Source organism: Aquarana catesbeiana, linkage group LG02 (genome assembly GCF_042186555.1).
Source record: "Aquarana catesbeiana isolate 2022-GZ linkage group LG02, ASM4218655v1, whole genome shotgun sequence".
Classification (NCBI taxonomy): domain Eukaryota; kingdom Metazoa; phylum Chordata; class Amphibia; order Anura; family Ranidae; genus Aquarana; species Aquarana catesbeiana.
This window is the reverse complement of record NC_133325.1, coordinates 159,043,942-159,116,030: the sequence shown is the minus strand read 5'-3', so window position 1 is coordinate 159,116,030 and position 72,089 is coordinate 159,043,942.

Here is a 72,089-nt window from a genome sequence, read left to right as displayed (position 1 = left end):
GGGGCATTTTTATTATTAATTTTTTTTATTAGTAATGGAGGCGATCTGTGATTTTTATCGTGACTGCGACACTATGGCGGACACATCGGACACTTTTGACACATTTTTGGGACCATTGTCAGTTATACAGCTATCAGTGCTATAAAAATGCACGGATTGCTGTGTAAATGACACTGGCAGGGAAGGAGTTAACCACTAGGGGGCGATGAAGGGGTTAAGTGTGTCCTAGGAAGTGATTTCTAACTGTGGGGGGATGGGCTACAACTCACATGACAGCGATCACTGCTCTCGATGACAGGGGGCAGGGATCTCTGTCATGACACAAGGCAGAACAAGGAAATGCCTTGTTTACATAGGCACGTCCCTGTTCTGCGGCTCTGACACGATCTGACACGATCGTCGGGAGACCGGTGGACATCGAGTCCACCGGTTCTGCGGGCACAGTCACGATGTATGCAGCGCAGATGCAATATAATAAATGTTTGCCTTTAGGTTTACCGTATATACTCGAGTATAAGTCGTTCCGAGTATAAGTTGAGGCCCTAATTTACCACAAAAAAAATGGGAAAAACTTATTGACCCGAGTATAAGACGAGGGTGAGAAATGCACAGCTACTGTAAGTGGAAAAGAGGGTCAACAATGCCGATTTGCAGCATCACTGTGCCCATTTGCATGCCTCACTGTGCCAATTTACAGCCATAGGTCCCCTGAACTTCAAACTCAGTAGTTAAGGGTTCCTAGATGCCCCTTAGCTGCAGCCAAAATTTGGGGTCTCTGAACCCAAAGGGTCCCGAAATGACATTGCTGCAGATGGACACAGTTGACCGAATTTGGGGCCCCGTATCTCGGGGCCACTTAGTGCTAGGAACCCCAAATTTGGTGTGCAAACCCAGTGGACCTAGCACCACAAAATTTCCAGCTGGGGTTTCTAGCTCCAAGTGGCCCCGAGATACAGGGCCCCAAATATCAGTTCAAAAAATGTCAAGCACTTTTCTGCAGCAGAGAATGACATTTTCCGAACCGGGTTTGGGGCCCCGTATCTCAGGGCCACTTAGTGCTAGGAACTTCAACTTTGGATATGTTGTGGTACCAGTTCCACTGGGTTTGCACACCAAATTTGGGGTTCCTAGCACCAAGTGGCCTTGAGATACCGGGCCCCAAAGTTGGTTCGGAAAATGAAATGTTTTGCTGCAGAAAAGTGCTTGACTCGAGTATAAGTCGAGGGGGGCACTTTCAGCACAAAAAAATGTGCTGAAAAATTCGACTTATACTCGAGTATATACGGTAATACTGCTTTAATTAGCTGTTGAAAAATATCAAGGCAGAACCTGGAAAAACAGATACTTTTTAGGCCTAGTTCACACATTGCATTTTTTTGGTGCTTTTTGCAGAAACACACTACAGTCCATATAACATGGTTTCCTATGTAACACATTCACATCTATGCTTTTTTCCGTCACTGCATTTTTGGAAAGGGCCAGGGACTCTTTTAACCACTTCAATACCAGGCAGTGTCGCATTTTGAATGCCAATTGCGCAGTCATGCTACACTGTACCCAAACACATTTTTTATCATTTTGTTCCCACAAATAGAGCTTTCTTTCGGTGTTTGATCACCTCTGGGATTTTTATTTTTTGTGCAACAAATAAAAAAAGACCGAACATTTTGAAAAAAAACAAGTTTTTCTTCGTTTCTGTAAAAAATTTTGTGAACTGAAATGGATGCACTGACGGGCACTGATAAGGTGGCACTGATGGGAACCGATTAGGTGGCACGAATGAGGTGGCACTGATGAGGTGGCACTGACGGGCACTGATAGGCGGCACTGATGAGCACTGATAGGTGGCACTGGTATCTGACAGGAAATGGTCAGAGACTGAGTCAGAGGTGTACAACATATTGGTCAAGTCCCAGTTACCAGGAATTAAAGGAATAGAGCTGGAGATCTACAGAGCACATACCCTGGTGGACGGGTGCTTCAGAACATAACAACCATACGCATTACCCCTGTAGGGGTGATGAGATGCGGTGTGTGGGGACCCTTGAGGGGGAGCACTTAAAGTCACCTGGATACCTCTGCAAGCACTGAAGTCACTTATGAGGATCTCTGTCATCCCCACTACATTATTTGATTAATATATAAGTGGACTGTTTTCTAGTTTTCACCCATATACACAACCATATATACTTGAAGTCTGAACTTTATTCAATTATTACTACATTTTGTATTTTTGCTTTTTTCTTATTGGATCTAACACTTCTGGACACTTAAATGTATATGGGTTACAAGCACATCATATGCACCTATTATTATATACTTTCTAAAAGGTCAGACATATAGGTCTTATATATATTTATTTATATATTTTTTTGGTGATCTTTATGCAATTTATGCACATAGCATTATGCAACCTTAAAGGTACTCTTGCTATACCACTGAAGGAATAATTTCTTATTTCACTTATCTGGATGCATATAGCACATGCACTTTTTGAGTAGATTCTGCCTTTTTGTAAAGATCAGGATCAACTTATATATATAATTCTATTTCAATATATAGCTCGTACTTTTCTCTATATGATCTCTTAGGCTTGGTGTCTATCACTAATTATACTCACTTGTGTTCACTTGTTTTCTTGTCCACAACTGATACTGGGTACATAATACCAGGCTGGTGGTTGCAGTACATATAGGTCAGTTCCTAGTACACGTCCAATATTAGCTTTGTTCCTTTTTTACATAGGCAGTGCTTTAGCTTATAGGTAAGCGCCACAACCCCATGCTCTTTTAAAACTGGACGCGGCACTGATGGGCACTCATAGGCGGCACTGATGGGCACTCATAGGCGGCACTGATGGTCACTTATGAGTGGCACTGATAGGTGGCACGGATGGGCACTGATGGGCATTGATAGGTGGGCACTGATGGGAATGGATGGGCACTGGCAGGTGGCACTGATGGGTTGCACTGATGTCACTGATGGGTGGCACTGATGATACTGATGGGTGGCATTGCTGGACAATGCCTGTTAGTACATACTGGTGCCAATCAGTGCCCATTTTTGGGCACTGATTGGCACAGATCGGGCATAATTTGCACATGTGGATGGCCATGGGGTACATACCTTGCCATCCACATGTTGCCCACTTCCCTGGTGGTCCTAGTGGTGTCCCTGGTGGTCCAGTGTGGTCATCCGAGTTGGGGCTGCGCTGATAAACAATCAGCGCAGACCCCCCCTGTCAGGAGAGCTGCCAATCGGCTCTCCTCTTCTTGCGTCTCTCAGACGATCAATGGCTCTTCCTATTGACATTGTGATCAGCCGTGATTTGACACGGCTGATCACGTGGTAAAGAGCCTCCGCCGGAGGCTCTTTACCGAGATCAGTGGAACGGTGTGTCAGACTGACACACCGCTCCACCGATCGCCGCAATGCGCACCCCCACGGGCGCGCATCGGCATGTTATCTTACAGGACGTCATAGGACGCCCAGTCAGGATAACCGAACCACCACCCGGCCGTCGTTTTGCTATAGGATGGGCGGGAAGTGGTTAAAGGCAAAACCGTTATTTTTTTGGCCAAATTGGCCAAAAAAAAAGCACAAAAATGCAAATCGCAGCAAAATCGTAGTAAAATCACTTGTGCAAAAAACACAAAACGCACAGCAAAAAGCACTGCAGGAACAATCATAAGCAAACTGCATAGGTGTAAACTGAGCCTTAAGCCTCGTACACACGACCAGATTGTTGGCCAACAAAGCATCAGACTTTTGTCCGAAGGGCATGTGCCGTAAACTTGTCTTGCATACAAATGGTACACAATTGTTGGCCAACAAACACGAACGTAGTGACGTACTAGACGTACTATGAGCCAATAAAGAGGAAGTTCAATTGTCAGGCGTGTTAGTAGAAGTTTGGTGAGTGTTGATACGTGCTTTTCAGTTCGTGGCTTTTCAGTTTGTTTCTGAACGGTCTTTCGTCAACCAGCCATGTTGCAGAATCGGAGGAGAGAACATGCTATTATTGGGCTTGGAGTTATTGCTTTGACCCAATTCCAGTCCAGGAACAGGAGGAGGAGGAGTTCCTGGACCAAAAATTGGTTGCTTAATCATGACCAATTATGTCATATGCCTTTGCTGCGGGAGCTTCAGGAGAATAATCCGGATGATTTTCGGAATTATCTGCGGATGACGGACCCCAGCTTTCACCAACTTTTGGCATTGGTGACCTCCTATATTAAGAAGCAAGACACATGTATGAGGCTTTCCATTACTCCAGAACAAAGGCTCATAGCCACCTTGTGTTATTTGGTGACAGGGAGAAGTTTCCAGGACCTCGAGTTTACCACTGGGATCTCCCCCCAGGCTCTGGGACTCATTATTCCAGACACCTGTTCAGCCATTATTCAAGCACTGCAGAAGGACTATATTCAGGTCTATACCTTGAAGATCACATTCGATGTATAAATGTTTGCTAATGTATTGTCTAAATTTGTTGCCTACATAATTATCAATATTGTAATATGCTGTGAATGTCCTCTTTGTCCTCATGCATGTTGTAAGCTTTTCCTGCTCTTTTGTTGGCCTACATGCATATTTTCCTTAACTAACCTCCCCAGCATGCTATCCTGGGCCCATACACACCTAGCCTAGTAACTTCACAGTGTTTTTGTCAGCTAAATTTTGGGGCTTACCCTAAATAACCCCTAAAATGTGTACAAATGTCCTTGTTGTCCTCAAATTCAGGCAGAGTGCAAGAGACCATTTTTTGGGGCACAAACTCATTTGGAACCCTCCCCCCCCCCCCAAAATGCAAAGTCAACAGATACAAAGTCTGCTGACTTTGCCAAACCCATACACACTATCCCTCTTTTGTGTTTAAATTCCTGTCTAAATTCACCCAACCATTTAGTGCAAGGGCCTGCCCGATTACCTACAAATTGTAACGTAGACAGTTTTTGTCTCCTATTATATTGATAGGTATTTTCAGAATGTCAAATTGTACTGCAATTTGGACAGTGTGGAACCATATTTTTAGATTATGACATTCCTTACCTGTCCACTGGGCTGCCAATAGTGTAAGTAAGGAGGGGCTGGCTAAAGTATCCCCGATTATTTCTGCAAACAGCTCTCCTGGAAGTGGAGAGGGTTACCTGTCCAAAACATCTACCCATTTCCTCCCCTCCACCCTAAAATTTTGCTAATGGGCCACCAGATGGGGAGATAAATCAGATAAGTTGACCTTACCCTTTTGTCTTTAAATACTAATTTAGGTTTTCTCCTTATGTTGGCTAGGCATGTTTGTGTCAAATCTGCTTGCAATGTTATGTGCAGAAGTAGTATTTTTTTTCTTTTTTAATCCACAGTTTCCTTCCAACCCACAGCAATTTCAGGACTTTGCAGCGCAGTTCCACCATTATTGGGATTTTCCCAACTATGTTGGTGCTATTGATGGCAAGCATGTCCGGATTGTCCCACCACCCAACTCTGGCTCATATTATTTTAATTATAAGGGCTTTTGCAGCATAGCCATGCTAGCTATAGTGTCTGCCAACTATAAGTTTTTGTATCTGGATGTTGGGAAGAACTGCCACAACTCTGATGGAGGAGTGATTATGCAGACAGAGTTCTACAAGGAGCTCCAGAATGGCACCTTAAACTTGCCACCTGCTGAGGAGAATGTTGAGGAACTCAATTTTGTTTTTGTTGCAGATGAGGCCTTTGCTCTGGGGGAACATGAAGCCGTTTCCTATGAGGAACCTCAACCCAGAGCAGAGAATCTTCAATTACAGGCTCTCTCGTGCCAGAAGGGTGGTTGAAAACGCCTTTGGCATCCTATCGAGTCGTTTCAGGCTGTCTTTAACTCCAATCAACCTGGCATTCTACAAGATCAACCATGTGGTCCTGTGCTGTTGTATTTAACATAATTTTTTAAGGAGGAATGTTACTAGCTACCTTGTGTCACTGCCAAGTGACGTGGACCCTGCAGTGGCAGGCCCAGCTGAAGAGGCTGCAGCTCGGCCGTCTGTGGGCATGAAAATGCCCATGCTGGATTGCCCTCACAAATTGAGATGTATGGCAGAAATACCTAGATTATTTTGTGGGTAGAGGAGCAGTGGCTTGGCAGCAAATTGTAGCTGATTATGCCTAATATAATTTCGAGATCATAAACTCATATTTCATTTAAACTACTGTTGTCTGTATTTCTTATCTGTCCAATATGTTCACAAATGGGCTTTATTTTGGCCACTTGCTCCAATAGTGCAAATGTACCTTATTTGCTACTTGAGGTGACAATATCTTCTTCAGCTAACTATTATGGTGTGCTGTGGGTCTGCTACACACACAATGTTTTGGTCTTAATGGATCTAATGCATGAAGTTCAAAAACATTATGGCTTTTCAACTCTTATAATTTTTGGGAGGACTAAAAATTGCAGGAGTTGGCCACATTTTAGAGAACATTGTCACTGTAACTACAACAACTTAACAAATACACTGGTATTGAGCTTTGAAATAATAAGCCACACATTGTTTAGTAAAAAAAAAATGTCCCCTTTATTGTGGCTAAACAGGCATGTTCAAAAACATTAGATACACATCCCAAACTCAGGAGATTACAAAGTTAGATTTTGGTAAAGTGAAGGCCAAATGAGACATTAGTATCCCAAGACTGTGTGGATGTTGCCTTCCTCATATGGGGTGATCTCACCCCTTTAAAAGCCAAAATTTGAAGCCACGTACACGTAGAGGCATAACAATTAAATTACCCTTATGATCCCATGCCACAAATGTGTGTAGTTACAAAAAATTTTTTACTAAACACACAGTGGGGCTTATTTACTAAAGGCAAATCCACTTTGCACTACAAGTGCACTTGGAAGTGCAGTTTCTGTAGATCTGAGGGGGACATGCAAGGAAAATAAAAAACAGCGTTTTTGCTTGTACATGATTGGATGATTATATCATCAAAGCTTCCCCTCATTTCAGATCTTCCCCTCAGATCTAAAGCGACTGTAATTCCAAGTGCACTTGTAGCGTAAAGTGGATTTAGTAAATCAACCCCAGTGTGTCAACATGTGCTAGCTCCCATCACAGGTATCAATGGACGTGTTCCGGGGTGCAACCCCTTCCTTTGAGCTTCTATAGTTATGAGGAAGGGGTTGCACCCCCAAAACACTTCCATTGATACCCAGTGATGGTAGATAGCACATGTTGACACACTGTGTGTTTTGTCACGTTTGGCAAACTATATGTATGGACATACACACATTTTAGGCATGGGATCATGAGGGAAATAAGAATGTTAAGGCACAATTTGTGTGCATCTTCAAATTTTGGCTTTGCTATTCTTCAGAACACAGAAAGCTTACAATTCACATTACTTAGGGCAGTGTTTCCAACTCTCCTTCTCAAGATACAAACCCAGGTCATGTTTTCTATATTTGGTGAATTTGGAACAGGTGATGTTGTCATTTCCAATGGTAGTAATTCACGCAGTCATTTTTAGACTGAGGAGAATACAGAAAACAGGACCTGGTGGTGCACCTAGAGGAGTGGAATGGAGAAACACTGAGTTTGAACACTAAACTTTCTCATTTAAAAGTCAGAAAAACATGGTAAGTATTCAAAGTGCAAACAGGAGCCAACAAGTGGAACAAGAAACTTCTGAACAGGCAAGAGGAAATTAGAATTAGGCAAGCATGTCTACAAAATATCTGATTCTTCGCTGTAAAGCAGTGGCAGCCTCCTTTATTTGCTGCAGATCCTTCAAACAATGCAACATATCTGCACTCATTTGGCCGATGGTCAACAATGGGAATGATGGTCAAGTGGCTGAGGCCCTACATACTGAGTTATGGTCAAGTTACTAGTCAAATTCAGAAAATAATTACCTACCCAGTCTATTGTTGCTTGCAACCTGCTTGCCCTTCAGACACCTACACTACTAGGAATGTACACACTGCTACTATTCAGTAATCTTGGCCCTGATGCCTGGGTCTCCAAAACTCGGGTAACTAGCAAAAAGCTCTTTCCACCTCTTCCTTCTCTATGCTACTGTTAAGGCACTACATAGTTTGCTAATATGTGGAGTGGATGTTTTATGTTTTGTTTGTTCAGCTAAACACTCGACATGTAGACACATTTGAAGCCAAATTCCAAGAATACTTACTTGCACAAACAAGAGGCTCCCGAATATTTTCTTCCTCTTTGGGGTCGCTTTGGCCCTCAGTGTGACTTGTGTCAGGGGATATGACGTCCACAACGGTGGAGGCCCCACCTCTACAGCCACCCCACCCACCACAGCAGCATGGCGGACAGTGGCAATACCAGCCACAAGACCCCCAACAAGGCCGCTGGACTGGGGATTTTCAGACCTTCACCAATTACTAATTTCCTTCTTTTTTTGGATAGGAATGATGATTTTATTTGTTATATTTTCTATATTTTTTATATATCCATAGAATGCACTTTTTGGTTAAGTTCTTTAAATTTGGATGGCAGCTAACATCTCTAATTTATTTTTTTTTATTTTTCTAATGCACAGTAATAAAAACTGTGTAGAATAATACTTGGCTATGTGTTTTACTTCAAATCACAGTTTTGGAGTAGGCAGTTACATTTAAAAAAATACAAGGTATAATTAACAAGGGACACCAACACAGTTGTATCTTTGATCTTAAAAACTATGGGATAACGGTGTTGTGGTAACTTGCCCCCCAAAAAACAAAAAAAACAAAAAGCATAATGATATTATTCTTAATATCACTAAAAATAAAAAGCCTTTGAAAATATGTTTGGCAGAACTCCATCAGTATCACCAGCAAAGCAGTTTCATTATTATCCCATTAAAGAAGAAGAGAATGTGCCCTGCATTTCGACATTTCATAATTTGATGCATCATAAATGTTAATTCTCCATTACGAACGCTAGTTTACAAGACCGACCGTTTCTGACTCGTCCTTGCTTCCGAGCATGCGTGTTTGTACTTTGGACTTTTGTGTGACGGACTTGTGTACAGACGATAGGAAAATCTGTCAACATACTGTTGTCCGCCGAAAATTTACTAGCCTGCCATCCAACATTTGTTGGGGGAAAGTTGGACAACAATTGTCTGATGGAGCGTACTAACTATACGCTCCAAATCGTCGGATTTTAGGCAAACAGTCTGTCATCACACAATTCCCGGACGAAAATCCGATCATGTGTACGAGGTTTTAGTATGAGCCTGACGATCATTAGCAAGAAATAATCAGGACCTAATACAGGTTGCAACTAATTTAGCCAGCAGTTAAGGGAACAAATATTCTAAAGTCTGATATTTTCATAACTGTTTGTAATTGACTGTCATAAAGCCATTTAGCAGCTCTGCATTTGAAATCTGGCTAAATGTAACCTGAAAGTGCCTCTTTTCAAATTCTCAGCTTTTACAGTCTCCACATACTTCATAAATCCTAGCATTACTACATTATGTTCATAACAAGCATCTACCTGAATATAGGATTCAATTCATTTTAAGCATAAATACCCGGAAAATACAAGGTGCAGGAGATGAATTACATACATTCATACTTATCACTTTGGACTTTTTAAAATGGTCATTTTGTTCTGTACAATAAAATGCAGGTTATCAAAAAAATACAGATGCGTTTTGAATTCTAGCATGAATTCAGGCTCTGCTGGAATGTCATATACATTTTAGCCCTCCTACCCCACCCTCTTTTGATTTGGTAAGGTGGGCTCAGCAACACCCTCTAGAGCAGGGGTGTCAAACCTGCGGGCCACAGGCCACATGCAGTCCAAGATGGCTGTGGGCCAACATAAAATCGTAAAAACATACTTAAAATGTTGATTTTTCTTTTTTGCTATTTTTTTTTGTAAAAATGAATTTACACTTGGCGAACACATGCAGTTGAAGAAAAATTTGACAGTGCCTCTTTACTGGACTTTTAGAAGTTTTATCTTCCCAAAGAAAAATATGCCACACTTCACAACCAAGCCTTATTCATGTCATCAGTTTTCGGCAACACCTATATTTGTGAGCAACTATTTCCAAGGATGAAGCACACAAAGGGCAAAATTAGAACCAAAATATTTGATGAGCACCTTCAGAATTCATTGAGAATTACTACTACATCCAAAGAACTAGATATTGATAGGTTAGTTTATCAAAAACAGTGTTAAATATTGTGCTTGTTTTATTTTCCTCTTTTACTTTTATGAAAAAAAAAAATTTACAAAAAAAATTAGTTTTATTATTCAGATAGGTACGTTATTTATATCAGTGATTGTTAACTTGTGATCTTCCCAACGTTTTTTGCTTATCAGCTGTCCTTATTGTTGGTGTAATTTATGTGTGGCCCAAGACAATTCCTCTTCTTCCAGTGTGGCCCAGGAAGATCAAAAGGTTGGACACCCCTGCTCTAGAGGGTCCACAAAAATTTCTATTTTTGGAAGCTGGGAACTCTCATTTTTTTTTTTATTGAAGCTATGCATACATGCTAAAGCTGGATACAACACAATAAACAACTTTTGTTGTTCAATTTCCTTTAGATTTACCTTCAACTATGTAGTGCAAGGGCCTTCCTGATTGCATACAAATTGGAAGTGTTCAGGTTTGACCTCTTATTAAATGGTTTTGGTAAATCTAAAGGATGAAAAAAATTGTATAGTGTGTATCCAGCTTAAGAGTCATTCTGAGGGGCAGTGACTCTGTCAGATCAGACTGCACTGAAGTGGCTGAACCAGGCTAAACCTTGTTGTAAATTGCTTGTCACTTTTATTCACAACTATTTTGCTTTTGCTATTATTGTCTAATTTTATAGGATCTTTTTCTGCAAATGTTTTGCTTGTGCTGTTTTCCTTTTCTTTCATTTAACAGTATTTAAAAAAGCTAACCCTTATCTCTAAATAGATAAAAACTAAAAGCATTCTTGCTCTTGGAAGACACATTACCATAACCTCTGTTAAATCCCTGTCTGGCATGACAGTATATATTACAGATTACAGTCAAAATTGTTACAGTAGATAGTGTTTCTGCTTTGTTTGTCCATTAAAACATTGTGGCAGCTACTGTGTGAGTAAAGAGTTAACAATGGAGGTAATGAGCCCAGTGAAGATTACTCTCCGTCTGCTAGATTGTTGTCCCACAAGCTGGAAAATCTCTGTGCAGGGTGAGGCTGAGAATACCATCATCGCATTAATCCTTTATGTATTGATGATAAAAAGCAATATAAAACGTATTCAGCTAAGAAGCCATTTGCAACCACTCAGCTCATATTTCTGTCATCTACCTTAGGTAATTTGAAATCTTATTTGTTGCTGTGAATCTGTGAACTGTGCAATTCACTACCACTCTCTGCATTGCCCAAATGAATAAGCTGACATACAATATGTTCAGATAAAAGGAGCATTACATGGAATTTATATAGTTAAACTCATAAAAGCGCTGTTGAAGATAAGAACAGATGGATGAAGTGGGTGGGTGTCACTGGGGTTGAGAACATTGCTTTGCATTGGCACAGTCATTTTTTTTATTTTTTGATAATGTTAAAATGTTACTTGGAGAGATGCATTAAAAGGAGGAACTTGATACCTGTCAAAGTTACTGGAGAGCTCATAGAAATATATGAAAGACCAATAACATTCATATATTTCAGACAAATCAGCTTTACTGTGCAGATTGTGTAAAGTCAGCACAATTACCTCCTTATGAGGGTTTATTGCAAACAAAATTAGCATTTCAGTTTTAATAAATGGCAGCTGGTTGTGTTACACATGTATTGTTATATCTTCCAGGGGCTCCAGCAGACAGATCTGTGCACTTATGTTCTCTTATCAAGCCAAATTCCTCAGCCAATGCAAATAGCTCTTGTTCTCTTTCTTAGATTTACATTTTTTCATTACTGAGAAAGCAACAGGCAGAGTAAAACTCTTAATGTTGCAACAGATGTAAGATTCAATGTCGAAAGGGACTGAGACCTCAGGAGAACTTATATAGTGAGAGTTATACAAATCCAGTGGGTTATTCAACTTAACAGTGTTTATTCATAACTGAAATGTCAGCTTTTGTGGATTGACTCTTTGACCCTTTTAAGCAAGTCCCTTTTAGCAAGTTGCAGCCCAGTCACCCAGAAATGGAACACATGAATTTGGTCTATCAATAAAGCTCTAGAAAAACAAATCTACTGACTTTTACTCAAAACTTCAGGGGTAGAAGGTAAAAGCATAGGACACCCATGGACTAGCAGACTCTAGAAAAGGGGAACAAACGTACTTACAGTGTTCACAAATGAAGAGCCTTGAGGCCAACCCTGCTTTCCGTAACTGTAAAGTACTTGTCAGTTCAGCTGCCAACACCCTGGGTAGAACACCCCATAATCCATTGACCTCCAAACTTCCATTCCAAGCTTCTATGGCCTCTCAAGACACCTGGTGCACTTCCATTGCTCTCAACCCCCCGATTATATAAGCTAGGCCTTTGCCTACCCACATGGTCACTCTTTAAGGCAGCAGGCTAAGAGGCCCAGGGGAGAACTGACTTCCCAAGGTAACTCTCTGAATGTGTATACCCTTTCCCAGCATGCACCACTGACAATAAACCTCTTAATGGTTGGCCAGGGAGAGATAAATATTCATAGCTCTGATTATTGCAGCTCTAATACTATTGTCAGGGGAACCAGCAATACCTACTTGCAGCAGAGAGAAACTGACAGTAACCAGAGCCTAGGAGAAACGTAAAAAAGGTGAACTATCTATTCAGCTAAGCTATTTGTAAAAAAAGAAATCCACACTTAGTGCAAAAAATAACTGATCAATAGTAACAGTGTTTAAATAAGAACAACAACAGCCTTGAGATAGTTGCACTCACATCAATCCAAATATGGGAGAGATATTATCAATAGAGTTTTAGTGTTGCTATCCCTTTAAATCCTCAAATAAAAACATTTGTAGGAATCATGCGCAATCATATTAAATACTTGAATCTAAAATCCCTGTAAAAAAATCAATATTTCCACAAATGTGAACATAAAACCATAAATAGCCCACAAAACACTCATAAAGTCTGTGCTTAGATTTAAATTTATACCTGATAAGAAAATTGTGCAGCAGTATCTTCCATAAATGTGATCACTTCAGTGTTCCACCCCTTGTGCATACCCCAACTTCTTATCAAACATATTTGACCTCCTGAGTATGAAGTCTTCAGTGCTTTCAATCAGATAGCAAACATGATCAGCTCAAGATGCAGCCTATTAAGCCTTAAAAATCTACACCTGTCTCAGCCAACGTATAGAAATGGACCCAGTGCAAGGAAGAAAACAGAGAAACTACACAGTGAAGCATTGTTCTAAAACCCGCCACTTTATTAACCCACAGAGGGGTACTCAGAAAAATCTAATTAGAGATCAGCATGTAAACAGTCCCGCCGCTCCGCATGACGATTTCAGAGCTAAGATGTGTTTCGTCACAAGGGACATCTTTTAGGTGCCGGGAAAGAAGTTGGTATATCCACAGGTAGTGGAACACTGAAGTGATCACATTTGTGAAATCATCTGGGACACGTGACCGATCCCAGATGAGTGCGCGGCCAGTGACGGCGCGGCACGGCGCGCGCATGCGCAGCCGGACGGCCACAGTTAAAATGCCGACGCCGCCGGGTGGAGGGGGGGACGAGCGGGGCTTCGATCCCCCGCATCGCTGGACCCTGGGACAGGTAAATGTCCGATTATTAAAAGTCAGCAGCTGCCAGTATTTGTAGGTGCTGACTTTTTTTTTTTAAATGGGGACCCAGCTTTAAGAACTGAACTGTCTTAAAAGGATACATAATTTTGTAAAGTAAATGTGAGTAAGATAGGACTGCATTATTTTTGTTAAAATATAGTTTCTCCTTAGTTCAGTTTTTTTGATGACTGTATGATTAAAAGGCAAACAATTCCCCCTGTCACTTTGTCTTTTATATTTGGCTCCCTATTTAATGTACACTCGTCACTGTTGACTTATATCCTGTTTGCTGCATGAGGTAGAACTTTATGGAACTCTATTGTTTTTTTAATTCTATTCTTTTATATTCTATTCAAATTTCAGAAGATGGTTGTATTCTATTTTATTCTATTATATTATAGTCTTTTATTTTCTGTTATATTCTTTTTTATTCTATTATATTTTTTCTATTATATTCCTTTTTTTTCTATTCTATTTTATTCTCTTTGGAAATTGGAAAACTATTTGAATTTGAAAACTATTCGAATTCAAAAACTATTCGAAATTGATTCGAAAACTATTCAAATTGATTCAAATTCAGAAAATTTGAAATTGATTTGATTACGAATAAGTGAAACGAATTGCGAAAACAAATTTAATGGATTAACCACTTCCCTCCCGGCCTATAGCAAAATGACGGCCGGGCAGTGGTTCAGTTATCCTGACTGGGCGTCTTTCAGGATAACAGCCACCGCGTGCCCCTAGGGGCGTGCATCGCTGCAATTGGTGGTGCGGTGTGTCACTCTGACACACCGCTGCACTGATCTCAGTGAAGAACCACCAGGGAAGGGGGCAACATGTGGATGGCCAGGTATGTACCCCATGGCCATCTACATGTGCAAATGAATGCCCAATCTGTGCCAATCAGTGCCCACAAATGGGCACTGACTGGCACCATTATGTAACAAATTACATCAGTGATGCCCAGCAATGCCACCCATCAATGTCATCTGTGTCACCCATTAGTGTCCATCAGTGCCACCTATCAGTGCCCATCAGTGCCCACCTATCAGTGCCCATCAGTGCCCATCCGTGACACCTATCAGTGCCACCCATAAGTACCCATCAGTGCCACCTATGAGTGCCCATCAATGCCGCCTATGAATGCCCATCAGTGCCACCTATGAGTGCCACCCATCAGTGTCCATCAGTGCCACCTATCAGTGCCACCTATCAGTGCCCATCATCAGTGCCCGTCAGTGCCACCTCATTGGTGCCACCTCATCGGTGCCCATCAGTGCCACCTTATCAGTGCCTGTCAGTGCAGCCATATCAGTGCCCATCATTGAAGAAGAAAACGTACTTATTTACAAAAAATGTTAACAGAAACAAAGAAAAACTTGTTTTTTTTCAAAATTTTCAGTATTTTTTAATCTGTTTCGCAAAAAATGAAAATCGCAGAGGTGATCAAATACAACCAAAAGAAAGCTCTATTTGTGGGAACAAAATGATAAAAAATGTGTTTGGGTACAGTGTTGTCATTTAAATTGCTACAGCGCTGAAAGCTGAAAATTGGCTTGGGCAGGAAGGTGTCTAAGTGCCTGGTATTGAAGTGGTTAAACTAATTTAACTTAAAAAATGTATGTAAATAACAAATCGAAATAAAACAATTGTTTTCAGCCTGCACATGTCTACTGGTTGCTCCAGTTTTTTTCCCCTCAATGTCCATTGTTTGTTCCTTCAGGCATTGCACTCCCCAGCTGTCAGGATTCTAGAAGAGGATATAGTCAGAGAGATATGCAGGAGTAGGATAGGCTAGGATAGGATAGGATATTAATATGCATATCTGCCAGTTTTTTGCTCCTATGAAATGGCAAGGTGTTACCTGATCAGGTTAACATGCTTAATTGATAATTATATTGAATTGTGGATCTGTGCAGCACATAATAAGTATAATTATTGACACTGTTCTTGTGACTACCTGTAAACCTTAATATAAAATAGACTGGAAGTAAAAAAAAAATGCCTGCTGACCCCTATTGAAACTGCAGCCTAGTAAAAGTGCTTACATGCTATGCATCAAGTTAGTACAACATTTTTGTCTTTTTTTCTGTGAAATAAAAATGTTAAGGATTTCTTGATTATAAACCTGTGTGAAGTCTTCCTGTTAAAATGAAGCCTACTACAAAGTGAGCATGTACTGAATATTTTTTCTGTATTTTGTTCATTGAAATAATACCCTCTAATTTTTATTTCTTTATTAAAATCTGCTTGGTGCCCCCACTTAAACTATGGCCTGGTAAAGCTGCTTATATAGTGTGCATTCAAAATGTTCAGTTTTGATTTGTTAATTTTATAATCTGCCTGGTTTCTCCTTTTAAAATTGCATCCTTGTAAAAGTGCTTACATACTGTGGAACAAGTCTGCATGATTTCATTGGCTATTTTCTCAGAAATAATATACTGTAATTTTTACTTATTTGTAATTTTTTTCATCTATATAATTTTATTTATAATTTTTCATTTATAATTTAAAACACAGCTTTAACTTCCTGTTAATTAGACTGCATCACTTAGTAGTTGCTGACAGTCTGTTCCAGAGCGTCCTTTATTTTCCAAGTACCTAACTACATCCTTTTTAAACCCCCCCTCCCTAAAAATGTTGAAAGACTGTGGACCCAAATCACCACACACCTTAATTTCAGGCTACTAACATACAACTTTTCAGTCACAAATTTCTCCTGAAGTGGGAGACTAGTGGATGTCATGTGGGGCTGCCGGTTTCTAGCAGTTTGTGATCTCCAGTCATTATATGAGCATGGTGCATTATAGAAATGATCATTTATGGTCTTCTTGCAGTGAGGACATTGGGGTGACTTAATAAAAACAAATATACTGTTCACAAGGAAATTTTCCCCAGAGCATAGTGAATGAGATAAAGCTTTGCAGATTTTCATCATTGAATCACAAGCAAGCAAAAATGCTGTTTTTTACTTTACAAGTGATTGGGTATTTTTTGCATTCACCAAGCTCTGGGGGAAATTCCTTTGCAAAGTGATCAGCCTATTTAGATTTAGTAAATCAACCCCATTGAATTGTTGTTTACACTGACATGAACCCGTTATAAGATTTGTCCAAACACAAGGAAAACAAAGAAAAGACATGATATTTGCAAAAATCATTTGGGGGTCCATCTATATATTTAAAAAAAAAACTAACATGTTTTAAAAATACATTTAGCCTTTCAGAAGTTTAAATTTGTAAGTTGAAAAACCTGGCCAAAGAAAATGCCTTATTAATCAAAATCAAGAAAAACCTTGTGACTACAAGCATTGCAGGTGTGCTGTAGTATGCAAATGGTTTGTATATGTTGGATGACCAGACACTGCTAAAAATTGTTTGTTCTGCTGCCCCAGGTGTGAAAGTGATACTGCTGTTATACGTTTTGCAATGATTTATCTCTCTCCTAAAATGATCTGACTTCTTGTTGGGTGTAGCAAAGTTTAGAAGAAAAACAAAACATAAAGCTTTGCAAATTCTACATAAGTTCAATTTCTAGAACTATGTTTGGCTGTATTCTGCTAACTGAGAATTCTATACCTTGTGGCTTCCCCATTGGTACTGTAAAGGACTTTGCAGGAAATGTCAGAAATATTGGCAAATTCTGTACAGGAAAAAACATATAGGGGTTGATTTACTAAAATTGCAGAGTTCAAAATCTGGTGCAGCTGTGCATAGTAGCTAATCAGCTTCTAACTTTTAGCTTGTTCAGTTAGGGTCCTTTCACACATGGCATGTCCAGTTTGACGGACTCCGCTTGCTCGAATGAAAATGGATCCGGTTGTCCATTTTCATCCGATTCCACCCGAGCCACCAGACGGATGGAAAATAGGGTTTCCATCCATCTGGATTTGGCGGACCGGATGGCGCCGGATGTCACCGCTGACATCCGTCACTCCATAGATGTATATGGAGCGTCCAATCAGGTCCGCCTGAAAAACGGACAGGTGGACCTGATCGGAGAGCATGTGTGAAAGGGGCCTTAAGCTTTGACAAAAAAATGGAAACTGATTTGTTTGCAGAGCTACACCAGATTTTGCACTCTCCAGTTTTAGTAAATTAACCCCATAGCCTCAATTATGGGATCGATCGATCCAGAACCACACATTAGCCAGTGAGAATTGTGCTATGACGGTGGCAGCACCTTAATAAAAGCCAAGGTCCAATCTTGCTTTAAAGTCCAAATAAGTGCTTTATTCAATAAAAAATAAAAATAAGTCTATAAAAGGATGCTAGCACTTCACACTATAAACATTAAGGTGTGGTATTTGCAATGTGTAATAATGAACCAGCATGATCCGTACTCCGTGGGAATGAACAGGGAGGACAGAGATGTATCATGCAGCTGAGAGGGGATGGAAAAATACACAACTGCACAGAAGGATAGATGTGAGCGCATGTAAGCCGACCTATACAGTATACAGGAGTTAGCTGGGTTTTTCAGTAGAATGTGTGCTTTAGCTTTTCCTCTTTTCTGATGCCATTTCCTTACGAGGGGGTTTCTGTGAAAAAAATGACAAAAACTTTACTTTCCTTCATTCATCTTACAAAAAAGATATTTATGATTACTGTTTAAACTAGAATTCATAATTTTTGTTTTAATGTATAAGTTATTAGCTGTGTTTATGCTTGTCATTGCAGCAGACAAGGTATCAGTCAACAGTGGTGAGTGTACAATGAAAAGGGAGCAAAGTGTAGAAGGCAAACAATCAATATACAGTATCTCACAAAAATGTGTACACCTCTCACATGTAAATATTTTATTATATATTTCCATGTGACAACACTGAAGAAATGACACTTTGCTACAATGTAAAGTAGTGTGCACAGCTTGTATAACAGTGTAAATTTGCTGTCCTCTCAAAATAACTCAACACCCAGCCATTAATGTCTAAACCACTGGCAACAAAAGTGAGTACACCCCTAAGGGAAAATGTCCAAATTTGGCCCAATTAGCCATTTTTCCTCCCCGCTTTCATGTGACTCATTAATGTTACAGGGTCTCAGGTGTGAATGGGGAGCAGGTGTGTTAAATTTGGTGTTATCGCTCTCACTCTCTCATACTGGTCACTGGAAGTTCAACATGGCACCCCATGGCAAAGAACTCTCTGAGGATCTGAAAAAAAGAATTGTTGCTCTACATAAAGATGGCCTAGGCTATAAGAAGATTGCCAAGACCCTGAAACTGAGCTGCAGCATGGTGGCCAAGACCATACAGCGATTTAACAGGACAGGTTCCACTCAGAACAGGCCTCGCCATGGTCGACCAAAGAAGTTGAGTGCACGTGCTCAGCATCATATCCAGAGGTTGTATTTGGGAAATAGACATATGAGTGCTGCCAGCATTGCTGCAGAGGTTGAAGGGGTGGGGGGGTGAGCCTGTCAGTGCTCAGACCATACACTGCATGCTGCATTAAATTGGTCTGATTGGCTGTCGTCCCCGAAAGGAAGCCTCTTCTAAAGATGATGCACAAGAAAGCCCACAAACAGTTTGCTGAAGACAAGCAGACTAAAGACATGGATTACTTGAACTATGTCCTGTGGTCTGATGAGACCAAGATAAACTTATTTGGTTCAGATGGTTTCTAGCGTGTGTGGCGGCAACCAGGTGAGGAGTACAAAGACAAGTGTGTCTTGCCTACAGTCAAGCATGGTGGTGGGAGTGTCATGGTCTGGGGCTGCATGAGTGCTGCCGGCACTGGGGAGCTACAGTTCATTGAGGGAACCGTGAATGCCAACATGTACTGTGACATACTGAAGGAGAGCATGATCCCCTCCCTTCAGAGACTGGGCCACAGGGCAGTATTCCAACATGATAACGACCCCAAACACACCTCCAAGACGACCACTGCCTTGTTAAAGAAGCTAAGGGTAAAGGCGATGGACTGGCCAAGCATGTTTCCAGACCTAAACCCTCTTGAGCATCTGTGGGGCATCCTTAAATGGAAGGTGGAGGAACACAAGGTCTCTAACATCCACCAGCTCCGTGATGTGATCATGGAGGAATGAAAGAGGACTCCAGTGGCAACCTGTGAAGCTCTGGGGAACTCCATGCCCAATAGGGTTAAGACAGTGCTGGAAAATAATGGTGGCCATACAAAATATTGACACTTTGGGCCCAATTTGGACATTTTCACTTAAATTTAAATCACTTAAAATTCACTTGAAGTATTCTAGCAGTGATTACATGATAAGAGTGCTACTTTCCAGTACCAGAGACACTATAGATCATCCAGTGTAGTTTGCATAGGTAAGTAAAAGAGGGTTTATGAAGCGTTCTTATTTTTAATCAATGTCAAAAAGTACATGGGACAGGGGGTTATCTGGAAGTTGGGGTGGTGAGGGATGGGCATTGGCATTTGTTTTTTTAGAACTGAGCTTTAAATTAGACCAAACTCATATGTTCCATTTCTGTGTTAGGCTGGGTTCACACCATCGCCACATGGGGCTCCCAGCAGGGGTCCGATGTGTCCTGGTTCACTGTTTTAGGTCCGATTTCAGCCCAAATTTTTGGCTGACCAAAAGATGCATAGGGCTCCTGTGCAAATTCACACTGGAGCCACAGGGGAGATATGTGAACCGGCTCCATAGAGAGCCGGTAAAAATCTCCTGCTATTGCGAATAGGATGCAGGGAACCCAAATCCAATTCGCAATGGTGTGAATCCAGCCTTACTGGACTGCAACTACTTGTTTAAAAGGGTCAAAAAAATTTGTTTCCTATAACTCTCCCCATATAGGTTCTCCGTCTCTTCCGTTTAGACATTGAATGTTACATTTGTTGTAATATTGAGAGTTTTATTCAGCTGGTTGCTAAATCCACTGTATAATGCAGAAAAAATATACAGATACAGTGTATATATATATATATATATATATATATATATATATATATATATACACATATATATTTACTCACCAGCCACTTTTTTAGGAATACCTTGCTAGTACCGGGTTGGACCCCCCTTTGCCTTCAGAATGTCTTAATTCGTCAATGCATAAATTCAACAAGGTATGGGAAACATTCCTCAGAGATTTTGATCCATATTGACATGATAGCATCACACAATTGCTGCAGATTTGTCGGCTGCACATCCATGATGTGAATCTCCCGTTTCACCACATCCCAAAGGTGCTCTATTGGATTGAGATCTGGTGACTGTGGAGGCCATTGGAGAACAGTGAACTCATTGTCATGTTCAAAAACCAGTGGTGAGATGATTTGAGTTTTGTGACATGGTGCATTATCCTGCTGGAAGTAGCCATCACAAGATGGGTACACTGTAGTCATAAAGGGATGGACATGGTCAGCAACAATACTCAGGTAGGCTGTGGTTTTAAACGATGCTTAATTGGTACTAAGGGGCCCAAAGTGTGCTAAGAAAATATCCCCCACACCATTACACCACCACCAGCCTGAACCATTGATAAAAGGCAGGATGGATCTATGCTTTCATGTTGTTTACGCCAAATTATGACCCTACAATCTGAATTTCCCATCTGAAATTGAGACTTATCAGACAAGGCAACGTTTTTCCAATCTTCTGTTGTCCAATTTTGGTGAGCCTGTGCGAATTGTAGCTGCAGTTTCCTGTTCTTAGCTGACAGGAGTGGGGCCCGGTTGGGTCTTCCGCTGGTGTAGCCCATCTGCTTCAAGGTTCAATGTGTTGTGAAATTCAGAGATGGTATTCTGCATACCTTGGTTGTAACGAGTGGGTATATGAGTTACTGTTACCTTTCTATCATCTCTAACCAGTCTGCCCATTCTTCTCTGACCTCTGACATCAACCAGGCATTTTCGTCCACACAACTGGATATTTTATATCAGAATATAGAAGCCCCTTTATTAAGCCCCCAGTCATTTACAAAAAACAAAATCTATCCTAGAAATAAAGACACCCAAATGCTTAACAAGTTCTTTATTAAAAGAAGGTCTTAAAAAAAATGGCCATCTTTGTAAATTCATTGTCAGTCACCATGCCCACTGCCCTCTCCCTCAACAAAAAAAAAACAACAACCCAATGCACACAACCGCTCCCAGTGATACCAATAGCCAAATTACAGCTCCAGCAGCTTTCATCGGCTATATTATGCCGTGTACACATGGGCAGACTTTTCGACCAGACTGGTCCGACGGAACAAATCCATCGGGCAATCCGACCGTGTGTGGGCTTCATCAGACCTGCAGCGGACTTTTTCGGTCGAAAATCAGACAGACTTTAGATTTGGAACATGTTTCCTATCAAGAAATCCGCTGATCTGTATGCTAGTCCGACAGACGAAAACCGACGCTAGGGCAGCTATTGGCTGCTATTGGCTACTGGCTATGAACTTCCTTATTTTAGACTCACGTACGAATCCTTTGGACTTTGGTGTGATCGTGTGTAGCCAAGTCCGTTCGTTCGAAAGTCCGTCGGAAGCCACAACCACTAATAGCTGGAAGCTGTCACGTTACTTCACGGTGAATGCCCCAAATGTTTGATTTTTGGGCAAAAATCCGAAAACAGCCTGTGTTTCGTCCAAACATTCGGACCAAACATTAAGTTCATCGCTACTGAGTAATGTCTATACAACCTAATGTGTCTGAATTGATTGTAATGGATTTTAGGGGGCCTGTCAGGTTGGGCCCTTACACACAAGATTTTTTTTTAATCTGATGAAATGTCACAGAGTTGGGAATTTCCCATTTGTCACTCAGTTTTAGTTGTCCCCAGACCTCGTTATCTTCTATTTATATCTACTATTATTACATGCAAGACACATTGGCAGGACCGGACTTACCATTGGGCTTGACTGGGCTCAAGCCCATGGGCCCCGGTCAATAGGGGGCCCTGCGGGCCCCGCCGGCCCCGGCTGTTTCGAAAGCTGCCAAAAGCCGCCGAGAGCCGCTGAGAGCAGCCGAGATACACAGGACATCTGGCTCTGTATCTTGGCGGCGCCATTTTTAAACTGAAAGGCTGCAATGACAAGGCAGCAATGACACTGGAGCAAGACTACACTGACAAGTCTGCAAATGACACTGACAAGGCTACACTGACACTGACAAGGCTACACTGACACTGACAAGGCTGCAATGACACTGACAAGGCTGCAATGACACTGACAAGGCTGTAATGACACTGACAAGGCTGCAATGACAATGACAAGGCTGCAGATGGACACTGATAAGGCTGCATTGATGGGCATTTAAATGTAAGTTTTTTTCTTTAAAATTCCCTCTTAAACTTGGAGTGCGTGTTATACGCCGGCGCGTGTTATACGCCAATACGGTAATTATCATTTTATCCATTTTTATTGCTTTTATTAATCGTGGACCCAGGACGAATACCAGTACAGTATCCCCCACTTATACGCTTATATATTATCTACTTTTGTGAGTAGCCATTTGGCTGTTTTGTCTTGTCCAATTAAACAGAAGTTCTTTAATACTGCACTCAGTCTGGTGCACCTTGTTCTTTTCTATTTCTGTTTTATAGAGCTGTACATATGTATAGAAGGGTAGGGCCCGAAAGTGACTCAAGCCCAGGGGCCCCCACCACCCTAAGTCCTACCCTGCACATTGGACAAATGCAACCCAGGCTACCCAAACTCTTTCAACAATAAGAACAGCTTTTAGGACACCTACATTTCTTAATGCACCCCCAAAATTCTGTTCCCTTACTGTATGTATAATAAGTGTTGCCAACCGTCCATAAATTTACAGACAGCGTGTAAAAAAACAGGCACAATTGAGCTCAGCCTCTTTTGAGCAACGGGACAGGTCTGAGTGTGCGCTTCTGCAATGGCATCATGGCACACATCGAACGTGGCTTTCATTCACATGCCCCGCTGCCGATCCAAAGTCGAGCCCAGCAGTTCACCCTGACTTCGAAATTGCACATGCACAGTTCAGAGCCAGAACATATTGAATTTTTTAAAACAGTTTTACTGCCAAACGTCTGCCATCACGTCAAGGTGAAGGTGCATGTAAGGGGGCACACCACTGACTGATATAAGGGGGCACTCTGGCTGATAAAATGGAACACTGAGTGATGTAAAGGGCACTCTGGCCAATATAAAGGGGCACTGAGTGATGTAAGGGGACACAGAGTGATGTAAGGTGGCACTCTGACTGATGTAAGGGGGCACTGACTGGTGGAAGGGGGGACTACGGCTGATGTAAGTGGACACTGAGTGATGTAAGGGGGCTAGGAAAAGGGAGGGGGAGGGGGAGGGAGGGGCAGCTGCCCTGGGCACATTGTGGGAGGAGGCACGGGATTTCCAGAATGCAGAAGAATCTGTCCACAAAATACTGGGACTGTCACATTACCCTATGCCCCAGCCTCTGTTGTTGCTAAAGCCTGCCCAAAGAAGAACAAAGGATGTGCCCATACCCATTGCCTCCTCTATGGGGAGCAGCCAGGCCCTTTCCAGAAAAGAGAAACTCACTCTCTGGATCTGGACTGTCACAATAAGAGTGGTACTTCAGGTTGGCGAAGCAAGACATGATTACACTCCAGCCCTGATCACTGCTTCCTGCCCAGAACATCAGAGCTCATCCCAGGGCATAATGAAGATATCAGAGGATGGATGGGAGACTGTATCTTCTCTACCTATGAGTCCTCATTTATTCTGCCTTGCAGATTATACCATGCTGTGCTTTAAACCTGCCCTTCACTTTGCAGTGCAGGTTTACTGAAATAGAAAGTAAATTCTTGAATAGGTTAGGATATACAGGTAATAGGACTTTTCATGGGTAGTCAGGTACAGAATAAAAGTAATACAAGGCAAACCAGGAGCACAGAGAAACTAGGAAGTTGCTCAGGCAACCTGCACTGCATTGCACATGTCTATATATATGGAAGCAGACTGGGAGGTGGGCCAGGAAGTGATAGAAGACAAAGGGATGTAAACCCACAGTAGAGGAGGCAACCTGCACACAGAAGACAGCAGCACATGTGAATAGAACGACAAATCTAACAGAACCACTGCAGCAAGGAGGTAAGAATTTCACAAACAGAAAACTATGGGCTAGACCAGACACTCTATACATTATGCTTTATGTAGACCTAACTAGGTATTCATTGGCTTTTTGTGTGCATAAAAACATATGTAATAAAAATGTTTAATTTTAAAAAAAAAGATCATGAGGCGCATGCGCAGAGTCTAGCGGTGCAGACATGCACAGCTAGAGCTCTGCACCGTATGGGAGAAGAGCCGCTGGCATACACAAACCCGCAGGTATTTAAGATACTCACCAGCTCCAGCTTGTTCCCAGGAACCTGGGGCTCCATTTTGAGGCACAGAAATGGTTCTGGGAGACGGTCATTTAAAGTTAAAGAACCCCCTCACAAAAGACTCACTGGGGAAAGCCGCTGCTAAAATGGCGCCGGCCCCCTCTTCATACACTGCCTCTATGCGCTCTCACAGGCATAAGCTTTCACAGCCAGACTCCCCAGCTGATTCAGACGGAGAACTAATTCCTTGACAAGATTCTACACAGAATTCCTCTGTAGCTCCAAGCTCCAGCCATATTAAAACAATTTGAACGTATGCTACATAAAGCATTAAAACAAACTTCTGAACAAATAACTAATAGCCTCACTAAAGAAATAAGAGAACTGGGCAACCGTACATTAGATCTTAAAATGGGTGAAATAGAGAATACCACACAAGAACACATGGCTGATATGGAAAATCTCAAGGAGGAAAATTTAGTGCTCCAATCTAAATTGGAAGATTTTGAGAACCGGGCCAGACGCTATAATCTGCGTATTAGGGGAATTCCTGAATCGATCACTGACTTACAATATACTATAACGGCTTTGTTTGAAGAACTTCAACCAGCTATTCCAATTGAATGATTGGAATTTGATAGAATTCAGCCCTTACAGCCAAGAAAGCAGACGGTTCACCACGCGATATAATCGTAAAATTTCATTATTACCGGACAAAAGAACAACTTTTGACATCTGCCAGAGACAAAAAAGCTCTAAATTTCCAGGGCTTTAATTACCAGCTATTCGCTGACCTCAACTCTCCATATCTAAAAGGCAAGCAATGAAACCCTTGCTCATGGAACTACAACGCCAAAAACATAATTTCTCAATGGGATTTCCCATTCTCCATACGTTTTTCTCATAACGGCTCCAAATACACTTGTAGATCTACTGAAGAACTTCAACAAACTCTTCTAAATCTACACTTAATAGATCCTATACCTAATACTACTTCAACACGTAGAAGATCAACATCCTCTTCGTCCACCGGTAACTCCTTCCAAACCACGCTGAAAAATGGAAACCATCAATCCCATAAGAGGCTGTTTTGCATCCCCTCCTCAGGAACAGGAAGACTCTATGGACTGACAGAAAACTCCATTGCAGAACTATTCGCTCTACACCAACCCTGATAACAGTCTTTGCCAAAGCCTGATTGGCTACTCCTTAATTGAAAACAGACTATTACTAATAAAAATTACTATGCTCCATTTTCTTTCTTTATATTATACCCTGATTCATTACTAATAGTATCCCTATATTCCATGTTACGCCTCCTTTACGCCTCCCAACCAAATTATACAATCTATTTTCAAAACCTGACCATAGTTTACTGCATATATAGTGTGTAGGGATGAGCCGAACACGCTCCGGTTCGGTTTGCACCAGAACCTGCGAATGGACCGAAAGTTAGCGCAAACCTTAGAACCCCATTAAAGTCTATGGGACTCGAATGTTCGAAATCAAAAGTGCTAATTTTAAAGGCTAATATGGAAGTTATTGTCCAAAAAAGGGTGGGGCCCGGGTCCTGCCCCAGGGGACATGTATCAATGCAAAAAAAAGTTTTAAAAACAGACGTTTTTTCGGGAGCAATGATTCTTAAGTGAAAAAAAAAAGTGAAATATTCCTTTAAATATCGTACCTGGGGGGTGTCTATAGTATGCCTGTAAAGTTGTGTTTCCCGTGCTTAGAACAGTCCCTGCACAAAATGACATTTGTAAAGGAATAAAAGTCATTTAAAACTGCTTGCGGCTTTAATGTAATGTCGGGTCCCGGCAATATGGATGAAAATCAGTGAGACAAACGGCATGGTTACCCCCCCACCCCCCAGTTCATTACCAGGCCCTTTGGGTCTTGTATGGATATTAAGGGGAACCCGGCACCCAAATTAAAAAAAGGAAAGGCGTGGGGCCCCTAGGCCCTATATACTCTGAACAGCAGTATACAGGCGGTGCAAACAAGACAGGGACTGTAGGTTTGTTGTTAAGTAGAATCTGTTTGTAATTTTGAACTGGTACATTTTTCAAGTGTAGCTCCAGCCAAAAAAATCAATTTTTAAGCTTTTTGGAACACATAGGGAAGGGTTATCACCCCATTTGTTTTGCTGTCTGTGCACCTCTTTAGAAGATTTCACCTCACTTTCTGTCCCAATCACAAATGTTTTTTGAAAAATTGGGGTTTTTAGTGAAACAAGGATTGGTGATAAAGCATCGGTGGAGAGGAGACACGTTTTTCCATATTAACTCTTACAGGAGAGAATTTCCCTTCCCCTTCCCTTCATCTCACTTCCCGTTGTCTCCTTCCATTTGTAAGTAGGAGTCGTTTGTAAGTTGGATGTTTGAAAGTAGGGGCCTGCCCTATATACTCTTGAGAAATTGGGGCCTTAGGTGTTGGTGTTGCCACAATACTGTAAGCCCTCACAGTTACTCTTGGTGGGCGCAGGAACGGGCCATGCTGTGAAATATTAGATCAAGAATTGTAATTACATGCCATTGTTGAACAGTGGTAGAAAAATTGGGCCTTTGGTGGTGGTGCTGGTGTCACAACACTGTAAGTCCTCACAGTTACTCTTGGCGGGCGCTGGAACAGGCCCTGCTGTGAAATATTATATCAAGAATTGTAATTACATGCCATTGTTGAACAGTGGTAGAAAAATTGGGCCTTTGGTGGTGGTGGTGTTGCCACAACACTGTAAGCCCTCACAGTTACTCTTGGTGGGTGCAGGAATGGGCCCTGCTGTGAAATATTAGATCAAGAATTGTAATTACATGTCCCTGTTGAACAGGGGCAGAAAAATTGGGCCTTAGGCACTGGTGCCACAACACTGCAACGCCTCACAGATGCTATAGTTGGAGCGCAGGAATGAACCCTGCTGCAAAGTATTGCATCAAAAATTGTAATTATATGCCCCTGTTAAACAGGGGCTGAAAATGTGGGCCTTGGGCACTGGTGCCACAACACTGCAACCCCTCACAGATACTCTAGTTGGAGCGCAGGAATGAGCCCTGCTGCAATGTATTGCATCAAAAATTGTAATTACACGCCCCTGTTAAACAGGGGCAGAAAAACTGCCACAACACTGCAACCCCTCACAGATTCTATAGTTGGAGCACAGGAATGAGCCCTGCTGCAAAGTATTATATCAAAAATTGTAATTATAAGCCCCTGTTAAACAGGGGCTAAAAATTTGGGCCTTGGGCACTGGTGCTGGTGCCACAACACTGCAACCCCCCACAAAGCGCAGGAATGAGCCCTGCTGCAAAGTATTGCATCAAAAATTGTAATTACACGCCCCTGTTAAACAGGGGCAGAAAAATTGCCACAACACTGCAACCCCTCACAGATGCTATAGTTGGAATACAGGAATGAGCCCTGCTGCAAAGTATTGCATCAAAAATTGTAATTATACGCCCCTGTTAAACAGGGGCTGAAAAATTGGGCCTTGGGCACTGGTGCCACAACACTGCAACCCCTCACAGATATTATAGTTGGAGCGCAGGAATGAGCCCTGCTGCAAAGTATTGCATCAAAAATTGTAATTACACGCCCCTGTTAAACAGGGGCAGAAAAATTGGGCCTTGGCCACTGGTGGCGGTGCCCAGAACCAAAAATGTTCTTACACGCTATCAGCATGAAAATTGAGGAAGAAGAGGATTGTGACTCAGCATAACAGGATAGTCACTCAGCATCAGCATAGGCAGTCTTAAGGGGTTTTACATTTTTAAAAAAATCAGTCGGTTACATTAGCATCAGGTGCTTGGTATCTGGTGATCCAAGACTGATTCATTTTTATGAAGGTCAGCCGATCGATCGATTCGGTGGACAGGCGCACCCTGTGATCGGTTACAAAGCCTCCAGCAGCATTGAATGTGCGTTCCGAAAGAATGCTGGATGCAGGACAGGCCAGTAGCTCAATTGCATAACGTGCAAGCTCTGGCCAGTGATCCATCCTCAAGACCCAGTAACCCAGAGCATTTTCGGTGGGAAAGGTGTCAAAGTCTGATCTTACCCTTAGGTAATCCTGCACCATGTGAATCAGACGCTGGCGATGGTTGCTGGAACTGATCAGACCATGGGGCTGCGGACTAAAAAATTGTCTGAACGCATCAGTCAGACGGCCACCTTCTCCACCGCTCCTTCTGTGATGGAGCGAAGTCTCAGCAACACGTTGTCCAGGAGGACCAGGAAATTGTAACCTCCCAGGCTCTGGAAACGCGTTGCACAAACCTTTCTGCAAGGCCTCCCGAAGATGTTTCATCCTCTGCTCCCTTTGAAATGGCAAGATAAGGTCCGCAACCTTACCCTTACCCTTGTAACGTGGATCAAGGAGGGTTGCCAGCCAGTAATCATCCCTCCCCTGGATGCTACGAATACAAGGATCCTTCTGCAGGCTTTGCAGGATCAGGGAGGCCATGCAGCATAGGTTTGCTGAGGCATTCGGTTCAGAGTCCTCTGGGTGACTAAGGATGACAAGATCCACAGCCACCTCCTCCCAGCCACGTACAAGTCCATGGGTTTTTTCGGACTGTAAATGATCCCTTGAAGACTGCTGCTGCTGATGAGTGCCAGGCTCCACCTCCATGCTGACACAATCCTCCTCCTCCTCGTCCTCTTCCTGTGTGATCGGCGGGCACGCAGGAACACTGAATGGATAAAATGGGCCTTGAGAGGTAAGGAAGTCCTCCTCTTCCTCCCTCTGTTCTGCCCTGTCCATTATTCCATTCAGCATGTGCTCCAACAAGTGGACAAGAGGGACAGTGTCACTGATGCATGCACTGTCACTGCTCACCATCCTCGTGGCCTCCTCAAATGGTAACAGGACAGTGCATGCATCCCTGATCATAGCCCACTGGCGTGGGGAAAAAAAACAAGGTCCCCTGACTCTGTCCAGGTGCCATAGTCGCATAGGAACTCATTAATGGCCCTCTGCTGCGTGTGCAGCCACTGCAGCATGGCCAACGTTGAGTTCCACTTGGTGGGCATGTCACAGATTAGGCGGTTCTTGGGCAGTTTAAATTCCTTTTGGAGGTCAGCCAGCCGAGCACTGGCATTATATGACCTGCAGAAATGCACACAGACTTTCCTGGCCTGCCTCAGGACATCCTGTAAGCCTGGGTACCTGCCCAAGAACCGCTGCACCACCAAGTTAAGGACGGGAGCCAAACAATGCACATGGGTCAGTTGTCCCTGTCGGAGGGCGGAGAGGAGGTTGGTGCCATTGTTGCAAACCACCATACCTGGCTTAAGCTGGCATGGTGTCAACCCCCTCTGGACCTGCCCCTGCAGACCTGACAGAATCTCTGTCCCAGTGTGGCTCCTGTCCCCCAAGCACACCAGCTCAAGCACCGCATGGCATCTTTTTGCCTGCATGCTTGCGTAGCCCCTTGAACGCCTACGGAGCACCGCTGGTTCCGAGGACAAATCAGCACAGGAAGAAGCCATGGAGGAAGAAGAAGAGGAGGGGGTGGAGGAGAGAGGTGTGGCAGAATCACCACTAGTAGAATTTTGGAAGCGTGGTGGCGGAACAACCTCCAACACTACTGCACCCTGTCCTGCATCCTTCCCAGCTGCCAGAAGAGTCACCCAGTGGGTGAAAGATAGATAATGTCCCTGTCCATGCCTGCTAGACCATGAGTCAGCGGTAATATGCACCTTACCGCTGACTGCCCTGTCCAGCGAGGCCAAGACATTTAAAGTGAAAGATATTCCTGCGCTACCCAGTTGGAAAAAGAAAAGAGGAATAGGTAAAAAAGATGAGAGCTGTGGAAGATCTATGCAACTGGACAGCTGCACACACCATAAAAGGGCCAAGCATGAACCCAAAAAAGCAAAGTAGAAGAGGGAGGGGTGCTGCGCTAACCAAAAAAGAGTGCTATAGATCTCCGTATGTGGTCATTTCCTATGTGCTAATATGCAACAGCACGTAGAATCGCATAAATAAATAAAAATAACAAGGTCGCAGAAAAAAAAAAAAATCGCATAGGTTGGTGTTGGTTGCTAAAAACCTCGTGAAGTGTAAAAATGTTAAAATGTATTAATAGTCCAGGGAAGTGATGTAAATAAATTGGTTGTGAACAGTACAACGTAAATATATCTACACATAGAATCGCATAAATAAATAAAAATAACAAAGTCGCAGAGAAAAATCGCATAGGTTGGTGTTGGTTGCTAAAAACCTTGTGAAGTGTAAAAATGCTAAAATGTAATAATAATCCAGGGAAGTGATGTAAATAAACTGGTTGTGAACAGTACAACGTAAATATATCTAAAAATCATACAATGCATATATATAATCAATAGTGCAAAAAACCATATAATAAAGTGCTAGTGCTCAGGTGACCTGAGTGTAATTATTCAGACAAATTCGAACAAAGCATAAAGTGAATGAATAAATATTATAAATCAATATTGCAGTGAATAGTGGCCAAAATTGGTATTAAAATGCCTCAATACAGTGATTAAGAGTGCTAGATGTCCAAAGGTAATAAATGACATGCCAGTAATCCAGCAAAAAAATGTGCAAAAAAAAAAAAGTCTTATAGAAGTGCACAGACAACAGTGCTCAAAAAAACAGCAGTGAGGTGTTTTGGGATGCAATACACTCTGTGTCCTCTTCGTGCAACATACACTAGTGTGGGTAATGGCCCCTTACCTAGCGGTGCTAGGTCAACCGCAGAGATAGTCGCTAAAAGTGCAGGATCTTGAGCCTCAATCACGTCCCTATGTCCACGCTTGCCAGCGTTCCAAGATCCATATGGCAGCTGGATGTATATAGCTATGATCCTAGCTGGGGTCCTAGACCAGTGCGGGTCCTAGCTCCTCCTCCACAACTCAGATGTATATAAGAAAGTGGATATACAGGACAAAGATACCATATAGTGAAGTATGTTTTGAACAGGGGGGTCGCTTTATTCAAAAACATAGGTAAAAAGTACTTACATTGAGCAGTATACAGATCAAATGCCTATCTCCTATGAGCAGCGAGCTCGTAATGCTTCCAGCAGTATGAACAAGCCTATTCCGTCCCTACGCGTGATGTCACCGATCACGTGACTTCTTCAGGGGATCCCCATAGGAAATGACCACATACGGAGGCCAAGACATTGCCTTCCACATGCCAGTAGAGAGCCGGAATCGCCTTCCGTGCGAATAAGTGGCGTTTAGGAACCTGCCACTGAGGAACCGCACATTCCACAAACTCACGGAAGGGGGCAGAGTCTACCAACTGAAAAGGCAGCAGTTGAAGTGTTAGCAATTTAGCCAAGCTAACATTCAACCACTGGGCATGTGGATGGCTCGGAGTGAACTTCTTTCGGCGGTGCAGCAGCTGGGGCAGGGAAATTTGCCTGGTACAATCTGACGTCAGTATACCGATAGCAGATTGCGCGCAAGTACTTGGCTGTGACACACCTAATTCTACACCTTCATTCCTCTCAGTGCAGGTTTCAGAGAGGACTGAATGTATAGTGGGGTTGGAGATCCCAGCTGATGAGGAGCAAGGAGAGGTCCGCTTTGTTCTTTGGTGTGAGTCTTCTAGGTATGCTTGCCAACGAACTGCATGGCAGGTCGACATATGTCTGGTCAAGCATGTGATGCCCAAGCGGGTGATGTTTTGGCCATGCGAGATACGCTTCAGACATATGTTTTGGAATAACACACAGAGACAGCAGTGCCCTGCACATGCGGAGCTCTGCCTTGTGATGCAGTTGGTGTGCTGCCCTTAAGCTGGCCCCTGGAGGGCATCCTGCCTCATTGGAGATGTGCCTCCTCCTCCTTTCTCCTATCAGGCACCCACGTGGAGTCAGTGACCTCATCATCCCCTCCCTCCTCATCACTGGAGCAAAGCTGGCAGTATGCTGCAGCTGGGGGAACATGACTGCCAGATTGCTGTCCTTCTTGGGCACCCCATCTCTCTGGGCTCACATTACTGCCTTCCTCTAGCTGGGTACCATCATCATATCCTTCAAAACGCTGGGCATCCTCCTGGAGCATGTACCCAACACTGTGGTCAAACAGTTCGGGGGACTCCTTAGGAGGGAAGGAGTGACTGATGCCATTGAGCCGAGGGAAGAGGCCGAAATTGGCAGCTGCTTTGCCAGACAAAGTACCCTGAGCCTGGGTGAGAGAGGATGAGGAGGATGAGGATGGCTTGGTCATCCACTCTACCAAGTCTTCCACATGTTGTGGCTCAACATGGCCAGCTGCCGAAAAAAAGGACAAGCGTGTCCCACGGCCACATGCTGATGAGGATGCACCGTCTCCACGACCAGCACTGTTGCCTCTAGACACAGAGCCTGCTTGCCCTCTTTTATTGGCTTGTGACTGTCTGCCTTCCAGACATACTAATGGCCTGCAGTGAGATGTAGCTGCACAGAGCTGAAATGTATATATATACTGATACTGCAGTTAGCAGAATCAACTGCCCGCCTGTAGTATTATTAGTATGAGAACACCAGCAATTGTCTTCAGGTAGTTTTAGGTGCACACTGTGCAGAGGACGCACTACACTAACTTGTAAATACTGCAACTGCCTGCGGTACTAATAGGATCAGAAGAACACCACCAATTTTCTTCAGGTAGCTTTAGGTGCACACTGTGCAGAGGACGCACTACACTAACTGTAAATACTGCAGCTGCCAGTGATACTAAAAGGATCAGAAGAACACCACCAATTTACTTCAGGTAGCTTTAGGTGCACACTGTGCAGAGGACACACTACACTAACTGTAAATACTGCAGCTGCCTGCAGTACTAATAGGATCAGAAGAACACCACCAATTTTCTTCAGGTAGCTTTAGGTGCACACTGTGCAGAGGACGCACTACACCAACTGTAAATACTGCAGCTGCCTGCGGGAATAATAGGATCAGAAGAACACCACCAATTTTCTTCAGGTAGCTTTAGGTGCACACTGTGCAGAGGACACACTACGCTAACTGTAAATAATGCAGCTGCCTGTGGTACTAATAGGATCAGAAGAACACCACCAATTTTCTTCATGTAGCTTTAGGTGCACACTGTGCAGAGGACGCAGTACACTAACTGTAAATACTGCAGCTGCCTGCCTGTGGTACTAATAGGATCAGAAGAACACCACCAATTTACTTCAGGTAGCTTTAGGTGCACACTGTACAGAGGACGCACTACACTAACTGTAAATACTGCAGCTGCCTGCAGTACTAATAGGATCAGAAGAACACCATCAATTTTCTTCAGGTAGCTTTAGGTGCACACTGTGCAGAGGACACACTACACTAACTGTAAATACTGCTGCTGCCTCCGGGAATAATAGGATCAGAAGAACACCACCAATTTTCTTCAGGTAGCTTTAGGTGTACACTGTGCAGAGGACACACTACGCTAACTGTAAATAATGCAGCTGCCTGCGGGAATAATAGGATCAGAAGAACACCACCAATTTTCTTCAGGTAGCTTTAGGTGCACACTGTGCAGAGGATGCACTACACTAAATGTAAATACTGTAGCTAATAGGACTAATAGGATCAGAAGAACATCAGCAATTTTCTTCAGGTAGCTGTAAATACTGTAAAAACACCTGCCTGCCTGTCAGTAGGAAGAGAATAACAGGAACGGATCTAGCTAAACTGAATACAGTGTGTGTATATATATATATATATATATATATATATATATATATATATACACACATATATATACACACACACACACACAACACCTAGGATGCATATATACACAATACACTGTAAGTGCAGCTAATTGACTCGCCTGCCTACATGCGGGTCATAGTGCATGCTTGGCCAATCATCAGCCAGCAATGCACTGCGATGCCGCAGTGAATTATGGGCCGTGATGCGCCACTGGAATTTGGCACGAACGGCCCATAACGTTCGAAATTTGACGAACGGTCGAACTCGAAGCTCATCCCTAATAGTGTGTATGACCCAAACACAAAATACATATGTCATACACTTATTCTCACGATTCCAAATTATCAGTGACATCATTCTAATTCGTTTAAACCTCACTGATGCACTTAGCTCTAAACTATCATTAAATATTCTAAGATAATCTAGGCCTCCTCAGTGGTCATAGGTTAAATGTCTACTGTCTAATGGAATATTAATACTGGCTAAAAAGTTCATATGGAATATTCTTCAGCAAGTAGTTTCCTTATAATCCAATTTAAGGAAGTTGTAATGTTCTGTTGTTATAACTTAACTAGTTTATTTGCTTTAATATTCTCAGGTTGAAGTAAAGCCCAAACTTGAGTTATATGTTTAGTGTCTCCCACATCCCTCCTACCCTCCTCCTCCCTCATTCACTTTCACAGCCCAACTCATCTCCTAATCTTGATACCCTAAGCCCTGCTGCTCCCACTCTCATGTTTCTCATTCCTCCTAATTTCACTTCCTGATGCCCTGTACACACGATCGGACATTGATCGGACATTCCGACAACAAAATCCATCAGATTTTATTCGATGGATTTTGGGCCAAACTTGTCTTGCATACACACGGCGCACAAAGTTGTCGGAAAATCCGATCGTTCTGAACGCGGTGATGTAAAACACAGACGTCGGCACTATAAACGGGCAGTAGCCAATAGCTTTCGCCTCTTAATTTATTCTGAGCATGCGTGGCACCTTGTGCGTCAGATTTGTGTACACACGATCGGAATTTAAACGATCATATTTTGTTGTCGGAAAATTTTATATACTGCTCTCAAACCTTGTGTTTGGAAAAAGTCCGATGGAGCCCACACACGATCAGAATTTCCGACAACACAATCCGATCGCACTTTTTTCATCGGAAAATCCGACCGTGTGTACAGGGCATTAGAATTATTGGAATTACTAATATAGGTATTACTTTAGGCCATGAGTCCTACACACATGCACATCTTTACAATGTCCTTATTATAAGGCTCTTCTCCCACATGCAGAAGACCCATGTGCCTTACTTTGCCTCCCTCGTTCGTCCACTTATAATATGTGGGGGACCGACGGAAGCACCTCCTCCCCTGAAGGGGATCCTATCCCCTTATCATGGGAAACCTCCGAACATATCTCTATGTTGGATCAAAACATATATTATCTAACCATTTTTGTTTTAAACCTTTTCTTTATTCCAGACTTTACCAGTTTCCTCCTTTTCTTCGCCTTCTTCAAGTCCACATGGGTTGATTCATCTAGTCAGAATAGCAAGTTATTTGGTAAGTCTCATCTCCTTAACCAGATATCATGGCACCATTAAACATTCTTTCCCTGAATGTTCAGGGAATTAACATACCCAGAAACGAACCAAAGCCTTCTGAACATTTCATGCTCGGAAAGCACACATAGTATGCTTACAAGAAACGCATTTCACTAACAACTCTACCCCCAAATTTATGTCTCATTTCTATCCACAAATTTTTACACACTCGGCTACCACTTAACAACGTGGCACCCTAATAGCCTTTCATCGCTCCACCCCATTTACCATCCAATCTCAAATTAAAGACCCAGAAGGGTGTTACATAATCCTCACAGGGCATATAATGGATACAGCTATTACTGTCATCTCATATTATGCACCCAACAAACAACCAACTCCATTATTGTCACATCTACTACAAGTTGTGAACGACCATAAAATAGGAACAATCATCATGTGTGGCGATTCCAATCAGGCCCTCCTCCCATTCTTGGACAAAATCTCCATACACCCCATCCGGGAACACATTTAAATTGTCCTTTTCCCAGCTCCTGTCCAAACATAATTTAGTCGGTTCCTGGAGGAAATGCAATCCGACACAATGAAGATACACATTATTCACACCCTCACCAAACATTTACTCGGGTTGATCACAAATTTCTAACTATTGGTATGATACCAGAAATAGTCACAGCTGACATAATCCATATCCCATGGTCTGATCATAATGCAGTACTCAATTCCATTGCTTCCACAATACATAAAGCACATGATCCTCTTGGTATCCCCCGGATATTGAGCTCAATCACCCAACCCACCGTTTAGTTATTGAACAAGCTCTAAAAGAATATCTATCACTTAATACCAGCCCAGATATGCCCTTATTAACACCTTAATAGCACATAAGCCTGTGTTGTATGGTATATTTCAGAGACAATTTGCCCTATTCAAACGTGAACGCAAAATTCTTGCTCGAAAGCTCGAATCTGAATTCAATACTGCCTTTATATCCTTTCAAGATAACCTCTCATTAGTAACAAAATCTCACTTAGGTAAAGCACGTCTGGCATATGATCTATTTCTAACAGAATCTGTCGATAAATCCTTTAAACGCTCTAGCCATAATTACTTTATGAAATTGAATAAATCAGGTACATACCTAGCACGCACTCAATTCACTAAATAAATCATTTAAACCAATCTGCTTGAAATTATCAAAAGATGTATACACGAGTAACCCTGTCAAAATTGTCCAAAAATTTCACTCCCACTTAGCCTCTTTGTATGCGTAAACTAATGACTTTAACTCAAACGCAGCAGACGCCTTCTTTTCCAGTATAAACCTGCCAGAGCTATCCCTACACCAAAAAAATTTACTCGAAGAATCTATCACAGCAGAAGATGTAGCTAATGCTATTAAAGAACCAAAGACAAATAAAAGAGCAGGCCCAGATGGTTATTCTGCCTTATATTACAAAATTTTTACAGAAACCCTCTCGCCCATTTTAGCCAAAGATTTTAATGTAATACTAGATGGACAATCCTATAGACAGGAATCACTAATGGCCATTGTTTGTATGATCCCCAAACCCCTTACTGATGGTATTTTTGCCTTCTAATGCCATGTAATGCTAAACAATGGACAATGCTATAAATTGGTATTTGACTCCCTCTAGTGGTATAAATGTGAAAGAGACTTTGTTTATTTTTCGTTTGAAGAGCATAAGGAAAGCCTTACAGGAAGTGACTTAATTGTTTACCTTGGATTCACCAACCCACAATGCTCACTCGCCTACCCATGAACACTGAGTGACTGAACTGCATGCTGGGTAGGATATAAAAGGCCCAGCGTGGCCATTTTCTTTCTCTTCTGGACACGTGGCCTGCCTGCAAGGATCAGTGAGGAGGTGTTCCGGACAGCACGGCCTACATCAACTGCGGAGCAACCACAGACTCTGCCTTACCCCAGTGTGCTGGAGAAGCAGTGTAATCAGATTGGAAAGGATCCAGAGACACGTGACGGAGTCATTTGAGGGTCCCGGTCATCTTGCGGAGTGGAGCAGAGCAGCGTGACGGAGCTGGCTGGCAGCAGGACTGAGTCAACCGGAGCAGAGGTTTCCAACTTTCCAGGCCTGGTGTGGTGAGAGGGTTGTCGCCCAAAGTTCTTTAACACACTTTACACACTTAGACTCATACCACAGTGTTGCTGAGACCTGCAGTTCCGCAGAGGGGTCTCATTCAAGTAGAATGAGTTCAAGCAGGCCTCAAGCCTATACTTCACTGAGAACTGACACTGTGCGGTTCAGAGACAACTATACCGGAGGCAGTTATAAGTGCGTTACACATCAAGGACAGTTTCAATCATCAGTTTATGTTACTTCTTTGCTTGTTAAACCCTTGGATTACAAACACTACAGTATAATAGCTAGCAGAAAATAGAAGACCAGAGACTACATCTTTCACTGAAAGGACTTGTGTTCAGTTACAGTAACAAAAGACTGCATCATACCTCAGGGGGAGCTCTTGAGCAATTGTACTGTGCTGTGTTTGATAACCTTGCATTACTGTGCTTAGTGCAGCGTGCTAGAAGTGGGAAGGTGCCCAGTGTTAAGGCATTGTCACTGAGCACTAGTCCCACTTGGAGACGCGCCTGCAGGGGTCATCCAAGAAATCTTTACACATTAATAATTTGTGAATACTTATCACATTGTCATATTACGTTTGTGTGGCATTGCAATTATTGTGATTACCGTTTATACTAGTCTCAGTAAAATTACATTCTAGTTAACTACAATTGGTGTGAAGTGTTGTTCATTCTTCTACAGGTGGAACAGCAGATACCCAGGTAATGGTAAAGGTACATTATTGGTATATTGTTATTGTGGGATTGTCCTTTGTTGTTTAGCTTCACACCAACAATGTTTCACAGCTGTGTCAAGTGGGTTGAGCCAATTTATTGGGGGTGGAAGAGCAGAGTACAGGCCCAATCAAATATCAGCAGCTCCTTCATGGGTCAGTGCTACACGTGGGGGCTCATCCGGGATCATCTGTTACTTTTTTTTTTTAATTCATTACTCTTTATTAGTTTTTTCTTCTTACAAAAAAAACACAGCGTGTGTTTACACACCGAATTACAGACAATAATACAAAAATACTTTACATTCAGCAATAATAAAGACATTACGAACTGGATCCAACCCCATTCTTTTTAAAACCCTTCCCCTCCCCCCTCCCCACCCACCTAGAGCACCCTCCCCCAGTATTAATCTTTAACAAAAGGGTACATAACCAGAGTACTATGCTATCGCCGTGTCAGCTGTTAGGCCTCTTCTCCCTAGTACTCCTTTGTTTCCCCACTATGCTGCCGGGTATCCTAATACCTTAAGCCCTTTTCGAGTCGAGTCCAGGTCAGGGGGCTATGCCCAGCCAGTGCAGCCAGGGTCTCCAGATCTTTATAAATTTATCATAGCTACTCCTCCTGGTATAAACTGTCTTTTCTGTCCACGCTAGCTTGTCCACTGTGCTAAGCCAATTTTCCATGGATGGAGGCGAGATGGAAAGCCAGGATTGTGCAATTAGTTTCCTAGCTTGGTAAAGGCACCTCGCTATGGCGATTTTCTTATTGTTACACCCCATATTTTCCCCTATCAGGCCAAGGATGCAGACCCTGGCCTCCTGCTTCAGCTTAATATTAAACCTGGTTTCTATAATCTTAATTATCCCTGACCAGTATCTCGCCAGTTTTGGACATCTCCACACCATGTGTATTAGATCTCCTGTCTCCAGGCATCTAGGGCATTTGTCGTCCAGTCTACGGCCGAACCTAAATAGTCTTAGGGGTATAGTAGACTCCGTGTATCAGAAAGAGGTGCGATACCTGCTGCGACGGAGAGACAGACACCAGCCCTCAAGATTCCTTTCCACTGGCTGTCAGTGATCTCCCCCACATCCTCCGTCCATCTCTCCCTGACACCCAGAGCCATTTTCAGAGCCAGCAGCCTCTCAGAGATTTGTCCATATGTCATTGCTATTAAACCCTTAGTGGTATTTGCTCTAATAATTGAGGAGTGGTGCATTGCACCACTCTAATGGGCAATCCTTGAAAAAGTCACGTGACTGTGATGCAACGCGTGGGAGGAGCCAAGGAAGCTCTGTGCAGATCAGCAGTATCACACAGTGTACTGCAGTGAATCTGCTCCTATCTAAGGCGGCTGACTGCTATAGTAAAACCTGCATATGCCTTATCATTATAAGGCACACGTGAGTGGATTGAAGTTTGCCTGTGTACTTTGGTATCCTAACTATTGCACAATGATTGGTTTTTTCTCTTATCTGCCTGTTAAATGAGATCTGTTTATGATTCTCACATTGGTTGTGAACAGAAGCAAAAGAAACATTGTTACTATAAATGTCAATGAGCACCTTAATTAAGCAAGTGTTTTTAAACAGCTTTGCTAGTGGGACTGGATCAAAGCTTTATACCAATCGGATTCTACACTTGTATAATTGAACCTTCTGAATACATCCCTATATATTTATTTTTATGTTGATTTTTTGTGTGGATTTTTTTACACATTTGGTGGCACTAATTTTTTATAATTTTACACTATTTTGATTGCTGGATTTTTTAGGAATTTTTACTCACCGCTGGATTTATTTGAGTATTTATATTTATTTATTTATATTTATTCATATATATTCATTTTTATGCACATTGTGAAGCGCTTCAAATATCATTATTTATTCAACTCTGAGATACATTTATTTAACCTAGTATCCATTACTTTTGCCAAAATTTTTATATCGGAGCAAAGCAATGAAATTGGTCTGTATGAAGCTGCTTCAAGGTGATTTTTCCCCTCCTTCTGAATCAAAACTATGTTAGTCTCTGCCATCGAAGAGGGCAAACTGCCCTCAGTGACTGCCCAATTCAATGTCTTCAAGAGTTCTGGGAGTAGTGCCTAACCGTAATATTTATAAATTTCCAAAGGCAGACCGTCAGGGCCTGGGGTTTTCTGGTTAGGCATATCTGCTACTGCTTGCTGTAGATCTTCGAGGGTTATGGGAGAGTCCAAACCATTCCTTTCATTTTCAGGGAGATATGGCAGGCTGACACCCTCTAAGAGGCCCTCTATCTCGCTCAGTTCTAACTGTTGGTGTGATTTATATAAGTTACTGTAATATTCAAAGAATGTATTATTAACCATCGAGGGGTCCAACGAGATTTCCCCACTAGGGGTCCGAATCATAGATATCGTTGAGGAGGGTGAGTTAGTCTCAGCTAGTAATGCCAGCATACGGCCCACTCTTTCCCCCTCTCCAAAGTACCTCTGCCTCTGAAATAATCTCCTGTTTTCAGCATTTTTAAGTTTGTCCATTTTATGCTCCTGTTGCTTTTTTACCCAGAGCTCCTGTTTTCCTGGACTTGGGTCCTCCACATATTGTCTTTCTGAGTCCAACACCTCTTTTCTAATCCGCTCTCTCGATTTTCTCTTAACCCATGCTATTCGGTGGAGCAAAATGCCCCTCAGAAATGCTTTCAGGAAGTCCCAGACCACCCCCTGCGGCGCCAACCCTGAGTTAATTACAACAAATTCTTTTATTTTCTCCGATATATCTTCCGTTTTTCCTATTATCTCCAACCATGTTGGGTTTAGTGCCCATAATCTCTGCATATGTCTAACGCAAGTATTTATCGTCAGCGTCAGAGGCGAGTGGTCCAATACCCCCCTCGGCCTGTACTCTATTTTTCCTAGTAGGGATGGCACCCCCCTATTACCCATAGCCATATCTATGCGAGAGAGAGTGCGGTGCGACCCCGAGAAGCAAGAGTACTGCTGCTCCTCTGGGTTGCGGGATCTCCAGAGGTCGCACCACCCAATCTCTTCGAGTAGCCGAGTGAGCCGTCCCTCAGTCGCTCTTTCCTCCTTGACCCCTGGGGGAAACCTGTCCAATTTACAGTTAAGAACCGTGTTGAAATCGCCCACCACTATAAGCGGGGTATCATTTTTATCCTCCACATATTCTAGCAGGCAGTGCAGAATCTCCATCTTAAAGGGAGGAGAAATATAGACATTTGCTATAATGAAAGATTTACCCTCTTTTGTACAATATAAAAAAACATAGCAACCCAGCGCATCGATCTTAACGTCCCTACAGGAGAACGCCAGCCCCTTTTTGACCAATATACTCACTCCTCTCGAATAGGAGGTATGCACTGAGTGAAATTGAACTTGGAATTTTTTGTTCCGAATTAATAATTTTGACTCGTTGGTCAGGTGTGTCTCCTGTAGGCACAACAGATCCGTGCCATGGGATTCCAACTCTGAAAATACGGTGGCTTTTTTAATGGGATCCCCCATACCCCGGATATTCCATGAGGTTATTCCTACCATTCTAAACCACCTTCAATATATAGACAAAGGAAACCAATAAAAAAAAAAAGAAGGATGTGTACCAGGTGCAAGTGTACAACCCTTGCAAAAAAGAGAAGGGATATAGAGATCTGTCTCTTGAGCACTGAAAACCCCTCTACTCAGACCCGCCAATGTAAAATACTTATCTACTTGCTTAGCCTCCAGTGCCCTAATCCACACCATTATTACAAGGAAGTAAAAACTCATATACATAATTTCCCGGCCCTCTATACCTACTGAATTTGCTTTTACAAATCTTAAATGTGAATAAGTGTTTCAAGAATCTATGTGGTATTTTTATCTTTACCCTCTGCAGCTTTTGTGATAGTGTAATACAACCCTTTAATGTCGTTCGAAGCTTGCATACTCCTTTACCCTTGTGCCCCCCCGTCCCCCTCCCCCCCTGCCTTTCTTGGCCTACCCTGAGGGCATATCTTGTGACCCTTCTAACCCCATCAACCAACTCATTCCCACACTCCTTCGCCCAGGCAGGGGTAAAGAAAAAAAACTTTCCCCTGCTTAGCTTTCCCTGCCCCCCCAGACTACCCTCCCCCCTCAACCATAATCCCCTGTTGTTCTATTAACAACAAAACAATCATCCTCCACCATTTGTAAACTCTCATTGGGAGCTATCCCCAATACAACAACCGCCCCCTCTCCCCCTCCAATCCCTGCTGTCACCAACAAAAAAAAAAAAAGAGAAAATCAATCATCTAAATATACCAGCTCTAAAAGTTCTTTTTGTTTTCTTCCAGCCATTTTGTGGCCCTGACAGCTGAGTCAAAAAATTGTATCCCTCCTGGGGCATCGATACGCAGTCGCGCGGGTACAACAATGCATATGTTATTTTCATAGTCCTCAGGCTACGCTTAATTTCAGCAAATCCTGCCCTTTTCTTTTGCAAATCCGGGGAGTAGTCTGGGTAAATTGAGATTCTAGAGCCACTGTAGAAAATGTCCCCCTTTTCCCTAGATTTTTGCATTAGTACCGTCTTATCTTTATAGCTAAACAACTTCATGATCAATGGTCTGGGACGGGTACCTGGAGAGGTTAGCCTGGTGGGCACTCTGTGTGCCCTCTCAATGGCAAAAAAATGCGAAAATGTCCCAGCCCCAAAAACCTCCCTGAGCCATCTTTCCAAAAATACTTCAGGACAAGACCTCTCGCTTCCCTCTGGGAGGCCTAGAACCCTCACATTTTGTCTGCGCAGGCGATTTTCCATTTCATCCATTTTGGATTTATACGTATCTAACTGGGTCTGCATCAGTTTAAACTCCTGCCTCATAGGATGTAAAATATCCTCTACTTGACTTAACCTCTCCTCTAAAATGGAAGTCCTCTCCACAACGTCTTGTAATTCTTGGCTCATAGAACGCAACTCTTCTTTAAGACCTCTTAACTGGTCGCATAAATCGCTCAGTGATCCCCTGCAAGCGTTAACTGCACTCAGCACCTCTTTCAGTGTAGGCTCGGGTTCACTAAGTACCCCGGTATCAGGATTGACTTCAGTCAACTTTCGTAGTTGTTAGTGATGCTGAGGTAGCTTTACTTGTGCTTTTTCTATCCCCTGTGCCTCCCATCAGGATCTTCTCTTGGGGCTGCTGATTGCCCTTAACTGGGGAGTGCGAGGGAGTGTGGGCATATTTCTCCAGCTTAGCTGCCGCTACCGATGCAGATGCTGCCGGGTTCCCCTTCTCCTTAGATGACCGGGTGGCCTGCGCAAGGGAGCTCTCCTGGGGGTGCTGGGGGTGTTCCTCCCCCTTTTTCTTGGTCATTTTTTTAACTATACCAGGGTATATGCCAGTTGTCCCAAGAAACTAGAACCGAAAGGTACCTGAGGAAAGTTCCCCTGTCCTCTGTTCCTTAATAGGCTGAGATGCTGTTCAGAGACTAGGAGTAACACACTCCGATATGTTCACTGATGTATGGCAACAACTCCCCAGCATAGTACACCGTTATTATAAAGAAGAAAACAGTTCAGTGTTGTTACCTTGGAGTCCTCTCAGGAGCGGAGCCGGCGTCCAACACAGTCAAGCCCATCCAGTGGAACCCCCTGTTATCCAAGACTCCTGTATAATTGCTTTCCCCTTTCCACTTCTCTCCTTCCTTCCTTCCTTCCTTCCTTCAATTTCCCGACAGGGTTTGCAGATCGAACTAGACGCCGCTCACCGCGCTTCTCCTGCAGGTCCCGTGAGACTCACAGCTCCCGCGAGAACGCGGGACGTTGCCAGGTAACCAGCAGAGCCTGGTGTAAACAGCCGATGACTCCTTCGCCTTACAGCTGAGCGGCCGACCGCCGCCACTGCCGAGCACTTCCCCCTTCTTTACCGAAATCACCCGAGCGGTGCGCCACCAAAGTAGATTATAGGGGTGGTAGAGCGGCTAGGACAGCGAGGAGGAGAGGGGAGGAGGGGAGGACAACAAGCCTGGGCAATAAAGCATTAAGAAATGGATCAGTCCATAAGAAGCGGCAGCAGGGAGCTGGAGCGAGGAGAGAGATCACACACCTCCGTTCACCTCCACATCCGGTCACCATCATCATCATCTGTTACTCTGCAATCAAGCCCACCCTCATGAAATCCAGAATAGACCCTCTCACAGTGGCGCAGTGGTGCGAAGCAGAAGGCGTCCACTCAGAGGTAAGCCTGGTGATTGAGCTCTGGGGATATGTTTGAGAGGAAAAACAAATCAGCCGAGTGGTGAAGGCACTGTCCCCAGATGCAGGCCGCTGTCAGACCAGACCATGGGACCTCCCGCACTTATGCATTGTTGGAGTGGAGGAAGGGAGTCCCTGAGAACTTTAAAGGCACAAGTGTGAAATTAGCTGATAAGACCAAGTTTTACCTGACACACCCAGAGGGACCAGGGGAAAACCCTACTAGTTCCACGCAGGTGAAATCAGCCAAAGCAAAAGTTCCCAACCGGTCACGTCTTGCCACAGTTGAACCAGAGCTCTTTACAGCCTTAGGGAACTTTGTGGCAAAATGCCAGAAGGGGAACCCTGGAAATGCATACCAGAAACTCTGCATTTTCTTTGGAAGGCAGCCCTTTCCACCAGAGGAAGACAACTTTGAAGAATGGTTGGAGCAGACCATACAAGCCCTGGATGAATGGGACATCCCTGAGACTCACAAGAAACAAAGAATTGCAGAGAGCTTAAGAGGGCCTGCTTCAGAAGCTATCCAAAATTTGAAGCTCGGCAAGCGAAACTGTGTGGCTCAGGACTAGACATTCTGCAGGATGTATTTGGGCGAACAGAGAAAGTTTCTGACCTGATCTATCAATTGGAGCACACTTATCAAAATGAGGGAGAAAAGCTGTCAGAGTACATGAGGCATTTGGACGAGATCATACACGAGATCTTGTTGAAAAAGGGTCTAGACCCCCAGGAGGTGGATGAAATCCGAGCCAAGCAAGTCTTGAGGGGTGCCCAGCCTTTGGACCCCATCACGCTCCAGTTAAGAACCCGTCAAGATGGTGGCATCCTCAAATATCCAGACCTGATCTGAATTGTGCGTGAAGAGGAGGCCATCCTTGAGAGGAAAAAATCCAAAGGCCAAAATCTGTTGGAGTCAGGACAGCTAGTGCAACTGATGGCGACTCTCAGATCGAGCTTCTCAAGATCCAGGTGTCATAACTGATAAAGATGATGGCTCTGTTGACCGCCAGGTCGACTAGTCCACCGGAAGAGGGAGCTCCAACGCCCAAGAAGTTGCCAAGTTCTTCAGTTGTGAAAACACAAGAGTCCTGTTTCAACTGCGGAGGAGTTGGACACTATAGACGAGTGTGCCCAAGTCCAAAGCCAGAAACATTGCACCAAAAGCCGGCGGGAAATTTCAGAAGGCCCCGGTGAAGGAGTCAGCCGGGCGCCCTACTACATCAGCAAACTCAAAAAAAAATCAGCGACACCAAGAAACTGCAGCAAGATCTCAAACACCCACACAAGGCTGCAGTTGTCGCCCCCGAGCAACCCAGTGTTCCCTCCCCTCCAACTCAGACTACCCAGCATCAGGGAGTTAATGCGTACCAGACCCCCAGAAACTAAAGCAGGACCAGAATCTCCGAAAGAGAGGAGCCAGGATACGACTCACTATCATTAGGTCCAATACTGACCTGGTCTGAAGACTCCTGACACCGCTTGTCCAAGGACAGGGCACTCCAGCAATAAGGATACACCCAATGTTAGCACAAACGTTCCAGAATCTAGTGCAAGAGCAGAAAGCCCCATCAGATGGGGTGGGAAAAATTTGGCGCCTAGACAGGAGTGAGAAGGTTGTGCAACCAGGTGAAGTAGTGTGTTTAAAAGCCTCTATCAATCTCAGTTGGAGACAACCTGGCCATTTCATCGTCTTTGAGACGGACAGAGAAAAGGAAGATAAGGGGTTGGAAATAATCCCAGAAGTGTTGTTGACCAAGGCACTTCAGAGAAGTGGAGGGAAGGTCTCAGTCAGTGTCCGTAACACAGCAACCTCACCAGTGAAGATGCCAGCCAGAGTGTTGTCCGGGCAGGTGAAACAGGCAACCCCATTCTCACCGTGTGGTATCATGGAAGGACAAGAGGGAGAGATTCCCATGGAGGAGTTCTACCCGAAAAACACTCCCCTTACACCTGCTTGGATGGAGAGAGCAAAGACCCAGCTCTTGAGATGGAGAACTGCCTTTTCCAAAAGTGAGTTCAATGTGGGGCTAGCAAAAAGTGCTGTACACAAAATCCAATTGGAGGAAGATAAACCCTTCCGAGAGAGATTCCACTGGAAGACTTGGAAGACCTGCGGGAACAGCTGATTGAGCTGAAGAACACAGGAATTATCCAAGAGTCTCTGAGTCCGTATGCTTCCCCTATAGTGGTGGTGAAGAAGAAGAATGGGTCATTACGGTTGTGTATTGACTCTAGGACACTGAACCGAAGGACCATTCCTGACCAATATACCACACCCCGAATAGCAGATGCCTTACAGAGCCTGTCAGGGACTAAGTGGTTCAGTGTGCTGGATTTAAAAAGTGGGTACTACCAGATCACCACGAACCCCAAAGATAGGGAGAAGACCGCTTTCATCACCCCTGTTGGATTCTTTGAAATCAATCGCATGTCACAAGGTCTGTCTGGAGCCCCAGCCACTTTCCAGAGATTGATGAAGAAGACTGTGGGAGACATGAACCTGATTGAAGTGTTGGTGTATTTGGATGATGTGATAGTGTTTGGTAGAACATTGGAAGAGCACGAAGAGCGCCTGGAGAAGGTCTTGAAGAGACTCCATGATGAAGGCCTGAAGCTCTCCATGGAAAAGTGCCAGTTCTAGCAACCTTCAGTGAATTACCTGGGCCACATCGTGTCCGCTGAAGGAGTGGCCACAGACCCTCAGAAGCTGGAAGCTGTCACCTCTTGGCCCAGACCCACGAATGTGACCGAGCTTAGGTCATTCTTAGGGTTCTGTTCGTACTATCGGAGGTTCATAGAAGGGTTTGCCAAAATAGCTCACCCACTCACTGAGCTGTTGAAGAACCAAGAAGAAGTTGGTTTAGACTCAGATAAGCCTGGGAAACCAAAAGAGGGACCCAGGATGAAGAAAGAAAGAGTCTATCCAAGAACAGTGGACTCCTCAATGTGAAGAAACTTTCAGACAGCTGAAGTGGAGCCTTACCACTGCTCCGGTCTTGGCCTATGCAGACCCTACCAGGCCCTACAAACTGGACGTGGATGCCAGCCAAGACGGGCTGGGCGGAGTGCTTTACCAAGAGCATGATGGGCACTTAAGGCCCATTGCTTATGTGAGCCGAAGTCTAGCACCTGCTGAGAGGAATTACCCCACCCACAAACTTGAATTTCTGGCCTTGAAGTGGGTTGTGGTAGACAAGTTAAAAGACTATTTGTATGGTGCTGAATTTGTGATCAAGAAGGACAATAACCCCCTCACATACTTGCACACTATGGCAAAATTGGACACCACAGGCCATAGATGGTTGGCTACACTCTCGGGATTTACCTTCAGCCTGAAATACCGACCAGGAGTTGGGAACCAGGATGCAGATGCACTGTCAAGAAGGCCCCATTGTTCCCAGGACCACTCAGAAGGATGGACCCACCTTACCCCTGAAGGAGTAAGAGCCCTTTGTGAAGGGGCGGTACAACAAGTAAAAGGTGGAGCCAGGGCTGAGGAAGTTGGAGTGTCCGCTGCAGGGGTGCCTAAGTGCTATTGTGACATCACTCAAATTGTGGAAGAGGGTCTGCCTAAGTTATCTCCGAAAGACCTCCGGAAGGATCAACAAGAAGATCCTCTCTGCAGCCTGGCATTAAAGGCCTTGGAGAACCAATATCCTGATCTACTTGGGAAAGAGAAAAGGAGGTTTGACTAAAAAGTACTACCTATGATCGGACTTTATAGGCCAAAGAACAATGGAAAAAAGGGGAATATTATAAAACGTAACATTTTTGTAAAAGTATAAGGTGCAGCACCCGGCTGTCTCCCAGGGGCACGTTTATTCTAGCATACCCTCCATGCACAGCGGGCCTTTCTAAGCTTTATTAGCCATGAGCAATATTTAATCCTAATTAGGATCTGCTCCCTATATATATTGGACCATACAGTTTTGCTCAGCTGGCCTCATACATGTTTTGGAGTGAAGGCTCTATTTGCCTCTGTCTATACAACTTTAAATTTACTTAGTATTTGGAAACCCACCGCCTATGCTAGGCTGCGGGTATATATCTCAACGCACTTCAACTCAAGATAGTGAGATTTGTTCTCTTATCTGTTGCGTTTTTGAACCTTGGTCGTGTCCTGAAGAAGCCTAACGGCGAAACGTGTAGACGCACAAGGGCTTACTGTACTAATTGCATACATGCATATGTATTATGTTTTTTACTATTTTCAACTATTGTTTTTATATTTTATACTTTTCCAATAAATGTTACGTTTTATATTATTCCCCTTTTTTCCATTGTTCTTTGGCCTATAAAGTCCGATCATAGGTAGTACTTTTTAGTCATACCTCCTTTTCTCTTCCCCAATATTCTGGATGTGGCTATTGAGTGCTCCTTCTTTCTATTTATATCCCGATCTACTTATCCAGAGCACTCAGAAGGAAGCTCACCTGCTACATAAAGAGTGGGATCGGTTGCAGCTGCAACAAGGGGTGGTCTACCGAAGGGGCCCCTCTGAGGATCCTGAAGAGAAGTGGCAGTTGTTTCTGTCAGAGAAACATAGAGAGAAGGTAATGATTGCCTTGCATGATCAGCATGGCCATTTGGGATCAGAAAGGACTCTCCAACTAGTAAGGGACAGGTTCTATTGGCCTTACATGAGGACTGAAGTGGAGAGCTACTGTCACTCCTGCCTGAGGTGCATACAAAGGAAGACTTTACCCCAGCGAGCCGCTCCAATGGATCATTTAGAGAGTCAAGGGCCAATGGATCTGGTCTGCATAGACTTCCTATGCTTGGAGTCTGACTTGAGTGGGCAGGGAAACATCCTAGTAGTCACTGATCACTTCACCCGCTATGCTCAGGCATTCCCTACCAAAGATCAGCAGGCATCTACAGTGGCGAAGATTTTAGTGGAAAAGTTTTTCGTCTACTATGGCTTACCTCAACGGATTCATTCAGACCAGGGAAGAGACTTTGAGAGTGCTCTCATCAGATGACTGTTGGATTTACTAGGCATTCAGAAGTCCAGGACTACTCCCTACCACCCACAAGGAGACCCTCAACCAGAGAGGTTTAATCGAACTCTTCTCAACATGTTGGGGACTCTGGCCTCTGATCAAAAACAACATTGGAGTAAGCACATCACCGCCTTGGTACACACTTACAATAGCACCATGAGTGATGCTACAGGGTATTGACCCTACTGTCTGATGTTTGGACGAGAAGCCAGACTACCGGTAGATTTAGCTTTTGGAACTTCTCTAGACCATACTTCAGAGACTTCTCACCGAGGGTATGTAGATTGCGGATGAGTCTAAAGACCGCATATGAAAAGGCTCGAGCCATGTCAGACACCAGAGGAGGTAGGAACAGGAGGAACTTCGACCTCAAGGTACAGATTCAGGATCTACAACCTGGTGACCGAGTCTTGTTACGAAATCTAGGCATACCAGGGAGACACAAGCTAACTGATCGGTGGAAGTCACAGCCATATATTGTATGCAGACAACTTCCAGGGCTGCCAGTGTATGAGATCAGGCCAGAGGGGAGTACGGGACCACTGAAAACCGGGCATCAGAACCACCTTCTACCTCTTACAGAAGCAGTCAGAATACCTTCACAGGAGGAACTATCATCTACGTCAACTACTATACCTCGACCAGTAACTAGGTCTCAGCCTGGATCCCTAGCAACAGAGGATAGTGAGGAGGAAGAAATGGAAATAAGCTGGCTGTGGCCATCTGAAATGCCAGGCGGAAATAATGGGACTCTTAGGCCAGAAGCCCCGGAATTTGTGCCACTAACTGGACACTCTGAAGAGCACTTGTCTCCCACTAACATTGAAGTGCAAGATTCTGAAATGGGAAATAGTACTTGTCCAAAGGTGGTGACTACACCCAAAAGACAGAGCGTTAAAAGAGACATTCGCCCACCAAAAAGACTAACTTACGATGCATTGGGTGAATGCTCCGAACAGACTTGGGTTACTGCCAGAAGAAATTCTGAGATGTCTGGTCCCTGCACTGTCAATTCAGAGAGGGACAACCCCATCTCACCCCTTGACACATCTGTACCAGACACTATAGTGTCAGCTGTGAGTACACAGAACAGTCTCCCATCATATGAGAACTGGTGGGAGGCTCCTCTATCAGTATTGTGCAATCGCCTAGATGCAAGAATGTGTAATAGAGCTAAGATTTTGAATATCTTTGGGTACCAAAGAGTTAAAGCAGGTGGAGTATGTAGTGCTGGTATTTTTGCCTTTCTAATGCCAAGTAATGCTAAACAATGGCCAATGCTATAAATTGGTAAATTTGGTATTGGTATTATTTAAATGTGAAAGAGACTTTGTTTATTTTTCGTTTGAAGAGCATAAGGAAAGCCTTACAGGAAGTCACTTAATTGTTTACCTTGTGAAAGGACTCACCTACCCACAATGCTCACTCACCTACCAATGAACACTGAGTGACTGAACTGCATACTGGGTAGGATATAAAAGGCCCAGCATGGCCATTTTCTTTCTCTTCTGGACGCTTGACCTGCCTGCAAGGATCAGTGAGGATGTGTTCCAGAGAGCGCGGCCTACATCAACTGTGGAGTGGAGCAACCACCGACTCTGCCTTACCTCAGTGTGCTGGGGAAGCAGTGTGATTGGATCGGGAAGGATCCAGAGACACTTGATGGAGCCATTTGAGGGTCCCAGTCATCTTGCGGAGTGAGCAGCGTGACGGAGCTGGCTGGCAGCAGGACTGAGTCAACCGGAGCGGAGGTTTCCAACTTTCCAGGCCTGGTGTGGTGAGAGGGTTGTCGCCCAAAGTTCTTTAACGCACTTTACACACTTATGCCCCGTACACATGGTCGGACTTTATTCGGACATTCCGACAACAAAATCCATGGATTTTTTCGACGGATGTTGGCTCAAACTTGTCTTGCATACACACGGTCACACAAAGTTGTCGGAAAATCCGATCGTTCTGAACGCGGTGACGTAAAACACGTACGTCGGGAGTATAAACGGGGCAGTGGCCAATAGCTTTCATCTTTTTATTTATTGTGAGCATGCGTGGCACTTTGTCCATCGGATTTGTGTACACACGATCGGAATTTCCGACAACCGATTTTGTTGTCGGAAAATTTTATATCCTGCTCTCAAACTTTGTGTGTCGGAAAATCCGATGGAAAATGTGTGGTGGAGCCTACACACGGTCGGAATTTCCGACAACAAGGTCCTATCACACATTTTCCAATGGAAAATCCGACCGTGTGTGCGGGGCATTAGACTCATACCACAGTGTTGCTGAGACCTGCAGTTCCGCAGAGGGGTCTTATTCAAGTAGACTGAGTTCAAGCAGGCCTCAAGCCTATACTTCACTGAGAACTGACACTGTGCGGTTCAGAGACAACTATACCGGAGGCAGTTATAAGTGCGTTACACATCAAGGACAGTTTCAATCATCAGTTTATGTTACTTCTTTGCTTGTTAAACCCTTGGATTACAAACACTACAGTATAATAGCTAGCAGAAGATAGAAGACCAGAGACTACATCTTTCACTAGTATAGAGACCGGAGGATATCAACATAAGCTGTGTATGTTTGCAAATGACATCTTGTTATTCCTGTCTTCTCCACAAGTCTCAGGTCCTAACCACCTGCCAATTCTTAACAGATTTGCAATGTTTTCTGGTCTCTCAATTAATCCTAAAAAATGCATAGCCCTCGATGTATCCCTCTCTAGATTGGAACTGGATTCAGCAAAAAATACATTTCCATTTACTTGGGCTGAGAAGTCAATTCCTTATCTTGGAATTCATTTAACAGCCTCTTTTTCAGACCTTTTCTCAGCAAACTACACCCCAATCTTGAAACAGATCACAAACCTTTTAAAACAATGATCTCTTCTGTCATTATCATGGGTTGGCAAGATTAATGAAATATAAATGACAATCCTGCCAAAATTATTATACTTATTTAGAGTCTTGCCAATCCCAATCCCTTCCTACTATTTAAGACTGGTACAGAAAAGATCAACAACATTTATTTGGGGTTCCTCCAAACCACATATACCTTCACACACACTACATCTCCATAAAATAAACGGAGGCCTCGGCTTCACAAATTTTGCAAACTATTACAGAGCTGTAAGGTGCAGAAAAAATTATTGCGCTATCTAAAAAAGAAAGCAGCTACATACGAATGTGACAAAATTCATAAATGGAAGTAGGTGGAAGTGAACTGAAATGAAACTGGAATGTAGCGCTAGTGAACAAACAGTGCTAAGAAACTGTGCAAATGCATAAAAGAACATATAAATGAGTGATACAATCTGAGCATGAATAAGTCCCAATTGTAAAACAATGAAAAACTAATAATATGTCACAAATGGGTCAATCCCAAATTGTGGCGGGTACACCATGGTTGAAAAATTGTTCATAAAAGGAGTCAAGGGCACCCCAAACTGAGGTTTTCTTCATGTACTTGATGCTACAGAAGAAAATGAGGGTGGGTTGCCGGAACCAGTGGACCTGGATGTCAGCGACACCAGGTCAGACAGGCATAAATAACCGACAGCTCGATGCGGCAGGAACAGTTCGAAATGTCCTGAAATATCCAGCAGGGGAACTGAGGCCATCAGCGATGTCCACGAGGTCCGATGTTCTCCCAATGAGGTCACAACAACGGAGCCAGCCACTGGGCCGTAGATGGCTGGATGGATGGGTCAGGCAGGCTCATAGTGCAAAGGATATGCAAAAGAAGAAGGCTTTCAATGGTGCAGATAAAAAAAATCAGGTATTTATTTTCATATAAAAACAGCATACATTTAAAATGTGATCACAGGTAAAAAAAGCAATGTGGAGAGTGGCAAAGCCTAGCCCTACGCATTTCATCCTACTAGGACTTCTACTGGGGCATCAAGATAGTTACATAGTTACATAGTAGGTGAGGTTGAAAAAAGACACAAGTCCAGCCTATGTGTGTGATTATGTGTCAGTATTACATTATATATCCCTGTATGTTGCGGTCATTCAGGTGCTTATCTAATAGTTTCTTGAAGCTTTCCATGCTCCCCGCTGAGACCACCGCCTGTGGAAGGGAATTCCTCATCCTTGCCGCTCTTACAGTAAAGAACCCTCTACGTAGTTTAAGGTTAAACCTCTTTTTTTCTAATTTTAATGAGTGGCCGCGAGTCTTGTTAAACTCTCTTCTGCGAAAAAGTTTTATTTCTATTGTAGGGTCACAAGTACGGTATTTGTATATCGAAATCATATCCCCTCTCAAGCGTCTCTTCTCCAGACAGAATAAGTTCAGTGCTCGCAACCTTTCCTCATAACTAAGATCCTCCAGACCCTTTATTAGCTTTGTTGCCCTTCTTTGTACTCGCTCCATTTCCAGTACATCCTTCCTGAGGACTGGTGCCCAGAACTGGACAGCATACTCCAGGTGCGGCCGGACCAGAGTCTTGTAGAGTGGGAGAATTATTGTTTTATCTCTGGAGTTGATCCCCTTTTTAATGCATGCCAATATTCTGTTTGCTTTGTTAGCAGCAGCTTGGCATTGCATGCCATTGCTGAGCCTATCATCTACTAGGACCCCCAGGTCCTTTTCCATCCTAGATTCCACCAGAGGTTCTCCCCCCAGTGTATAGGTTGCATTCATATTTTTGCCACCCAAATGCATTATTTTACATTTTTCTACATTGAACCTCATTTGCCATGTAGTTGCCCCTCCCCCATTAATTTGTTCAGATCTTTTTGCAAGGTTTCCACATCCTGGAGTTATTGCCCTGCTTAGCTTAGTATCGTCTGCAAATACAGAGATTGAACTGTTTATCCCATCCTCCAGGTCGTTTATGAACAAATTAAATAGGATTGGTCCCAGCACAGAACCCTGGGGAACCCCACTACCCACCCCTGACCATTCTGAGTACTCCCCATTTATCACAACCCTCTGAACTCGCCCTTGTAGCCAGTTTTCAATCCATGTACTCACCCTACGGTCTATGCCAAGATATTGCATTAGTGCTCTTTCTGTACACAAATTGCGTATCAATGAGTTTCATTATTCTGTTAATATATTCTCTCCTGTAACTAATTTGTAATCAATATACTTGTTATCAATTGTTCAATCAATAAAAAATGTTGACAAGGAAAAAAAAAAGATAATTTGTCCTGGGGTTTATTTGTGTCACAGTAATTAGTATTTTGTGGTATATGTGTGCAAAGTTTACAGCAGGCACAGATTCTGTTCAGTCCTCCTTTAAGACCCTCCTACTGGCCATGTCCTTTCATGCTATGGACGCTGCAGATCTTCTTTTTCTGTTTTGTGCCAGCCTACCCCATGCCTTTCATATTTCAAGTCTTGCTCACAATTTGTCATGCTGTTTTGACTTTTTAATTGTAAAGCCAGGCAGAGAACTTGCTATGATTAATATAATTAATATAGTTAATGTTATTAATTTAATTATATTTTAATTTTATTAACGTTATGTTATGCTATTGTCATATATAATGTTATTTTATTAATATTATGTTATTATTATATGATTATTAACATTAATATAGTTAACGTTTACATATTGTTTGTATTGTTTAACCACTTGACCTCTGGGAGGTTTTACCCCCTTCATTACCAGGGCATTTTGTTGCTACTCAGCACTGTGCTACTTTATCTGGCAATTGCTGGATCATGCAACACTGTACACAAAATACATTTATATAATTTTTTCACACAAACAGAGCTTTATTTGATGGTATTTAATCACCACTTTTTTTTGTTGCTATATAAACAAATAAATACTGAAAATGTTGAAAAAAAACAACATTTATCTATCTATCTATCGACAGTAAAAATACCCCCAAATGACTTTTTTGGAAAGTAGCCAGTCCAAGGTATTTAGTAAGAGATATGGTGAGTTGTAATTTTTTGTCCAAATTTTTGGGAAAATGAAGAAATTAAATTAAAAAAATGTTTCCCCCTTTTTTTCACATACTTTCATTGGTGCAGTACAGCATCATCATATGACTGGTGTGGTGATGATCAGGGATACTAACTGGTGAAAGTATGTAAAAAAATAAAATAAAAATGTATTCAAAACATTTTTCTTAAGATTTTTTTTTTTAAATACTCTCAGAGTAATTCAGTGTCACCATAGTGACATAGGCTTACAAATATTTTGCTCCTTGACTCATTACCCATTTGGTAAGTTCATAGATAACAACACAATTCGCTAGCAAACCATACTATACAAGTTCCATCTGCAGTACATAATTGGTGCATTCCCACAAACCACAGGATAAAACTAAACAACCATTATGAAGCTGACAGGCTACCACTTTTTGACAACACCTTCAGTGCATTTCATGTGGCAATATATGGCTGATCGGTGATGTGTGCATTATTGTTCCCCGTTCATTCACTACACCAATAGTAAATCAGGGCCATTGGCTTAAAAATCCCACCCCCTTTGTGACGGGACCAGATATATTCAGTAACACAATGCTTTGAAAAACCATGTGAACATACATAGGAAATACAGAAATTATAAATTTTATCAATCCTAAAAAGAAATGTGTATTCTCTTATTGTAACCCTACATCCTAATACTGTTAAAAGAAATTATTTTAACGTCTGACTGCTTAATCTTGCATTTAACATTATACCAATATAATTTTTTTCCCATTTTGTTTCCATTTTCTTTCAAAACAGGTTCATCCACCCACATTCAAGATTAGCAACATGTAAGTACCAAAATATTTTTTCCCACAAAAAACACATTACAGCTGTTATTATGCCTTCCCCATTTATTAATATGATCATATTCTTTTCATTAAAAAAAAAATGTAGAGAAATGGGAATGTTGCCAACATGTTATTGCGAACAAGGGTGTATAGCTGACCATTTTGGATCCTAAAGGACACCTCCAGTTCTCCTATTATAGAAACCATATTTTCTTTCATTTAAAGGTGTACAGGATGTATTTATTTTTGCCTTGCCAAGTCAGTATTTTAGTTTCCCAGTGTTACTGTAATGTCTGGATATGTGTATAATTTTCTACAATATACAGAAAATGTGGGAAAAAGGGGAATAGAGGTTTCAAGGCCCCCCTTTTCCTCATGGGATCACAGCAGCGGGAGCTTCAAGTCTCCCACTTAGGTCAGGGGCTCGTGGCCTTGGGGGACCCTTGTGACTGCCGAAAAGGGGAGCCTTGAAAATAAATGGAAGGTTCTGGAACCTATATAAAGGGGGTGTGGATAGGGTCAGATGCCAGTCACTGGTGTATGGTATAGCTGCAGGAGCTCAGGCAAAATAGCTCCCCTGTGAGCCCGCAGCATTATACCTCCTAAGGCAGCATGAAGACCTTGCTTCGGCAGCTTCTGGAGTGGGCCGAGGCTGAAGGTGGCAAAGGCTGGATCCGAAGATGCCTCTCCTTACCTACGTGTGAAGAGGCTCTGGAGGACGGCGGTGGGGGTCCCTTTGTGCATGAAGTGGTGGCCGAAGAAGGCGAAGTGCAGGGCAGCGTGGCGGAGTCCCTCCAGGAAGAAGATGGAGAGATGCCAGAGTTCCTGGTTTCGGGTCGACATGACGGAACTGCCGGAGAAGGAGCCGTTGAGGTCACAAGGCAGGACCAAAGAAGGAGAAGCGAGAAGAGGCTGTAGAGTCCACCGGCTCCCTCCAGAAGAAGGGGAGGGAGTGAAGACGCGGCTGTCTCCACCCGCAAGAAGAGACGTCCATGACGTCAGCCGAGAAGGGGCAGAGCCTGATTGGAACTGGCCCCGTCCAGCGTCACGGATTGGCCGTTCGTCATCAAGGCAGCCTGAATCGCCGGCGCAGCTGTCAGAAGTGCCCAGGGTAGCCGTGGGTTCTAACTCAGGCTTGGGCACAGCAGCGAAGTCAACATACTCCATCTCAGCTGATTCGGAGCAGGGTCCTACAGTATCCACTGTGCGAGTTGACAGTGTTGCTGGTGAGTCTGATCAACTTAGCCTTTTATCTTCCTTGTCTTCTACGCTTTTGCAGTTGGTCTCTAATTTATCTGCAGCTACACCTCACAAACCAATGGTGGCGGGCAATGATACTGCGGCTTCTGTATTGGGAAGTAACTCGGGGGTCGCTGGGAAGGTTATTAATGCATCTATGTTAATTTATCTCCCTATTCAGGCAATTCTACATTGAACAAAGTGCCTGAGAGCTGTGGGAAAGAGTCTATGCCCTGTATATTGTCCCCATTGTGTTTTCATTTGTAACCAGCACAAAAGAAAAGATTTGCCGTGGAGAATTTGTAGACATTTTATCATTATTCCTTTGCAAAAAGAATACTATTCTAGGTAGGATAAGGATAAAGGGGAAGATGATAAAAAAGGCCAGTTTCTAGGACATTTAATAATAGGCTCCAAGCATTCTCTACTTATGCAAGCATTATGTGTGAAAGATTTCTGGAGCATAGCTCGGGCCTTTTTCAGCACATAGATGTAATTTTGGAGGACTATAGAAATTTTGGAGGTTTATTGTGGTATTTCTACGATGAATCTTTTAGGCAAAAAATGGCGGTGCATCCTAATATTCAGTGAGGTAATAAGGATATAGGGCTCTGGTTACATTTATTTATTACTGTATTTGCCTTCTACTTCGTTAGGTTATAATAAGAAAGGCATTTGCTTTTCTTTTAACAACCCACAGTGCAAATGGCTGAAGTCTTGTAGATTCCGACATGAGTGCGCTTTTGTTCGGATCCTCATCCGGTCAGTAAATGTTTTAAAAAATCTTCAATAATACGGGTAGGATTCCTTTCTTAAAAGCCACCACCCCAGTGATTCTGGCAAACATGGAGCCGTGGTTGCGTCTGTAACCAGACCAAATGACTGCTTAATTAATCACTGAAGGTTTTTAACGGAGTTTTAAATTACCTAAATTTAGTGGTTCCAGCTGTACATTCGTAAAAAATGTAAAATCAGTTGATGAGTCATTGTTAGGGACAAAATTGGTAAAGAGCTTCAGGGGAGTAGGATATCTGGCCCTTTTGATGCCCCTCCATTTGATAATTTTTGGTTATCTCCATTGGACATTGTTCCAAAATAAGATTCTGGGAGTTACAGACTTATTCATTATATATCATATATCATACCCTTGTGATCATTCTCTTAATGATCAGATTGGAGATGACTTATGTTCCGTCTCTTAAACATCATTTGAGGAATCCATTTTTAAACTGCAGAAGCTTGGGCGTGCAGCTTTGATTGCAAAAGCTGATATAAAGTCAGCCTTTATGCTCCTTCCCATCACCCGGATGGCTTTAGCTCCCTAGGTTTTCAGTTTGAGGGTCAATATTTTTTTGACAGGTGCTTACTGATGGGATGTTCTCTTTCCTGTTTTTATTTTGAGAGCTTTTCATCCTTTATTGAATGGGTGGTAGCTACAGTAGCACTTACTGTTATCTCACATATATATTATTCTTATTATAGCCAAATTTACCACCCTAATTCCTCCCACAGCTTTTACACTACATAGATAGTAATATACTGAAATGTGCAGATTGTTCCCGATTGGTGTTTTTTTACTTTGTGGAACGTTTCGCCAAATGGTTCACGAAATATCGTCGTTTTTGCAGCAAAATTGGTCCCATGGGAATGAATGGTGAAATGTTCAAAACTAGAGTGGGAGGTGACAAAAGCTGACAACCCCATGGTCAGCCAAAACATTATGACCACTCCATGATCAGCCAAAACATTATGACAATGCCATAATCAGCCAAAACATTATGACCCCCCCCCATGATCAGCCAAAACATTATGACCCCCCCCCCATGATCAGCCAAAACATTATGACCACCCCATGATCAGCCAAAACATTATGACCACCCCATGATCAGCCAAAACATTATGAGCACCCCATGATCAGCCAAATAATTTACGACCACCCCATTATCAGCCAAAACATTATGACCACCCCATGATCAGCCAAAACATTATGACCACCCCATGAAAAAAAATATATATATATATTTTTTTTAAATCATTTTTGAAAAAAAAAATCATTTTTGAAAAAAATAAATCATTAAAAAAAAAAAATCAGGTGGAGGCAAGAACATTTCACACAATTTCCCTGGAAATTGTAGCTTTTCTAGTTAAATAATTTTTTTGACATATGCCGCAATTTTGGTATCCCTTTGGCACACGACAAAACAATTTATCCTACTACATGCCTAGAATTTTTAGGTATAACTATAGATACCATAGCTATGGAATTTCAGCTCCCTCCAGAAAAGGTTATTAAGATCTGCATGTTAATATCTAGCATTCTTCACTCCAAAAAAGGTGTAAAAAAATTATGTAGAACGTGAAATGATGTAGAATTTATTAGGTCTCCTAACATTTGCAAGTAGGGTACTTCCAATGGGTTGTATATTTTCTAGAAGGCTTTATCTGGCTATTTTGGGTTTTAAAAATCCTTACTCACATATAAGGGTGTCGCAAGACATGAAGGAAGATATATTAGTCTGGCAAGAATTTTTGTTGGATTTTAATGGGAGATCGATTTGGAAAGAGGATTATATTTTAGATCGGGATTTTCAGTTATTTACGGATTCTGCAGGATCTTTTGGTTTTGCCGTAATTTGTGTGCAGAACAATGGTCATTGCATTGGAATTTAAGAGGATTAGTTAAAAATATTGTTTTATTGGAATTATCTCACATAATTGTAGCTATTGTAGTGCCCTGCTCCTGTTGATCAGGCTAGATTTGGTCTGTGGCTAGGTTGGCCTCTGTTCCAGCATTGGCTGTGTTGTGTGCAGTTTCACACTGTCGCCTGTGGGTGTCGTTGTCACCATGGGCCGGTGTTGGGGGGCAGCGGGCTGAGGTGTGTTGAGTGCTCTTCTTTCTCGGGGGTGACTCAGCAGGGGTGGCCCACTGCTACGCATTCTGGGAGAGAGTGCTTAAGGGGCAGACGCCATTTTTGGTTCTCTTTTACCTGCTGGCCCTCATGGCCTAAAGGTATGTGACGGCTTTCTCTCAGTCTCGGGGCCATGCTGGCCCGAGGCTGCGTTACTATAAGTGGACCCAGAGGTCGTCTGGGGCACGCTGGTTTAGAGGTGGTGTCTGTCCTGCGGGAAGAAGCCAAGCAATTAAGAAGATCCAGGGGAGGACTCATCTTGGAGAGGACCGTGCGGAAGGCTGGTCTCAAGAGGGGCCTGGTGACTCAATTGGAGGATGCATCCTAACCTAACTTACCGCACAGTACTGCCGGATCGGCTTAAAGGTTCTGGTACTGTGTCGCTGTTCATCTAAAACCATTACGTCCTGTGGCAGAGGACTGTTCATCTAATACTACATCCTGTGGCAGAGGATAGTATAGCAATTTTGTTCCTTAAATTTAAAGTCTGTGGCAGAGACTTTTTTGTTCGTGCTCCATTCCGGCTGCTAGGTCAGTGAGAGAGACCTATCTCAGAGCTCAACATGGACTCTAGGTTCTTGATGTGGTGAAACTACAGGTAAGGGGTGACGGCAACAACCCAATTTATTTCAGCAGTTCCTTCAGGGGTTAGTGCTACATGTGGGGGCGTCGCCCGGGATTGTTTGCCGTTGCCCTAAGCAACTCTGAGAAGTATTTCACCGAGAGTCTATGTTAAAGAAATAGGTTTCTGGACTTTGTCACTTTCTCCAGGAAAAGAAGGGGTTAAACTGCAGGATCACATTTCTGACTGCGTAGGCTGCGAGTGAGAAGTAAAAGCCCAGGAGCTACGTGATCAGAGGAGCAAGTGGGAGGAGTTACACCTGTTTGCTGCTGCGTGAGACACGTGTGTGTGTGTCTGGCGCCAAAGGAGACGAGAGGCCTTGTGATCATACTGAGAGGATCAGAGTGCAGCCATGTCTTCTTTTCCACTGATACCATCGGCCATGGGGTCCAAGATGTTTCCTACAAGTACCGCTGCGGGTGCTATGCTAACTGGAACCCTGCTGACGGATACCGGCATCCGTTTGAAGCCGCGGGCGGTTCGTGTTATACACTGTTGGAGATATTGAAGGGCTGGGCATGCTTTGCCACAAGTGTGAGGGACTGGCCATACATCTCTGACCATTTGTCTGATGTTTGCAGAGCGGAGAATACCTATTCACAGTGGAGTAACCTACAATGTCGCCCCGTGCTTACCGAGTGGCCTGGGCTACAGGGATCGCTACCGTGGAAACTACTGCCATTACTGCTGGAGAGGCCTTAGTCTCATCTGCTACTGTGAGTGTTCCTGAGGGAGATGTTGCTGTTACTGCTTCATCATCGGACATCACTTTTGTTTCTACTTCCACTACACCTATTCCCGCTGCACCTGTCCCGAGGAAGGTGGGATATGTGAAGGCTTCCCGAGGCCGCGGTCGAGACCTACCCCAGAGACTACCCAAACCGGAGCCGGAGGAGTGCATGAATCCGGGAAAGTCCACGACAGGAGCGGGTGAGAGATCAAAGGGGAACATATCTGGGACTCTTTGTATATATTTACCAGTTGAAGAGTTAAGGGATTCTGAGTTGGATTCCTTATCTGATTTATCTAGTAATGATGATCTGTTTGAGACAATGTCACAGGAATTATTATGGGCTCAGGGTGAAGATATTGCTTCTACCTTTACTTTCTCAGAATGGATAGCCATGGATTCTGGGAAGACATCACCATGTGTGGAGCCGCACAGCACTACCCAAGAGACATTGTCTAAAGTTACTGGTTCGTTTGAGTCTGAGCCGATACCCATTGGATCTATGCTGCGCACATCGCCAAATTCTTGTGTGCCTCCTGGTCTGGGAAAAACCAGAGCTTTACCTAGACTTGCCCGTTTACAGAGAGTGCTCACCAAACGAGTTGCCACAGAGTATGGTCTGTAATTTTGTTATGTTACTCAAGAAATTATGCAGGAAATTGAGGCTACTTGAGAGCAGTGGTACTGTGAAGCTGTCTGGGACTATTTGTCTGTACCAAAACCTTTCCGGAAAGCTGGTTATTCTGCTGCTATGGATGAACAGTTTAATGGGTGTTTGCTGCATTGGAATTACGGTCGGCACATCTATGCTGACAAAGTGGTCATTTGCAGACCTGGAAAAGATGACATTGTTTATTTTATCACCACCGTGGATAAACAGGGAAAGAAACTGACTCTGCCAGACCCCCCGGTTCTTTTGGTGATAATGCAAAAGGATTGTTGTCTCTGCTTTGCTCTTCGTTATACTAGATTTCTTCTGCTAAATAGTGGAATTTGCCCAGAGATAGGGATGGACTTTTGAGTTACTCTTAGTTCGTCTTTCATTTAAAGGAAAATGTATGGAAGAAAGTTTCATTCTTTTGGGAGTGAGGCTTTGCTCCTAACTGATTAGTGATGCTGATGTATATTTTTGTGTGTTTAATTTTGTTCTTTCAGGTAAAACCAGATCTCCTATCAAGCTGTTAGGGGCATTGCAGTTAGATAGATAGTGAGGTTCCTGTAACATAACTGATGTGAATATGTTGATTATTGTTTGAAATTGTAACATTATTTCTGTCTTTCTTCTTTCCCATCCAAGTATTTGGTTCAAATACCTACTCTCAGGCTTGAGAGTCATATTTTTGACAGACTTTGAGGAGACCGTCTTTTTCTGGTGGGGAGAGTATGTAGCGTCCTGCTCCTGTTGATCAGGCGCTTATGTGTGGGTTTGGTGGGTTGTCTGTTAATACATAGTACAGATTTGGTCTGTGGCTAGGTTGGCCTCTGTTCCAGCATTGGCTGTGTTGTGTGCAGTTTCACGCTGTCGCCTGTGGGTGTCGTCACCACGGGCAGGTGTTGGGGGGCAGCGGGCTGAGGTGTGTTGAGTGCTCTTCTTTCTCGGGGGCGACTCGGCAGGGGTGGTCCACTGCTATGCGTTCTGGGAGAGAGTGCTTAAGGGGCGGACGCCATTTTTGGTTCTCTTTTACCTGCTGGCCCTCATGGCCTAAAGGTATGTGACAGCTTCCTTTCAGTCTTGGGGCCATGCTGGCCCGAGGCTGCGTTACTATAAGTGGGCCCAGAGGTCGTCTGGGGCCCGCTGGTTTAGAGGTGGTACTGTGCTATCTGTCCTGCGGGAAGAAGCCAAGCAATTGAGAAGATCCAGGGGAGGACTAATCTTCGAGAGGACCGTGCGGAAGGCTGGTCTCAAGAGGGGCCTGGTGACTCAATTGGAGGATGCATCCTAACCTAACTTACCGCACAGTACAGCCGGGTCGGCTTAAAGGTTCTGGTACTATGTCACTGTTCATCTAAAACCATTACGTCCTGCGGCAGAGGACTGTTCATCTAATACCACATCCTGTGGCAGAGGATCGTTTAGCAATTTTGTTCCTTTAAAGTCTGTGGCAGAGACTTTTTTGTTCGTGCTCCATTCCGGCTGCTAGGTCAGTGAGAGAGACCTATCTGGGTGGGCAAAGATCTTTGGACTGAAGGTATAATCGTATAATCGTATAAGATCTTCAATCCCTCAATGATCTGACAAAGGTATTTGAATTTTCCTGCAACTCCCTTTTTACCTCTTTACTGCTACTTCTTTCAAGTTCTTTCATTAAAGCATTGGAAAAATACTAAAGTGACTGGTGCATACATTGTTGGATACAAAGCTCAACATGGACTCCAGGTGCTTGATGTGGTGAAACTACAGGTAAGGGGTGACAGCAACAACCCAATTTATTTCAGCAGCTCCTTCGGGGGTTAGTGCTACACTATTAACCACTTACGGACCGCCCGCCGTCATTATACGGCGGCTGTTTGAAGGAAGATATCGTTGTTATGGCAGCAGCCAGTATCCCTGTCTTCAGCGGGCAGTCCGCTACGAGATAAAAGTGGTCTCTGTGGCAGATTTGCCATGAGATCACTTTTATCGGTGGCGGGAGAGGGCCCCCCCTCCTGCCGCGATCTGGTGCCCTCCGCCGCTTACTGGAGCCATCGGCAACGGCGGAGGTGATCGCATCCTTTCGGTAGCACGGTATGGAGACGAGTGAGAGGAAGATGGCCCCACCCGTCTCCATACAATTGCTGGGCGGAAGCGACGTCAAAACCTCACTTCCGCCCACAGCTCTTAAAGGGCCATTTTTTTTAAATAATTTTTTTAAATTACAATTTTTTTTTTTTTATTGCATTTTAGTCTAAATAGGAGGTCTGAGGTCTTTTTGACCCCAGATCTCATATTTAAGAGGTCCTGTCATGCTTTTTTCGATTACAAGAGATGTTTACATTCCTTGTAGAAGGAATAAAAGTGACTTTTTTTTAAATAGTGTTAAAATTAAAAATAAAAGGTAAAATAAATAATAAAAAAAATGTTTAAACGCTCCCCATCCCAACGAGCTCGTGTACAGAAGCGAACGCATACGTGAGTAGCACCCGCATATGAAAACGGTGTTCAAACCACACATTGGAGGTATCGCTGCGATCGGTAGAGTGAGAGCAATAATTCTAGCCATAGACCTCCTCTGTAACTTAAAACATGCAACCTGTAGAATTTTTTAAAAGTCGCCTATGGAGATTTTTAAGGGTAAAAGTTTGTCATCATTCCACGAGCGGGCGAAATTTTGAAGCATGACATATTGGGTATCAATTTACTCGGCGTAACATTATCTTTCACAATATAAAAAAAAATGGGCTAACTGTTGTCTTAATTTTTAATTCAGAAAAGTGTATTTTTTTTAAAAAAAAGTGCGATTGTAAGATCGCTGCGCAAATACGGTGTAACAGAAAGTATTGCAACGACCGCCATTTTATTCTCTAGGGTGTTAGAAAAAAAAATGTATAATGTTTGGGGTTTTTAAGTAATTTTCTAGCAAGAAAAACCTGTTTTTAACTTGTAAACAACAAATCTCAGAAAGAGGCTCAGTCCTTAACCACTTGACAACTGGGCACTTAAACCCCCCTCCTGCCTAGATCAATTTTCAGCTTTCAGTGCTCTCACACTTTGAATGACAATTACTCAGTCATGTAATACTGTACCCAAATGAGTTTTTTTGTCCTTTTTTTCACACAAATAGAGCTTTCTTTTAGTGGTATTTGATCACCTCTGGGTTTCTTATTTTTTGTGCTATAAATGAAAAAAGACTGAAAATTTTGAAAAAAAAAATGAATTTTTCTTAGTTTCTGTGACAAAATTTAGCAAATTATTAATTTTCCTTCATAAATTTTGGCCACAATTTATTTATATATCTTTACATACATATACACAATTTACATATCTTTGGTAAAAATAACCCAAATTAGTGGATATTATTTGGTCTTTGTGAGTTAGAAAGTCTACAAGCTGTGGTGCAAATCATAAAAAATTGATCACACCTGATGTACTGGTGGCCCATCTCATTTCTTGCGACCCTAATAGGGCGTACACACGGTCAGACTTTGTTCGGACATTCCGACAACAAAATCCTAGGATTTTTTCCGACGGATGTTGGCTCAAACTTGTTTTGCCTACACACGGTCGCACAAAGTTGTCGGAATTTCCGATCGACAACCACGCGGTCACGTACACCACGTACGACGAGACTAGAAAAGGCCGGTTCAGAACCAAGCGCGGCACCCTTTGGGCTCCTTTTGCTAATCTCGTGTTAGTAAAAGTTTGGTGAGAGACGATTCGCGCTTTTTCAGACTCGTGGCTTTCAGATCGTTTTCTGCCGTTCAGTTTGTGCTTGTGGGTTTGTATCTGCTCTTCAGTGCGTGCAGTCAGTTCGTATCGGAGTTTTCTGTGTGATCTTGCCTGCTCGTTGCTGTTTTTCAGGTCGCTCTTCACAGGCCTTGCTGTTCTTCAGTGCGTTCTGTTACTTCGTTCTGAGCAGCCAACCGTTTTCTAGCCATGTTTCGTATGCGTACTCCTCGTAGAGTTCGTGCTGTGCGGGGGCTTGGTGTTGGGGTCCTGACCTTGACACAAGTCCAGTCCATGAACAGGGTGAGGAGGAGTTCATGGACCAAGAATTGGTTGCTTCAGCGTGACCAGTTCTGTCATATGCCTTTGCTCCGTGAGATCCGTGAGAATAATCCTGATGATTTCAGGAACTTTCTCAGGATGACGGACCCCGTGTTTCACCGTTTGTTGGCTTCGCTGACCCCCTATATTAGCAGGCAGGATACCTGCATGAGGCAAGCCATCACTGCGGAGCAGAGGTTGGTCGCTACCTTGCGGTATTTGGCCACAGGGAGAAGTCTGCAGGACCTCAAGTTCTCGACAGGCATCTCCCCCCAGGCTCTGGGGATCATTATCCCAGAGACCTGTTCTGCCATCATCCAGGTCCTGCAGAAGGAGTATATGAAGGTAAGATTTTTTTCCTTTTATATCACATTTTATTGTATTGAATGTTTGCTAATATATTGTATTTCTTTCCTCATTCCCTAATTACCATGCTTGTAATATGCTGTGAATGTCCCCTTTGTTCTCATGCATGCTGGATTTTTATGTAATTATTTTTTTATGTCCTTCATACATATTTGCCCTTCAATAACCTCTCCAGCATGGTGTCTCCTGCCCCTATATTCACCTCATGTAGTCACTTAACAATGTATTTTATCAGCTCTATAGTAGTGCTTTAACTCAAACACCCCCTAAAATGTTTGGAAATGTTATTTTTTATTTAAATTCAGGCAGAGTGCCAGAGGCTTTTTTTTGTGGTGTCCCCAAATTTTTTGTAACCCTCCCTCCCCCAACTGCTAAGTCAGCTGATCCCAATTCTCTATCCTCAATCATCTATCTGCTGACTTTGCCAAACCCATACACACTATACCCATCTCTTTAGTGCTCAGATGTATGGATGAATTCCCGAAAGCATGTAGTGCAAGGGCCTGCCTGTATACTTTCCAATGGTACTGTTTAAAGTTTTTGTATCCTATTATTATCTTGATAGGTAATAGCAGAATGTTCAAATGTGCTCAAATGTGTACAGTGTGTATTTATATCTTTGTATTATGACACTTCTTACCTGTCCAGTGGTCTGCCAATAGTGTAACTAAGGAGGGGCTGTTCCAAGTAATACCCTGTATTTAGGCATTCATCTCTCAATGAAGTGAAGAGGGTTACCTGTCCAAGAGTTCCCCCCCCATAATGTTAGAAATGGCCCATGAGGGGGGGAGGGGGAATATGATGGGTGTACCTTATACTTTGTTGTTGTTAAATTCTCCTTAATAAATGCTATCTGGAGGTTGCCCCATAATGTTTGTGTATAATCTGCTTGCCATGTTTCTGTGAAAAAATAGTAATGTTTATTGTTTTTTCCTCAACAGTTTCCTTCAACGCCACAGGAATGGCAGACTGTGGCCTCCCACTTTGCCCAGCGGTGGGACTTTCCTAACTGCGGAGGGGCAATTGATGGGAAACATGTCCACATCGTCCCACCACCCAACTCGGGGTCATACTATTATAATTACAAGGGGTTTAATAGTATAGTGATGTTGGCGGTGGTGTCGGCTAATTACGAGTTCTTGTATGTGGACGTGGGGAAGAATGGCCGGATGTCCGATGGTGGAGTCATCGCCCAGACGGAGTTCTACAGGCGTCTCCAGAATGGCAGCTTGGACTTGCCACCTCCAGAGGACAATGTTGAAGGTCTCCCATTTGTGTTCGTTGCTGATGAAGCATTTGCGCTGGGGGACCACCTGATGCGGCCATTCCCGATGAGGACCCTCACCCCGGAACAGAGGGTTTTTAATTACCGGCTGGCCAGAGCCCGAAGAGTGGTGCAGAACACATTTGGAATCCTGGCCAGCCGGTTCCGATTATTTCTGACACCCATCCATATGGCGGAGTATAAACTGAACCATATAATACTTGCCTGCTGTGTTCTCCATAATTTTTTAAGAAAACATTCAGCCAACTATGCTGGCTCAGTTGGGCCTGAGGCCGGAATCCCAAATCCATCAACACTGACGGCGCTTGAAAGTGGCCGTCCTGGCTTGCCCTCCCTGAGTGCCCGTGATGTCCGGTTACGATACCTGGAGTTCTTTGCGGGTAGGGGGGCTATCAATATGCCAGACAATCTGTGAAACCTTTTTCAAATAAAAAACAACCAAAAGAAATTCTTTGTGGACATTTACTGCTTGTGTTTGTTTTAGCTGACCCTGACAGAAATGTGTTGAGTGCAGAAAATGTCGTGATTGGGTAACCTTATAAAAAACAGTGTTGGCTGGTACTTCCTAAATGCAAAAACACATTTCACTACAACTGCACTTGTAGTGCAAAGTGGATTTGCCCTTAGGAAATAACCCCCATTTTTGCATAAAACAACAATTACATCACCCCAAAAGTGTTATAGTGTTGAGACAATAATCCACACTTTCTTGAGTAAGCCACTTTTTTATACCTGCACAATCACATGTGCATTTACGAAAGGTTTTTAAAACAAACCAACATGTTTGTTGTATAACAATTTTTGCAGTAGCATTATCAAAAATCGAAATATCCATTTCAGATAAAACAGGCCTGTGTAAAACAAACAAGAAAGCCAAAAAACTTGAACTTACAAAGTTCACATATGGTAAAACCTGAAGGCTATATCAGACATCAGTATTTAGGAACTGGGTTTGATATAGCGTTCAGATGGGTGGAAATCACCCCTGGAAAAGCCAAATTTGGAAGATGCACACCAATTTACGAATGTCAACATGTGCTATCTGCCATCAGGGGGGATCAAGGGACGTGTTTTGGGGGAGCAAGCCCTTCCACAACGCAACTTTATAATTGAGGAAGGGGTTCCACCCCCAAAACGCGTCCATTGATCTCCCGTGATGGCAGATAGCACATGTTGGCACACTGTGTGCATCCTCCAAATTTGGCTTTTCTAAACATTGAAAAAATTTTTGGAAGATTGGACCACAATAAAACAGGTGATTTTGTGGGGTTTAAATTCGCCCCAAAACATCAATGATGTTATTATTTTTTTTAATAACATCACTGATTTGTTGCTGTATGTTGTGCAATTCGAGATTACACCCCATGATCTCCCCGATTAGTATCTGGGCACTTTCAGATGTGAAACGGTCTCTCTCCCTCACATCACGATCACCTAAAAAGAGATAAAGAACAAAAAAAAGGTCTCAAAAATCTGCCAACATCCATCTCTTTTACCTGAGCCTGTAGTCGCAGACACTCACCTGTTGTGGTGCCAATCTCCACCACATCTTCTTCTTCCTCCTGCTCAGCTTCTTGTGTTGGTGTTATTTCCCCTTCTTTCAGAGGTGGGGGGTCTGTGTTCTCCTGGGATGAGGGGTGTCCTCCGAGTCTTTTCTCCCCTATGTAAAACAAAAATGGTATAATTAGCACACAGATATTTGATGGCAGAACTAGAAATAGGAAACATTGCTTGGAAGTGGAGTACTATTGTCTATTTTAGCCGAGTTCCAAGATGTATATTTTTTATTGCCCTTTGTCAAGCTGCAATACTTTACCTGTTTGGTACAAGCTTCACAGATGGAGACCCCCCTATAGTATACACTGGAGCACCTGTGTGCCCCCCCTAATAAAAATGGTGTTCTTGTGTCCCACACTAGTGCTCCAGTGTCCAGATGTAAAAACAGCTGCTCAGTGTCCTCTCCTTACACACAATCTAGTTGGCATTTCATTCTAGTAACAAACCCATCTACACAAACAAATATTTGGCATCCAAGTAGGCCCCAAAAAATGTGTGAAAATGCATATGGCCTAAACAATGGTGTTATAGAGGCCGAAAGAAAAATGTTTGATACGAACGAATAATGGGCCCATGAACATTAAAGTTGCCCTTTTAAACGTTACAATTAATAAAAGCATATGGAGCAGAACGAACGGAATAAAAACAGAAAGAATAGGAACACAGCACAACTACTTACTTTTTTGCAGCACTCTCCGGATCTTTCGGTACTGCTCTGGCTCTCTCAACTTCAGGTCCGACCACCGCTTCCTGAGCTGATCTTTAGATCTTCGTACCCCGAAATTCCTGTGAAGGCTTTTGATCACTTTAGCAATGATTTTTGCCTTTCGGATGTTGGGGTGGGGGTAAGGCCCATATTTTCCGTCATAGTCGGACTTCCTCATGATGTCGACCATCTCCAACATCTCCCCAAACGACATATTTGTGGCCTTAAAACGTCTCCTTCTGGATCGGGACGTGCCTGGATCCGGGCTTTCCTCCTCCTCATTGCTAGAATTAGCATGCACCTGCTGTAACTCCGCCATCATGCTCTTCACCCGCTGCGCCGAACAAAAAGGGGCGGGGAATAGACTAGAAAGAACATCAGGGGCGGGCGGAGTTACACGCATGCGCAGTGTGTATAAAGCGTAACACGCGTGCGTATTACGTACGGTCTGTGAGCGGAGGAAGGAGCATTGGACGCGCCGATCGTAAGAACGAAGGTAAGAGACAAACTTGTGCCTATACTGCTTCTAGATTGAGGCCTATATTGTAACAAGATTAGGAGAGTTTTGTGTGACATTAGGCTTTGTCTTGTGTTGTGTCTTGCAGTGAACATGGATATCTTAATGAAAGACAATGACTTCATGTCAGTATTCGTAGAGATGCTAAGTGAGCTGCCCTGTCTGTGGGAGATTACCCACCCCCATTTCAAGAACCAAGCAAAGAGGAAGGCAGCACTGGAGCAATTGTGTGCAATTGTGAAGCAGGTGATCCCCACGGCAGACATCACCTATTTAAAGATTTTCATTGGTGGCCTGAGGAGCACATATCTGAGGGAGCGCAAGAAAGTCCTGGATTCGCAGAGATCCGGAGCAGCAGATGACATCTATGTCCCCAGGATGTTGTACTACGACAGGCTGCACTTTCTGGCAGGCCAGACTGAACCCAGGCCATCCCTCTCCAGTCTTCCTTCCACGCTTCCTTCCCCCCTGGCTGAGGCTTCTGA